At 41.2% G+C, this 72,089-nt stretch overlaps 2 protein-coding genes across 6 annotated transcripts; both read left to right on the top strand.

Annotated features, from left to right (window-relative positions):
- The first annotated feature begins 38,205 nt into the window (after positions 1-38,205).
- Positions 38,206-39,140, top strand: OR6X1 (olfactory receptor family 6 subfamily X member 1). The gene is given in 4 exon segments (XM_019714595.3): positions 38,206-38,472; positions 38,474-38,879; positions 38,882-39,045; positions 39,048-39,140. Coding segments are annotated over 4 exon segments (930 nt in total).
- A 13,083-nt stretch (positions 39,141-52,223) lies between these two features.
- ZNF202 (zinc finger protein 202) lies at positions 52,224-69,859 on the top strand. Of its 5 annotated transcripts, XM_074321230.2 has the most exons (9): positions 52,232-52,344; positions 53,232-53,466; positions 53,554-53,671; positions 63,555-64,050; positions 64,738-64,948; positions 65,308-65,396; positions 66,349-66,478; positions 67,007-67,126; positions 67,675-69,859. In XM_074321230.2, the coding sequence occupies exons 4-9, from the start codon at positions 63,649-63,651 to the stop codon at positions 68,664-68,666; spliced, it is 1,944 nt and encodes a 647-aa protein (XP_074177331.1). In that variant the 5' UTR covers positions 52,232-52,344; positions 53,232-53,466; positions 53,554-53,671; positions 63,555-63,648; the 3' UTR covers positions 68,667-69,859. The 5 variants fall into 5 exon arrangements, with proteins under 5 accessions (XP_019570181.2, XP_074177331.1, XP_019570182.2 ...); XM_019714623.3 differs by lacking the exon at positions 53,232-53,466 and having other exon boundaries at positions 52,310-52,344; XM_019714622.3 differs by lacking the exons at positions 53,232-53,466; positions 53,554-53,671 and having other exon boundaries at positions 52,224-52,344.
- Positions 69,860-72,089: the final 2,230 nt, after the last annotated feature.

Genomic DNA, 72,089 nt, shown 5'->3' with positions numbered 1-72,089 from the left:
ACACAATGAGCCAAATGTTTTCCTTTGCAAATGTTTACCTTTATTATCATTGTATTCACTTTTTGTTTTGTTTTTAATTTTTTTATAATTAGGAAAAAATTCTTCACCTTTATTTTTTTACTTTGAGAAATTCATTCTTCCTTCTGACTTGGTTAAATCACAAATTTTGTACTTGAATTTGTAATCTCAGCTGAAGCTTTGTAGAACAGAAAAATGACATATCAGAATAATGCTCCAAATCTCTGTAAATGTGATAACTTGATCTGACTTTTAAAAGGGCACAATGAAATTTCCTAACTTCCTTCTGATTCTATACATCATTTCTCATTTCTATACCTACATTTTTTCCAAACCCAGAAATTTCAGCCACTATGAGGCATAAACAAACAGTTTATGAGTTATAAAACAAACGATGGCATTTTATGTGTTGATAGTCAGAAAGAACAAATTTTTTTTCTTAGTGATGACTGCCCACTCAGGGGAAACTCTAATATGAGTCATTTTCCTGGTACCTGATAGTTTAGTCTTTTTAATGTTTTCATGATGGATCCAAATTTGTGGTAGCTGAAGCATATACATTAAGCAGGCCATTGTTAAGAAGAATAAATTACAAATACCAATTAGGTACCAAAAATTAAGTAAAAGGGAAAAAAATCACAAAAATTTGCTATTTTAAAATACAACAAAATAGAACTTCTGGTCAAGATGGCAGGATAGAAAAACGCTATGCTCATCTCTTCTCATGACCATATCAAAATTACAACTAAATTACAGAACAACCATCATTGAAAACCACTTGAAGACTAGCTGAACAGAATTCCTATAACTAAGGATATAAACTAGAAGCCACATTGAGACTGATTGGCAGTACAGAGAAAGATAACAGGCAACTCCCACACCCATGGGTAAAATACGGGCGTGATATCTCAGAAGCAGAGATCTTCTCAGAAGAGCAAGAGGTCACAGCCCTACATGGCGCTCCCCAGCCCAGGGCTCCAGTGCCAGTAAGAGAAAGCCTCCTAATATCTGGCTGCAAAAGTCAGCAAGAATTGTGGTTGAGTGAGAGAAAGGATTGTTGGGGTCACAGGCATTCCTCTTAAAGAGCCCATGCACACTCACTCACAAATACCCTCATTCTGAGCTCTAACACTGGTGTAGTAGCCCAAAAAGTGCCAGAGACATATTGGGAGGAGATGCATTGACTAGCTTCAGGGTAAGGGTTGGAGGGGCAGGAGTCAGGGCACCTCTCTCCAGTGATGAAAGTGTTGGCAGATTCCATTGTGCCTTTGTTGAGCTCTCCTCCAACCCAGCTGGCTGGTGCAAGCGGGTACAAATCTGAGCTCTCCATTAACTTGGTTAACATTGTTGGACCCAACTTAGTGATTCCCTGAGACCACACCCCACCAGAATTACATGTCTGGCCCAAACCTCTTTCAGTAGCTTTCCCACAAAAGGGCTTTCCTTGGCTTACACTTCAGACTTTCCTAAAATCTCTCAAAGGTCCACAAAAACTTAACAAGCAGCAGCTGGCCTTGGCACACCCATACCACTTGCTAAGCAGCCCCAAGCATGGAACTAGTGGCAACCAACCTCAGTTCACAGGTACATTCACTAGCCTCTCCCAGGTACCTTCAAACTCAGCATAGATGGCAACCAAATGCAGCTCACTTTGTACATCCTACCAGGTGTTCCTGGGCTGGGCAAAGGCAGGAGCTGATCTGGCCTGCACCAGAGACCCTCCCAAGAGGCTCCAGAAAAAACACACCTGATGGCTAACTTTAGACCACAACAGAGCACCACCCAAACAGCTCCACAAATGACACACAAAAAGGGCAGACTCAGCATGCACCAGAGCCCAACTAAAGCAAATCCCATTCTGTGGATACAGCCCCCACACAACATCTCATTGCTGTGGTAATGGCAATTCCTGAGAGCCTGTCATCCTGAGAGTCAGTCCACCCACTGATGTGCCAACAGCAATCAAAGCTCAACTACAATAGGACAGTATACACAATACACACAAGGGACTCTCCTGCAGCACCCAGATCAAATGATCAGAGAGATTTCAGCACTGAGTCCCACATGATAGCTACTGCATAAGGCCACTGTGCCAAGACTGGGAGACATAGCAGATCTACCTAATACATGGAAACAAACACAGAAAGTCAGCCAAATGAGAGACAAAAAAAAAAAAAAAAAAAAGTCCCAAATGAAAGAACAGGAGAAAACTCCAGAAAAAGAATTAAACATAATGGAGACAAGCAACCTACCAAACACAGAGTTCAAAACAATGGTTATAATAATTTTCAATGAACTTAGGAAAAGAATAATGAACTGAGTGAAAACTTCAGCAAAGAGATAGAAAACAGAGATAGAAACCATAAAGAAACAATTAGAAATAAAGAAGACAATAGCTAAAATGAAGAATATATTAGAGGGAATCAACAGTAGATTAGATGAAGCAGAGGATCAAAGCAGCAATTTGGAAGACAAGGTATGGAAAAACACCCAATCAGAACAGCAAAAAAAAAAAAAAAAAAAAATTTTAAATTAAGATCATTTAAGGAGCCTCTGAGACAACATCAAGAATACCAGCATTTGCATCATAGGGCTACCAGAAGGAGAAGAGAGAGAGCAAGGAATTGAGGACCTATTTGAAGAAATAATGATGGAAAACTTTCCTAACCTGGTAAAGGAAATAGACATTCAAGTCCAGGAAGCACAGAGCATGCAAAACAAGATGAACCAAAAGACACCCAAGCAAGACATATAATAATTAAAATGGCAAGGTTTAAAAACAAAGAGAGAATCTTAAAAGCAGCAAGAAAAAAGCAGTTAGTGACTTACAAGGGAGTTTCCACAAAACTGTCAGTTGATTTCTCAACAGAAACTTTACAGGCAAGAAGAGAGTAGCATAAAATATTCAAAGTGATGCAAAGCAAGATCCTACAATCAAGAATACTGTACCCATCAAAGCTATCATTTGAAGTCAAAAGAGAGATAAAGAGTTTCCTAGATTAGAAAAAAACTAAAGTTCATCACCACTATACCACTATCACAAGAAATGATAAAGGGACATCATTAAGAAGAAAAGAAAACATAAAAAACATGAATAAGAAAATATAGGAAAGAAAAAAAAATTCTCACTGACAAAGGCAAATACATACTAAAAGAAATGGGTCAACCAACTATAAAACTAGTACTAAGGTTAAAAGGCAAAAGTAAAAAATCATGTGTAATTACAATAATAAATTAAAGAATACACACAAACACACACAAGAAATAAAAAATAATGACAAAAACAAATGAGGAGGGGGTGAGTGAAAATTGTTTTGATTTCAGAATGTGTTTCAACTTAACTAAAAATCACCTTGAAATAGACTGCTATAAATATAGCTTGGTATAAAGGAAGCACATTGTAACCAAAAATCAGAAATCTACAAGAGATATACAAGAAATAAGGAGAAAGGAATTCAAACCAAACTATAGGAAATCATTAACATACAAGAGAAGAGAGCAAGAGAATAAAAAAGGAAGAGAAAAGAACTACAAAAACATTCAGAAAACAATAAAATGGCAATAACTACATATCTATCAATAATTACTTTAAATACAAATGGACTAAATATACCAATCAAAAGACATGGAGTGGATGAATGGATAAAAACCAAGATCCATATATATGCTTCCCAAGAGAAACACACTTCAGATCGAAGGACACACACAGACTGAAAATAAAGGGATGGCAAAAGATATTTCATGCAAATGTCAGTTAAAAAAAAAAAAAAAAAGCTGGGGTAGAAATACTTATTTCAGACAAAATAGGCTTTAAAACAAAGGCTACAATAAGATGCAAAGAAGGACATTTCATAATGATAAAGGGATCAATCAAACAAGAGGACATAACACTTCTAAACATTTATGCACTCAACATAGGAGCACGTAAATATACAAAAGAAACATTGACAGACATAAAGGGAGAGATAGACAGTAATACTCTCATAGCTGGGACTTTATCACCCCCTTGACACCAGTGGATAGAATGTCCAGACAGAAAATCAATAAGAAAATAGCAGCCTTAAATGACACATTAGACCACGTGAATTTAACTGATATTTTTAGAATCTTTCAACCCAAAACAGCAGGATATACATTCTTCTCAGGCACACATGGAGCAGTTTCCAGGACAGACCAGATGTTAGGCCACAAAACAAGTTCCAATAAATTTAAGAAGATTGAAATCATATCAAGTATCTTCTCCAACAACAGCGGTATAAAACTAAAAGTCAGAGCACCGGACAGCCTGTGGCAGTCTGGGAAAGTTTTGATGGTGCATGGTCAGCCAAAGCTTTCTTGGGTGGCTCTTGGAGATCTATGGGCCCAAGGCGAATGGTGGCAGGATGAGTTATTGTCTGGGCATTTTGCATAGTGGCCAGATGCTCAGCACTGGAGCAAGAACTGAACCTGAATTAACTTTGTGAAAACCACTGGCCCCAACTCATTGCTCCCTGGGATCCTGCCCCACCCAACTCTGGTGGTATCTCCTGAGATACTATCATCACTGGGTCAAACAGGCTGTCCCATACACATAAGGAGGCTTTTTCAGCAGCTGGGCCTTACAGGCAGCTGACAGGTGTCAACAGGCCTAGGGGAGCCCTGGGCCTTTTGCTAAGCTGCCCCAGTCCTGATACTCGTGGCAGCCAGCCTTGGTTCACAGCAAGGCCACCCCCACACAATTCCAGGTCCAGCATGGACAGCAATTAACCACATATAGCATTGTATCTCCTACCAGGTAGCCCCTGACTGGTCACAAGCAAGGCTAAAATTGTCCTGTACGGGAGGCCCTCCAAAAGGCACCACAAACAACGCACCCAGAGGCTACCTTCAGATCATACCAGAGAACTACCTGATTAGCCCCACAAGTGTCACATCCAAAGGGTGGTCACAACAGGCACAAGAGCCCACATGGGCAAATCCCCCTCTGAGTGGTCAGCCCCCACACATCAGACTATATGCTGTGGACGTAGCCAATCCTCACAGTCAACCTGGAATCAATCCACCCACTGACATGCCAAAAGGAATCACGACTCAAATACATCAGGAGAATACACACAACACACACAAGGACACCTAGAACACATGCACAGGAGATGAGGGAGACTGCGCCATTGGACCACACAGGACACATTATTATGTAAGGCCACCCAGCAAAGACTGAGAGACATAGGAGATCTACCAAATACATAGGAACAAGCACAGAGAAGCAGCCAGAATGAGGAAACAAAAAAAGAAAAACATGTCCCAAATAACAGAATAGGAGAAAACTCCAGAAAAACAACTAAATAAAATTGAGGCAATCAATCTATCAGAGACAGAGTTTAAAATACCAGTTATAAGAATCCCTAAGGAACTTAGTGAGAATTTTTAAAAAGAGACAGTAGGTTTAAAGAAAAACATAAAAACCACAAAAAAGAAGCAGTCAGAAATAAAGATTCGATAACTAAAATAAAAAATACATTAGAAAGAATCAACAGCAGATTTGATGAAACAGAAGGTCAAATCAGCGATTAAGAAGATGAGGTAGCAGAAAGCACTCAATTGGAACAATAAAACGTAAAAAGAATTTTGTAAAATGAAGGTAGTTTAAGGGACTTTTGGGACAACATCAAGTTTAACACCATTGCATCATAGAGCGAGAAGAGAAAAGAGGGAGCAAGGAATTGAGAACCTATTTGAAGAAATAATGACTGAAAACTTCCCTAACCTGGTGGAGGATATAGATATAGAAGTCCAGGAAGTGCAGAGTCCCAAACAAGATGAACTCCAACAGGCCCACACCAAGATACATCATAATTAGAATGGCAAAGGTTAAAAACAAAGAGAGAATCCTAAAAACAGCAAGAGAATGACAACTAGTTACTTATAAGGGTACTCTCATAACACTGTCCGCTGATTACACGACAGAAACTTTGCAGGCCAGAAGGAAGTGGCATGAAGTATTCAAAGTGATGAAAAGCAAAAACCTACAACCAAGACCACTAGACCCAGCAAAGCTATCATTTAAAGTTGAAGGTGAGATAAAGAGCTTCCCAGACAGGAAAACGCTAAAGGAATTCATTACCACCAAGCCATTATTACAAGAAGTGAAAAAGGGACTTCTTTAAAAAGAAGGGGGAGGGGGAGATCAACAATACCAAGGTCTGACAAGTTCGAGAACTCATCCTAGAAAAAGTGCTACATACCTCATTGCTGAATATCACTATAGTCACCTTCCTAGTACTTCCCGTGGGAAGCTATGCACCGATGCCAGTGCCTAGTCCACCGTTCAAAGCAATTTGGAACTCTTTCTGGAATGGCCAGAGCTGTTGTTGTATTACATTTGATGTTCTGAATGTCATCAAAATGTCTTTCAATATTTTCTTTACCTTCAGGTAAAGAAAGAAATCATTAGAGGCTAGATCATGTGAGCAGGAAGGGTGTTCCAATACAGTTATTTGTTTACTGGCTAAAAACTCCCTCACAGACAGTGCTGTGTGAACTGGTGCATTGTCATGATGCAAGAGCCATAAATTGTTGGCAAAAAGTTCAGATTGTTTTGGTCTAACTTTTTCATGCAGCCTTTTCAGCACTTCCAAACAGTAAACTTGGTTAGCTGTTTGTCCAGTTGGTACAAATTCATAATGAACAACCCCTCTGATATAAAAAAAAAAGGTTAGCAACATCAATTTGACTCTTGATTTAGACTGATGCAACTTTTTTGGTTGTGGAGAATTGGCTGACTTCCATTGTGCACTTTGACACTTTGTTTCAGGGTTGTATTGTTACATCCATGTTTCATGACCAGTGATAACATGGCCCAAAACATCATCTTGCCCCTCCAAAAGGTCTGGGCAAACTTTGATTCTCCTTTGCTTTTATTCATTGGTGAGCTTCAGGATGATATTAGAGGCCAGATCATGTGAGCAGGAAGGGTGTTCCAATACAGTTATTTGTTTACTGGCTAAAAACTCCCTCACAGACAGTGCTGTGTGAACTGGTGCATTGTCATGATGCAAGAGCCATAAATTGTTGGCAAAAAGTTCAGATTGTTTTGGTCTAATTTTTCATGCAGCCTTTTCAGCACTTCCAAACAGTAAACTTGGTTAGCTGTTTGTCCAGTTGGTACAAATTCATAATGAACAACCCCTCTGATATAAAAAAAAAAGGTTAGCAACATCAATTTGACTCTTGATTTAGACTGATGCAACTTTTTTGGTTGTGGAGAATTGGCTGACTTCCATTGTGCACTTTGACACTTTGTTTCAGGGTTGTATTGTTACATCCATGTTTCATGACCAGTGATAACATGGCCCAAAACATCATCTTGCCCCTCCAAAAGGTCTGGGCAAACTTTGATTCTCCTTTGCTTTTATTCATTGGTGAGCTTCAGGATGATTTTTGTACACACCTTTCTCATGACAAGATTTTCAGTTAAGATTTTCTTAACTGTTTCTCTATCAATGTTTACTTGGTCTGCTATGCTTCTCACAGTCAGCCAATGATTTTGACACACAATTTGACAAATTTTTGCAATGTTTTCATCAGTTCTGCTCGTTACTGGTCGCCCTGACCGCTCTTCATCAGTTATGTGTTCTCTTCCCTCAGGAAAATGTTTAATCCATTTGTACACTGCTGTTTTCTTCGTGGCATTATCCCCATAAACTTTGACTAACATGTCCCTGATTTCATTTCCATTCTTGTTAACTTTAACAAGAAATTTAATGTTTGTTCGTTGCTCTAATTCAAGCTCAGACATTCTCGTGACGGCACACAAAAACACTCAACAACAATAACTAAAGCCACTCAGTAAGACCGCCACATGTCGACAGGAGCACAGCTGTGGTACACTGATATAGCAAAGTTATGAAACATTACCAAGCTGTTTGTACAGTGTTGCCAGTGTAAGAACATGGTGGCAAGTTCATGAACGTAATTGTCAGACTTCGTGTGAATAATAAAATGGCAATAACTATTAATAATCACTTTAAATGTAACTGGATTAAATGCTCTAATCAAAAGACAGGATAGCTGAATGGATAAGAAAACAAGACACATACATATTCTGTCTATAATAGACCCACCTCTGATCGAAAGACACGCAGACTGAGAGTAAAGGGAAGGAAAAAATATTTCATGCAAATGCAAACAAACAAACAAAAGCTGCCATAGCAATACTTATATCAGACAAAATAGATTTTAAAATGAAGACTGTTATAAAAGAGGAAGAAGAACACTACAAAATGATAAAGGAATCAATCCAACAAGAGGATACAATCCTGGTAAACATCTATGCTCCCAACATAATAGCACCTAAATACATAAAACAAATATTAACCAACATAAAGGGAGACACGGACAGTAATACAAGAATAGTAGGAGATTTTAACACCCCACTGATACCAATGGACAGATCTTCCAGACAGAAAATCAACAAGGAAACAGTGGCGTTTAATAACACATGAGACCAGATGGATTTACTTGACATTTTTAGAGCATTTTACCCAAAACAGCAGGATATACATTCTTTTCAAGTGCACATGGATAATTTTTCAAGATAGACCACATGTTAGGCCACAAAACAAGTTTCAATAAACTCAAGAAGATTGAAATTATATAGTTTCTTGTTTGACCACAATAGTATGAGACTAGAAATCAATTATAAAAAAAAACCCACAAACACATGGAGGCTTTAGTAATATGTTACTAAACAATAAATGGGTTAACAATGAGATCGAGGAAGAAATCAAAAGATACCTTGAGACAAATGAAAATGAAAACACAATGACCCAAAATCTATGGGACACAATAAAAGCAATTTTAATAGGGAAACTCATGGCAATGCAGACCTATTCAAGAAACAAGAAAAATCTCAAATAAACAATTTCACTTTACACTTAAGGGAGCTGGAAAAAAGAACAGCAAAGAAGCCCAAAGCGTGTACAAGGAAGGAAATAAGACATATTAGAGCAGAAAAAAAACAACAACAACAACAAAAAAAAAAAAGAGGCTAAAAATAATACAAAAGATCAGTGAAACCAAGAGCTGATTTTTTTGAAAAGATAAACAAAACTTTAACCAGGCTCATCAAGAAAAAAAGAGAGAGGACCCAAATAAATAAAATCAGAAATGAATGAGGAGAAGTGACAATCAACACCATAGAAATCCAAAAAAATTTTTAAGAAAATACAATTATACACCAACAATTTGGACATTCTGGAAAAATGGGTAAATTCCTAGAAGCATACAATCTTCCAAAGGCTGAATCAAGAAGAAACAGAAAATCTGAACTGACCAATTACTACTAATGAAATCAAATCAGTAATCAACAAGCTCCCAACAAACAAAAGTCCTGGATCGGATGGCTTCACAGGTGAATTTTATCAAACATTCTAAGAAGAATTAACACCTATTTTCTCAAACTATTCTGAAAAGTTCAAGAGGAAAGAAGGCTGCTAAGCTCAATCAACTAGGCCACCATCACCCTAATTCCAAAACCAAAGACATTACAAAAAAATAAAATTATAGATTGATATCCTTGATGAACATAGATGCAAAAATTCTCAACAAAATGTTAGCAAACTGAATTCAGCAACACATTGAAAAGATCATGAATCATGATCAAGTAAGATTTCTTTTGGAGATGCAAGGGTGGTTCAATAAATGGAAATCAATTAACATAAACAAAATGAAAGCTAAAAATCATATGATCATATCAATAGATGCAGAAAAAGCATTTTACAAAATCCAGCATCCATTTACGATAAGAACTCTCAGCAAAGTGGGATTAGAGGGAACATACTCAACATAATAAAGGCCATATATGACAAACCCACAGCTAAATTCATAGTCAATGATAAACAGCTCAAAGCATTTTCCTTAAGATCAGGAAGAAGACAAGGATGTTCACTTCTACCACTTTTATTCAATATAGTATTGCAAGTTTTAGCCACAGCAGTTAGACAAGAAAAAGAATTTTAAAAACCTAAATTAGGAAGAAGTAAAATTGCCATTATTTGCAGATGACATAATACTACATATAGAGAACCCTAATGATTCCACACAAAAAAATCTATTAAAACTTATAAACAAATTCAGTAAAGCAGCAAGACACAAAATTAATATTCAGAAATCAGTTGCATTTTTATGCACCAATAATGAACTATCAGAAAGAGAAATCAAGAAAACAATCCCATTTACAATTGCAGCAAAGGAGGTAAAAGACCTGTACTTGGAAAATTATAAGACATTGAAAAAAAAATTGAAGACAATATGAATAAATGAATCGATATACTGTGCTCATGGATAGAAAGAATTAACATCATTCAAATGTTCATACAACCCAAAGCAATCTATAGATTCAATGCAATCTTTATTAAAATACCAATGGCATTCTTCACATAACTAGAACATATAATCCTAAAATTTATATGGAACCATAAATGATCCCAATCGCCACAACAATCTTGAGAAAGAAAAACAAGTATGGCAGCATTATGCTACTTGATATCAAACTATACTACAAGGCTATCATAATCAAATGGCATGGCACTGGCATGAAAACAGACACATAGATCAATGGAAGAGAATAAAGAGCCCAGAAATGAACCCACACCTATATGGTCAGCTAACCTATGACAAAGGAAGCAAGAATACACAAGGAGGTAAAGACAGTCTCTTCAATAAATGGTGTTGGAATACTGGAAAGATACATGCAAAAAAAAATGAAACTAGACCACTTTATTACACCATATACAAGGATTATACCATCTACAAACTCAAAAAGCATTAAAGATTTAAATGTAAGATTGGAACCATAAAACTCCTAGAAAAAAAAAAACATAGGCAGTAAAGCTTTGACATTGCTCTTAGTAATGAATTTTTTCGGCTATATCTCCTCGAGCAAGGAAAACAAAAGAAAAAAACAAATGGACTACATCAAACTAAAAAGATTTTGCACAGAAAAGGAAACCACCAACAAAACAAAAACACAGCTTACCAAATGGAAGAAGATATTTTCCAATCATACATCCAATAAGAGGTTAATAACCAAAACTTATTTAAAAAACTCATACAACTAACAAAAAATCAAACCAATTTAAAAAATGGGCTGAGGACCTGAATAGACATTTTTCCAGAGGACATACACATGTCCAATAGACATATGAAGAGATACTCAATGTCATTAATCATCAGAGAAATTCAAATAAAAACCACTATGAGATATCACAATTGTCAGAATGGCTATCTTCAATAAATCAACAAATAACAAGTGTTGATGAGGATGTGGAGAAAAGGAAACCCTTGTGCACTGTTGGAGGGATTGCAAATTGGTGCAGCCACTATGAAAAACAGTATGGAGGTTCCTCAAAAAATTAAAAAATAGAACTACCTTATGACCCAGCAATTCCACTTCTGGTTGTTTATCCAAAGAAATCTAAAATACTAATTCAAAAAGACATATGCACCTCTATGTTCATTGCAGCATTATGAACAATAGCCAAGATACGGAAGCAACCCAATTGTCTATCAATAGGTGAATGGATAAAGAAAAGGTGGTACATATATACAATGGAATATTACTAAGCTATAAAAATAATGAAATCTTGCCATTCGCAACAACATAGATGAACTTGGAGGATATTATGCTTAGTGAAATAAGTCAGACAAATAAGAGAAATGCCATATGACTTCATTTATATGTATATGGAATCTAAAAAAGAAAATAAGCGAACAAACAAAACAGAAACAAACTCATAGATACAGAGAACAAACTGATGGTTGCCACATGGGAGTATGGAGAGATGGGTGAACAAGGGGAAGGAATAAAGATGTACAAATTTCCAGTTATAAAACAGTCACAGGGATATAAAGTATAGCATAGGGAATATAGTCAATAATATTGTAATAACTATGTATGGTGTCAGATGGGTACTAGACTTATTGGAATGATCACTTCATAAGTTATATAAATGTCTAATCATATGTTGTGCACCTAAAACTAATACAATATTGTATGTCAACTGCAATTAAAAAATAATAATAATAAAAAAATCAACAAACTGCTATAAATATCATATAATCCAGAAAAATAATACAATATTTCATTAGCTGATGCTCCTGTGTTTTAGCTGCATATTTTTGGTCATACAATAATGATTTTATAATGTCATTTTCTACAGATAAAATGGAAAGTTAATTTAGATTTTATCTAACATGAATAACTAAAGTGTGTTTTTAATTTATTTATGTTTTAGAGAAGTCACTTTAGCTTCACAACATATTATTTGTAATAGATAAATGTTATGGTTTTATCAAATTAACATAAACCTCTGTGGTGCATTGTACTAGTTAGTGTATACTGCATTACAAAACATACACCTGACCGCAGAATTTCTGCTTTGAATTATTATCAATGAAACTACCTACTTACAGTTCATATGACCAATGGGAAAAATTTTTCTCAGACTCACTCCATACACTTCTGGCTATGAATATATTAAATTTTGTTTTTCCTCCATTACCCACTGTAGGAGAAATATAATTAAGAGCAAAATCTCCCAACCCAGGAAACCTTTCCACAAAAGTATTAGAGAAAGAATACTTTATCATCAAATGAGCATTAAACCAGAATACGATGCATATCGCAGGCAATCCACTAAGAATTTGCAAAAACAAAAAGAAATCTCACCCTTTTCTGTAACCAAACACAATTCATTATATACATGTTTTCAAGACAAACAATAACTAGTCCTCAAGTAAGAGGACTTAGCAGCACCATTTGTCACACAAAGTTCATCTTAGAGTTATCTGGTAATTTGAGTTACCATCTGTGTTAGCTAATTGGCTTTATCCAAAGGAAAATAAATTTCTCATATCTTTATGACAGGAGATAATTTTGCAACTTGGAGCAAGGAGCCTAAGGAAATTAGGTCCCTACCCTCCCACAGAAACTGTGAGCTAGAGCGCTCCCTTGACGTTTACATTGCAAAGAGACGGTTACCTTGAGACATTTCTGGGTCATAAAGCCAGCAAGAGGCTTATTTAGCATCTAAAAAAATTTACGCACATTTCAAAGAGACAAAGAAAGAACTTATAATTAGAACTTTTCTAAAGTAAACGCTCCTAGAAAAGGGAGGAGAAATCTCTTCCCTTATTTCAACAGGGAGAATTAAGCCTCTTTGTATTTGTCTTTACACTACATATTCCAGTGATTGCTAGAAAAATATCAAAGCCTGTACTTTCAGGACATGACACCCAGGTGAGTCACCCTGGTGAGTATTATAGAAACAATTCCTAGGTTCCCTCAAAACAAAGTTCTCCATTTAATCCTGGTTAACGCTACAAATATTCCAATTGCTGTAGGTGATGTTGGATCTGTCAACAGTTTCTGGGTGTGTACCGGGATCCTGTCTTGTGAAGCCTGTCTCGTGAAGCCGAAGAATAAACAACAGAATAAACAACGACCAGGGAGAGGCAAAAAGTTTTAAAAGGATAGTTTATTAGAGGCAGAAGAAGAGGTTGCACCTCCTGAGCGGCCAGGGGTCCCGAATGGGGGGTGCCCCATAACTGAGGTAAAAGCTCTTACTTTTATACCTTCCCTTGCCTGCTTGGGGAAGGGGAACTGTTTGGAGAAGGGAACTTGTTTGAAGAAGGGAACTGGCGCAATTCATCTACCAGGTGTGTTCTGCTTGCCCATCCTGGAGGAGTTAGCAAAGTAACCCACTCTTTATCTGTCAGATCTGCTCCAATTGTCAGGCCAAAGTTAATTTTGTGATTAACCTCAAAGACTTGTGTGGGGACAGAGCCAGGAGTGCAGTTTCCAGGCTCTCCGCCTCACTTGGAGAGATGCTGGCTCAGGTAGTAAATGGCCATCAATTGTGATTGGATGGCCATCAGCTGTGGCTAATTGGCCGTCAGCTGTAACCAGTGAGCCATTGGCCACTAATACAACTGCTATGGCTACGCTAACAGCAAATGGGGGCTAGCAAGCAGATGGTGGCTGGCAAGGGCTAAGTGTGGATTGCGGATTGCAGAGAGGTGGATTGCAGTTAGCAAGTGAGGTTGGCTGGCAGAGACAAGTGGATGGCGGGTTGCGGATCATGTGGCTCCTGCTTCCTGTGTCTCCAACCCAGCCGCTAGCGAGAATATAGTGGTATGCTAGTGAGAATATAGTGGTATGACTCCCGTATCCATGGCTCCGTGGGTATTCCTTTTTGGCCTCACCATATCCTGTGTTCTTACGTGGGGAGCGGGACTAGAGAGCCCGCATGACACCCTGCGTGACACCTTGTTACATTATGTCCTGGAGCAAAGGAGTGATTTCAAAACCTGAAATTTTAGGATATGGCTGTCTTTGTTTATTCCAGCAGGGACCTCCCTGTTTACCTAGGAACATGCTAGCTAACCTGTATCAATCCCCACTTTGAAGATGAAACCCTAACTGCTGTTAGGGGATAGAGGCCACGACTGCTCTGGCTACTTCAGGCTGAGGCGGGACGTAGAGAGAGACCAGCAGCTAGGGCTTGTCCAGAGGTCTATCTAAGGGTCCCCAGTAGATGAGCAGATCCAGATGAGGAGTTTGTTGCTTTGGAGGCCGCTCAGTTAGTGAGTGGTCCACAAGCAGAGATACACCATAGGTAGCTGCAAGAGATAATTCCTATAATAATGAATAACAGAAATATGAGAAAGGCTTCCTTAAGTCCTGTTAAGCTAGGAAGCCAGGAAGTAAGGAAGGATAAATCTAAATGGAAGAATACTATTTTTAGTTTAATATTGGAAATCTTTAATTAACTGTGAATAATCAGAGAGGCTGAAACAGCATAACCCTTTAAACTTTTTACATTCTTGATTGTGTTTGAGAAGTAGATAATCTATGGCAGCTTTGTTTGAGAACTGTTATTTTGACCTGTCCTAACTTTTGTCTTATGGCATGGGTGGCCTGTGAGGTGGCGTTTCAGGGTTTTTGTCATTGAGTAAGCTATTTGACTTTCTAGCCTTTTGTATGTCCTTTTCTATAAAAGAACTCTCATCAGTGAAGAGTGTCCAATCTAGGTAGTCCAGGGGTATTTTTTTTGTACGTGTTTTAGCAGTATAGGCTTGTATTGAAACTTATTGGCAGTTAACTCTTCCTCTGTCTCTGGGAGGAAGGTGGCAAGATTAAGTGTGGAGCAGGTCCGTATTTGAATTACAGGAGCTTTTAGAGGGCCTGATGCCACAGGAGGCAGCTATCAGTGAGCCTGTGATTCTGATTAGCATTTAAAAACCCTTGAACGTGGTGTGGGGCAAAAATGAAAATGGTTAAGTCTAGCCCCATTGTGAGCTTGGTGGCTTTGGGAACTAGGATGGCAGCTGTAGCTATGGCCTGGAGGCAAGCTGGACAGCCACATGCTAGGATGTCTAGTTCCTTACTTAAATAGTTCTAGAGTCCTTTTTTAAGTTTAATGTGTTTATTTTATATTTTCTTTAAGGTATAGACCAATGATAAGAAACAGGCTGAGTAAAATGAGCCCAAATCTAGGGGCTGTCTTTATCTTTACAACCAAGCAGTTTTTAGAGGAAAAAGGTCCAGAGTGAGCAATTGAGACAGAATAAATGGCTTCGGTATCAATTAGGAAATTAATAGGCTTACCACGTCAGGGTCACTCACAGTTTTACCCCCTGTGGTGGGAACAGCTTGGGAGCCACTGGGAACTTCAGGCCCAAGTGATGACAGCCATTTTGGGGGGAGGGAGCTGGTCCTTGCTCCCTTCAGAACAAGGGGTACTCTCTCCTATAGTGCCCTTTAGTCTGTACAGGGGGCACAGCTGTTTTGGAGGATTAGGAATCCAGTGACCTGGGCTTGTATATCCAGAGTGGGCTCTTTTATCTGGCGCTTTCTCTCTGGGGCATTTGGGGTGTCCTGAGGTGGCTTCAGCCCTGGGTTGTCTATAACTGTGGCCAAAAGTCTGGCCTGTCTCTGGTCTTATGCTCTGGTCTCACTGTTCCCTTATTCCTCGTTCTTCTATCTTGGTTGTTAAAGACATTTAAACAAATTCCTGGCCTTTTTTAGGATCTGAGCCTCTTAATCAGGGATGTAACAGTGGGTCAGAACCATTAGAATTCCCTGCCAGTTAGGGGAAAATATTAGGCTAAGATTCCTTATGTTGGCCGATAGCTGATACTGAGGAAAGCACATGAACTTTAGCAGTTTTACAACATAAAAGTTTACTTAACTATTAGCAAAACTTAGTTTTTAGATTTAATTTTTGAGTAACCAAGGATCTGATTGAGAAAATATAAAACATTGAAAATTATTCTGGTGACGTATATATACTGACAACCAAAAGCAAGCAATTAGCACTTCCACTGGCAAACCCAGGAATATATTTGGCAACCTTTAAAAGCATAGGCTTTAGTAATAAAATATAAGGCATATTTATTAACAGATCTTAATTTGTCTCTTAACCTTCGTGTGACAAGAAGTTAGAAATACATGAACTTATGATGTTCTTAATAATTAACATCTCAGTATTTTGTTATTTTTAAATACATAGATATTTAAGCTATTTTGTTGACAAATTCTGTGACAGAGATAACATGACTTTAGTATTCTGGGACTCCAATCTAAAGGCTGTTTCCCTTATAATGAATCTCACTGTGGGTGGTCGCTGTGGGACTTAGAGCAGAGGAGTAAGGGCGCTGGCTCGAGAATTAGCCCTTTGGCTTTCAAAAGTGCCACTTTTTTTCCTTCAGTTACCTCAGCCTCACACATTCCTGTTTATAGGTGGATTAGGAGATGGGTGTTTGTTGAAGGGTCCTCCTCAGGAGGGGAGGACTCCACCGGAGGTTCTCTTGGAAGACTCTCTTTAGGAGGGGTCTCCCTAGGGAGAGTCTCCTTAGAAGGAGTCCCCCTAGAAGGAGTCCCCGTAGGAGGCGTCCCCTTAAAAAGGGACTCATTGGGGGGAGGCAAGAGATCACAGCCAAAAGAGCCGGCTCAACTTTACGTTTCTTACAGAGATCTGGGTTGTCCCTCAGGGCAAAAAAAGCCTGAACATTGGAACTTGTGACCATTTGCCCTCCTGTCTGTAAAACGGGTCTAGTTGCATGATAGTATTGTAATTAATACTTCCCTCAGAAGGCCAAGTCTCCCCATCTTCCAATGAGTATTTAGGCTAAACCTCTGAACAAAAGAAAATCAGGCACTGTTTCTTCAAAGTCTGAGGGTCAAATTTGTCCCAATATTTCAAGATGCAGTTCAGGGGGGTGTAGGCGCCTGAGGGTTGATTGCCCATCGGAAAGGGAGGAAGAAGAGAAAGGCATCCCTTGGCAACTCATCTCCCACAATCTTCTCTGAGGCGTCCCCCAGACGCGTGGGCCACGGACACTGAGCTATGGGTTCCGAGGCGGGTGGGGAGACGCGGCGTGCCAGGATTAGACGTGCTTACCTGGGCAGCCCGGCCTGTGCCTCCCGGTGGGCGCCTACCCTGGCGGCGTTGGCCTACAGGCCGATAAAGGCTGTGGCCTATGATGGAATGCTTTAAAGACTCTGGGCATCACAGAAATTGATTGCACGATTAATATAATAGTGGCCTTCTAAATAAAGGCATTTAAGGACAGAGTACATATTCAAGGCTTGTAACTTGGGTATTGGATCCTGTGCAGAAAGGCAAGGGGGAACGTTTTGATTCCCAATGGGTAAGAGAGTGCAAAAAGAGGAAACGGAAGTCTCAAAAGGCTTCAGATAAAGTTTCCTCCTTAAGGTAAAGTGAGTCTGGAGTATGTTGGTTCTCCTTAAAAACTTTGCCTGACAGTGGCTGAGGTGGCCTGGCGGGTGGTGCTCCGCAGGAGCTGTGCTTCTGTGGCCTTTCCTCCTCCGGGCTGTTGCAGCAGCCCCGCTGAGCTGGGGGCGGAGCCAGGCGGGGGCGGAGCCGGATGGGGCGGAGCCAGGCGGGGCGGAGCCAGGCGGGGGCGGAGCCAGGCGGGGGCGGAGCCAGGCGGGGCGGAGCCAGGCGGGGGCGGAGCCAGGCAGCAGCGGTCCCCAGAATACAGTGAGATCACGGAAAAACGGGATGATTTGAGAGGGAACTTTAAATGCCAGTAAATCTTATCCTGGGTGACAAGAGATGTCCTATTGAGGCAGAGGTTCATGTTCTTACCTTAAGATGTCTTGAGGTCGGCAGGGAGTGTTGAGAAGGCTCCGCAGGGAAGAGAACCTAGACCAGCGTCTCAAAAGTTCAGGAGAGACAGTGACAGGATGAAAGAACAGCAAAGACAAAGGAGTCATCTTGCTGGAACCCTTACGGGCAGTCGGGCTGGGAGAGAACCTAAGGAACCTTTGGAAATTTGCCGTAGAGTGGCCACGGCCAAAATTCCCTCAGTTGTCCGCAAAGGCCCACGGTCCTGGCTACGGGTCAGTATTCAGTCTCCTCATGGAAAGAGAGATGAGAAAGCAATAGGGTGGGGGAGCGAGCCTCCGAACGGCACCCTTACGGGCAGTCGGGCTGAGGGAAGCCTCATGGAGCCTTTGTCTGCAAATGCTGCCAAGGGCCATTCACCTCAACTGCACACCTTTGGGCTTTACTCCATCCAAGAGAGAAAGCAAGAGAGAAGGCAGTTAGACTGTGGCTGACATTCCTCCGGCTCAGTGCCGGAGGGGATCAACCAGAGCCCTCCTGCAAGACCTGCCCTCCGAGTCTCGAGAGTAGCAGCCGCGCTTTTTGCATTTAAATGGCTGGCGGAGGCCTACTGTTTTCATGATAAAGGAGACAAAAGAAAATGACGAAGGCCCATAGAGTGGGCAAGTAGAAAGGCACAGATAATATTTACCTCTCCTTCAATCCCGAGCGAGCCCCCAAATGATGTGGGTGATGTTGGATCTGCCAGCAGTTTCTGGGTGTGGGCCGGGGTCCTGTCTTGTGAAGCCGAAGAATAGAAACATGGACCAGGGAGAGGCAAAGTTTTAAAAGGAGGATAGTTTATTAGAGGCAGGAGAAGAGGTTGCAGCTCCCGAGCGGCCGGGGGTCCCGAATGGGGGGTGCCCCCTGACTGAAGCAAAAGCTCTTACTTTTATACCTTCCCTTGCCTGCTTGGGGAAGGGCAACTGTTTGGAGAAGGGAACTTGTTTGAAGAAGGGAACTGGCACCTTCTAATGAAATTCGCCTGCCAGGTTTGTTCTGCTTGCCCATCCTGGAGGAATTAGCAAAGTAACCCACTCTTATCTATCAGATCTGCTCTGTTTGTCAGGCCAAAAGGAATTTTATGATTCACCTCAAGGCCTTGTTACATTATGTCCTGGAGCGAAGGAGTGATTTCAAAACCTGGAGTTTTAGGATATGGCTGTCTTTTCTTTATTCCACCAGGGACCTCCCTGTCTACCTAGGCACATGCTAGCTAACCTGTATCACAATTATGAATAAGCTTTAGGTTGTTTCCCACTGGAGATCCCAGACCTGGATTTCATCAAGATATATGATCTAAGAATCTGATTTAAATATCCAAGTATTACAAGATAGATGAGAAGTTTGTTGACTAATATATAATAAAAGGATGGTCTAATCCAAACATACAGATGAGTTCAGTAGGGTGTTATTACTTTATTCCATACATGAACCTAAAGAATTCTCATTTAAACAAGATAGCTAATTGAATATATTTTGGTCATCATTGGGACTGACTAACTTTACACAAAAGAAAGAATAAGTTAAGAAAAACTGAAATCTTCCCCTCAAGAATAAAAGACAAGGGGAAGGAGAAAGAAGGAGACAGAAAAGAGTGTGTGATGTCATAAAGGCAGGAGAGAAGAGATTTCCAAAGAGGAGGCAGTCAGTGGTATTGACTACTACCGACTGACTTTCTTTTAATGCGCACTAGGAAAAATCCCTTTGATATGAAAGATAATCAAATTTAAGAATAATCGTAGGTATGTAAATTCAGTAAAATTATGAAGTGGAAACCAAATCTCAGAAAACTAAAGATGGAGAAAGAAATAGAAGTACAATTACATATTACTTAAGAAATTTTGCAATAAAATAAATCCAAGGCAGCTAGGTGGTCAAAGTTTTATTTTCTTTTTAAGACAGAGAACTGTCTTCTTAAGGAAGAGGAGTCAATTTGGTTGGGGCAAGGGAGGTGCAGTTGCCAAAGAAAACAGAATATTTGATCAAGGAAATTCTAAGGGATGACAAGAAAAGAATATCAATAATACTAATGATAAAACTAGCACTAGTGAATGCACACATAACATGAGTAGAATATGTTATTCTTCTAACTTCTGCTACAGAAAACCATTCTTCTCTAACATCACTATCTTCTCCCTTCCTCGTACCGCCTTCTTTGCTTTTGAACTATCTCAAATCTCTCCAATTCTGAATAAATCACCTTTTGAGGATCACTGCATTTTCAAACTTCCATTCCAATATTTTGGAAGAATTCAATAAACAGCTAAAACAAAGTAATCCTACTAGACTAGTCCTCCCATCATAAATACTTAAGTAAAACTAGACAACGTATATGGAACAATTATTTTCAGACATTGGACAACAAGAAAGCAAGGATATTGATCCATAAAAGAAGGGAAACAAATTATTTGAGCCCTAAGTTAGCCAGGACTCTCCACCTGGAGGTGTTTATAGATGCCAGTGTGTGAAGGGCTAACCCAAGCAAGGCACAGCAAGCAGTCTGAGGTGGAGAGACAGAATTCAGACTTCAAAAAGTTTAAAGCAGCTGGCGGCAAATACAAAAAAGGAGAGATCTACTTAAAGAGAAATCTTTAGAAATCTGCAAAGGAATGTTTTATAGCTGAGAATAATAAGCTGTACATCCATGCATAGGCTGAGACTCCACAAGCCCAGGCAAAGAATAACTACAGGGGAGGTGAAAGCTGAACAACTACAGAGCTTGCAGAGGGGTAGATGTTTGAGATCCCAGCAACCAGAGTGGAAGGACCTCATTGAACACCCAGTGCCTTAAGGACGCCATGTCTTAGCAATAGAGAGAAATTAGCCCTAAAATAAAGTCTACTTTCATGTGCCATAACAATACTTTAAAAGAAAATCTTGACATAATTAAGCAAATCTACAAATAAATTTGACAGCCTGTCAGTACAAACTACGATATTTGTTAAAGAAAACAAGACACAGACATTGAAAAACATGTATAATTTTCACCATCCACTCATATTATTAGACAAAAGTAAAAAATAACTGTGATCAAAAGTGAAAAGGAACACCAGTCAATAACAACACACCCAGAAATAACAGAGATTATATACTTATCAGACGAGGAATTTGAAATCGCTATGATAAATAGGTTCTATGATATTTTTAAATGTGAACATAATGAGGAAGGAAATGAAAGATATAAAAAAAGAAACAAATGTAACTGAAGAGCACCAGTCTGCATTCCCACCAACAGTGTATGAGGGTTCCTTTTTCTCCACAGCCTCTCCAACATTTGTTACTATTTGTCTTGTTGATGATAGCCATTCTGACTGGGGTGAGGTGATATCTCATTGTGGTTTTTATTTGCATTTCTCTGATGATTAGTGATGTTGAGCATTTTTTCATATATCAATTTGCCATTTGTACATCCTCTTTGGAGAAATGTCTCTTCAGGTCCTCTGCCCATTTTTAAATTGGGTTGTTTGTGTTTTTGTTGCTGAGTTTCATGAGTTCCTTGTATATTTTGGATATTAGCCCTGTATCGGCGGCACTGTTTGCAAAAGTCTTTTCCCATTCACTTGGTTGCCTCCTTGATTGTCGATGGTTTCTTTTGATGTGCAGAAGCTTTTAAGTTTGATATAGCCCCATTCATTTATTTTAGCTTTTACTTTCCTTGCCTTTGAAGTCAAATTCATAAAATGTTCTTTGAACCCGAGGTCCATAAGTTTAGTACCTATGTTTTCTTCTATGAAGTTTATTGTTTCAGGTCTAATGCTTAAGGAATTGTTTATTGTATTTATTTTTCTGAGATTTCATTGTTAGTTTATAGGAATGCAATGGACTTTTGTACGTTGATTTTGTAGCCAGCAACTTTACTGTGTTTGTTGATTGTTTCTAATAGCTTTTTGGTGGAGTCTTTAGGGTTTTCTATATATAGCATCATGTCATCTGCAAAGAGTGATAATTTAACTTCTTCATTCCCAATTTGGATGCCTTTTATTTTTTTCTCTTGCCTGATTTCTCTGGCGAGGACTTCCAACACTATGTTAAAAGCAGAGGTGATAGGGGACAGCCCTGTCGTGTAGAGCAAAGGGCTTCAGTTTTTCACCGCAAATTATGAGATTAGCTGAGGGCTTGTCATGTATGGCCTTTATTATGTTAAGGTATTTTCCTTCTATACCTATTTTATTAAGTATGTTAATCATAAATGGATATTGTATCTTGTCAAATATTTTCTCTGCATCAATTGATATAATCATATGATTTTTGTCCTTTATTTGCTTTTCTGATGTATAATATTGATGGATTTGTGTATGTTGAACCATCCTTGTGCCTCTGGGATGAACCCCACTTGGTCATGATGAATAATCTTTTTAATGCATTGTTGTATTCTATTTGCTAGAATTTTATTTAGGATTTTTGCATCGGTATTCATCAGAGATATTGGTCTGTAGTTTTCTTTTTTTGTGCTGTCCTTACCAGGTTTTGGTATCAGGGTAATGTTGGCCTCATAAAATGAGTTAGGGAGCACTGTTTCTTCTTCAATTTTTTGGAAGAGTTTGAGCAGGATTGGTATTAGATCATCTTTGAAAGTTTGGTAGAATTCACTAGTGAAGCCATCTGTTCCCAGACTTTTGCTTTTGGGAAGGTTTTGGATGACTGATTCAGTTTCATTACCTGTGATCGGTCTGTTTAGATTTTCCAGTTCTTCATGGTTCAGCCTAGGAAGGCTATATGTTTCTAAGAACTTGTCCATTCTGCTAGGTTATTAAAATACAGTCCTTCATATTATTCTTGGATGATCCTTTTTATTTCTGTGGTGTCTGTGTGAAATTCCCCTTTTTCGTTTCTGATTTGTTTATTAGTGTCTTCTCTCTTTTTATCTTAGTGAGACTAGCAAAGGATTTGTCAATTTTGTTAATCTTTTCAAAGAACCAGCTGTTTCTCACATTAATTTTTTCTATTGTCCTTTTGATCTCTATTTCATTTAGGTCTGCTCTGATTTTTATTATTTCCTTTCTTCTGCTGCCCTTGCGTTTCATTTGTTCTTCTTTTTCTAGTTCTTTAAGGTGTAACATGAGGTTATTTATTTCAGATTTTTCTTGTTTCTTGAGATAGGCCTGTAATGATATAAATTTCCCTCTTAAAACTGCTTTCGCTGCATCCCAAAAATTTTGGTAGGATGTATTTTCATTTTCATTTGTTTCTATGTGTCTTTTGATCTCTCCTCTAATTTCTTCTTTGACCAGGTCGTTGTTTAAAAGTATGTTGTTTAATCTCCATGTATTTGTGTTATTTCCCGCTTTCTTTTTGCAGTTGATATCCAATTTCAAAGCCTTTTGATCAGAGAATATGGTTGGTATGATATCAATCTTCTTAAATTTGCTGAGACTAGTTTTATGTCCCAATATATGGTCTATCCTTGAGAATGTTCCATGTACACTAGAAAAAAATGTATAGTCTGATGTTTTAGGATGAAGTGCTCTATAAATGTCAATTATGTCCATTTCATCTAATGTGTCATTTAGGGCTGCTGTTTCATTATTTATTTTCTGTTTGGATGATCTATCCTTAGATGTCAATGATGTATTTAGGTCCCTAGTATAATAGTGTTTTGGTCAATTTCTCCCTTTAGTTCTGTTAGTAGTTGCTTGGTATATTTTGGTGCTCCCTGATTGGGGGCATAAATATTGATGACTATTATGTCTTCTTGTTGTGTCGTCCCCTTTACCATTGTGAAATGTCCATCTTTGTCTCTTGTTATCTTTTTCACCCTGAAGTCTGTTTCATCTGATATCATTATGGCTACACCTGATTTTCTCTGCGTACCATTTGCTTAGAGTGTCAATTTCCACCCTTTTACTTTGAGTCTATGCTTGTCCTTGTAGCTGAGATGTGTCTCTTGGAGGCAGCATATGGTTGGGTTTAGTTTTTTGATCCAATCTGCTACTCTGTGCCTTTTTATTGGTGAGTTCAGTCCATTTACATTTAGGGTGATTATTGATATGTGAGGATTTCCTGTCATTCTATCTTTAGTTTTCTGGTAAGGCTGTGTCTCCATGGTTTCTTTGCCTTTTTGTTGTTGTCTATTATTTCTGTGTGGTGGTATTCTATGATGTTTCCCTCTCTTTCTTCTTTTAGTAGAGTATATATTTCAGTTCTGGATTTTTTTTGAGTGGTTACTCTTAAGTTTATGGAAAAGAAAGTTTGATATTTAGAGTATTCCATTTTCTTCAGCACGCTTACTTTCTCCATTCCCATATTGCAGTTCAGTCCTTTACTCTCCCCTTTTTTATGTTTTGGTTGCCACAAATTGTCCCTGATGATGGTCGTCCAATAGCCTCCTTTATTATTTCTTGTAGTGCGGGTCATGTATTAGAAAATTCCCTCAGCTTCTGTGTGTCTGGAAAGGTCTTTATTCCTTCTTCCTATATAAAGGATATCTTTGCTGGGTATATTATTCTTGGCTCATAATTTCTCTCTTTCAATAGTTTGAATATTTGGTTCCACTCCCTCCTGGCTTGTAGAGTTTCTGCTGAGAAATCTGATGATAATATAATGGGATTTCCTTTGTAGGTTACCGGCTGCCTTGAAGATTCTTTGTTGTTGATTTTTGACACCTTCAATACAGTGTGCCTTGGAGAAGACCTGTTGGGGTTGAGGTAACTGGGTGTTCTATTTGCTTCTTGGATTCGAGGATCCAGTTCTTTCCACAAGTTTGGAAAGTTCTCATCAACTATTTGTTTGAATATACTCTCTGTTCCCTTATCTCTTTCTTCTCCTTCTGGTATGCCCATTATTCTTTTTTTTTTTTTTTTTTTTTTAAAGATTTTATTGGGGAAGGGGAACAGGACTTTATTGGGGAACAATGGTCAAATTGTTGTCCTTTCAATCTTAGTTGTGGGGGGTTCTGTTCAGCTTCAAGTTGTTGTTCTTTCAGTCTTAGTTGTGGAGGGCGCAGCTCAGCTCCAGGTCCAGTTGCCGTTGCTAGTTGCGGGGGGCACAGCCCACCATCCCTTGCGGGAGTCGAACCGGCAACCATGTGGTTGAGAGGACAGGCTCAAACCAACTGAGCCGTCCGGGAGGCAGCTCAGCTCAAGGTGCCGTGTTCAATCTTAGTTGCAGGGGGCAGAGCCCACCATCCCTTGCGGGACTCGAGGAATTGAACTGGCAACCTTGTGGTTGAGAGCCCACTGGCCCATGTGGGAATCGAACCGGCAGCCTTCGGAGTTAGGAGCATGGAGCTCTAACCGCCTGAGCCACCGGGCCGGCCCCTGCCCATTATTCTTATGTTGCTCTTTCTGATGGAGTCAGAAAGTTCTTGTAGAGTTCTTTCATTTCTTTTAAGTCTCATGTTTCTTTCTTCTTCCATCTGTGTCATTTCCAGGTTTCTACCTTCGATGTCACTGATTCTTTCCTCCATCTGGTCAACTCTACTTCTTAAGCTGGCTATTTCATTCTTAATTTCTTCTATTGAGTTCTTAATCTCCAGAAATTCTATTTGGTTCTTTTTTAAAATTTCAATATCTTTGATAAAATGCTCATGTTGTTCTTTGATTGTGTTGCTGAGTTCATTAAACTTCCATTCTGTATTTTCTTTCTTCTCATTGAGTTTTTTCAGAACCACAATCTTGAATTCTCTGTCATTTAAGTCACATATTTCCATATCTTTAACTTCATTTTCTGGAGACTTTTCACTTTCTTTCTGAGCTGTCTTGTTGCCTTGGTTATTCATGGCAATTACTGATTTAGTACTTCTCTTCCTAGATATCTACAGGAGTGGCTTCTGCAACAGGTTGATAGGAAGAGGTCTTTCTTTTGTTTCCAGTATGTGTTGGTAAAATGTTTTATTTTCTCCCTGACTGCAGCCCTTTTTTCTCTCTCACACTGTAGTGTTACGTTTTCTCTGCACTATTCCAGCTTCTCACACAATGGAAGGCGGTCTTCTCCTCTGTTAAAAGTTTGCCTGGGTCATAGGGTGCTGCGTCCCTGTGGGGATGCGGAGAGCTTTTGAAGTTCCAAAGCTCTTCCTGCCCGTGTGTTTCAGCAGTTCTTTTTATTCCTGCAGGGATCCTCCCAGATAGGTGGGGATAGGGGTGGGGTGAGTTGTGAGAGGTGGCCCAGTGCAATGGCGGCAACCTCCACTATAGCCAGTCCTGCTTCCACAGCTACCTCCTCTTTGCCGGAACTAGTTGGGCTGCGAATCAGTGTCTGCAGACCACAGTTCTCAGAACTGCAAATATTCTGTTCTTTTGATCTGACACTGCTTTTGTTCCACTTCTAACACTGGGCAGGAGGGGGCAGGGCGAACTCTGGGAGTGTAGGGAGGGTGTGGCTAGTCTCAGTGCCTAAGACTTCTGTTCTCTGTGGCAGTGAGGCCTTAAACCACCGTTTTCATCCTTCTTCCCTCAGTCTTTGCTCCGAGGTCTCTGCCATGAGTGTTGGGTTCAGCCATGTTATATGCTGTACCCAAGCCATGTGGGCCATAAACAGAGCCCTAGCAGTCCAAGTTTTTCCCTCTCCCACAGCTGCGGTAGTTCTGGGAAGCAGCGAGCTCGGAACACTGAGCTTGGTCTGCGTCCTGCCCCCGCGGGGCTCCGTCTCCACACTTCTCCCTTCCCTCTTTCCCTGCTCGCGCAAGTTGCCCTCCTTAGGTGAATTCAGTATTGAGCCTCTTCATCTTTCCTGTCTGCTGTGCATGGAGTCCTTTGTGGAGTTATAGCTGTTTAATTTGTTGTAAATTACAGGGGAGATTTCCAGAGGCTCACCTCACGCTGCCATTTTGATGACGTCAGTTGAGAACATTCTAGATCTTTTTAAAAATTATTTATTTTTTTATAGTTACGGTTGACTTTCAATATTATTTTATATTAGTTTCAGGTGTAGAGCATAGTGGTTAGACATTTATATGATTTATGCAGTGATCCCCCTGATTAGCCTGGTACCCACCTGGCACTATACATAGTTGTTGCAATGTTGACTGTATTCTCTTGCTGTGACTATTTTGTAACTACCAATTTGTATTTCTTAATTCCTTCACCTTTTTCACCCAGCTCCCCAACCCCCTCCACTCTGGACATTCTAAATCTTAATTGAAGTGGTGGTATGTTGGGATATATTGCTCTTAGCCCAAATTAAAAAAGAAATGTGTTAATTCTTTTCTACTTTTTTTCTTCTTTTGAGACTACAAAAAGTTTGAGAAAAAATGAAGGATGCTTAATTGCAACAACACAGCTCAGAAAAAAAATGATTCAACTCCATCTCAAGCCAATAAGCATGAACTGGGTTAAGAAAGCTATCAGTACTCAGGGCAGTTTGGAAAGCTGGGAGAATAACCAGAACACAGTAAAAAATATATCCCTGGCTGGGGAGAGATGGAGCAGAAAGGTTTGCATCCAGCAAAACTCACATGCAGGAAACCTGGAAGTAGCAGCAAACTTGGAGACAAATTATTTCTTGTTATAAAATAGTCCACGTTATAACTTGTCTCCAGTTAAATATAATATATAGTAGTATTTTGTAAACATATGCACGTATCATCCTACATAAACTTGTAGGCAACTGGGGACACAGTATCAACAAATTATTCATTTATATAATTATTCAGAAAATATCTTTTGAGGACTTACTTTGTGCCTAGCCCTATAATGATGCCCTAGAGTTTCTATTGCTACCCTCAAGGGCTTTAGAGTTTATGGAGGAGGCCAAACAGTAAATACTATCTGTAAGTGTTCCAATAAACATACGCACAGGGTATTATGGAAGCATGTAAGAGTGGCACCTTAACTTTACTAGACACAGGAAGCCAGGGAAGACTTCCCATGAATTGGTTCCTCAGCTGAGATCTAGAAGTCAGATCAGACAGCCAAATAATGGAGAGAGTGGGGAAGAGTATTCCAGGCAAAGGGATAGTACATATTTTAGGCATTGGAGGCTATATGATTTCTGTTGGAACTATTCAGCTCTGACATTGTACACAAAAGCAGCTACAAACAATATGTAAACAAATTAGTGTGGCTGTGTTCCAGTAAATTTTTATTTACAAAAATAGGGTAATGGTTTGTCGACCTCTGAACCTGGGTAATTCAATAAGTATGGAGCATAGAATGGGGAAGTAAAGAGGAAAAAATGGCAGAAGATCAGACTGGAAGATTAAGTGGATAAGATCAGATAATCACTGGCCTTGAATGTCATGCTAAGGAGTTTGTACTTTACCCTCAAGGTTCTGAGGAGTGACATTGTCAGAATTGTGTTTGCATGACCGCTCTTGCTACAATTTGAAATATGGACAGGAAATAGTATGGTAGTCAAGGGACAGGAAATCTATTTAGGAGGTCGTATTCTGCTCCTGATGAAAGATGATGACATGAACTAAAGTAGCCTAGATGAGACGGAAAAAAGGGAACAGATTAGAGTAAGGAGGTAAACTAACAGGACTAGGTAACTGATTGATATACGGAAATGAAGAACAACACTGTATGACTGTATAGAGCATATAAAATGTATTATATATGTTGGATTGAGATTTGCAAAACAAGTTGTTTACTATTAGGGATAGGACTATGGCCACACATGTGTGCGACTGATAAGAGTGAAGTGAAAAACATGTTTTTGTGTGAAACTGAGCATAACAAAATTGAGTGATAAACACTTTCACTAAAACAACTTCTGGTTATCACCTAAGAAGTAAACAAGTCCAAGGAAAAGAGGATAAAAGCAGAACTCCAGAGCAATATGCTGTGAGAAGCCTGACTGGGCACTCTGGCTAAGACCCTTTGCAAGGTGCAAGCCACCATACTCCAGGACTCTCTGAGGCTCTTCCTTGCAAGACCAGCTCGCCTCAGACCCATCATGGGCCCAGTAGTCTCTCCCAGACCAGGAACCTTCTCCATCCCGATTGACTCTGGGACTTGGTTTGTTATTAAATTCTATTCTATTCTGTATAACCTTCTGTGCTGACCAGAGCATTGGCCTCTGGAGGGACATTGGCTCCCAAATAAAGCTGTGTTACTCACTCTACCTGAACCTGTGTGCCCGGTCTTTGTTCCCCCACTCACACCACAAGTACCACACAGGGACATAGGGCCCTGCCAACGGGTTAATGTCCCCTTGACTTTCAGGAAGAGACTGAAATGCGGTGACTGCCCTTGCAGGTGTCACAACATAACTCGGCATAGTAGTCGGCCATAAATTGGCATTGTCCGCGGTAAATTGAAGTTTCCCACCATAAATTGGTGCAGTTCGCCATAATCAGTACTTTCTTTATAAGAACAGAAGCCTCCCAGGTGGCTGATCAGCTCAGTTGGTTAGCGAGCGCAGTACTAACACCATGGTTACCGGTTCGATCCCCAAATCAGCCACTTTGAGCTGTGAGCCCTTTCATTAAAAAAAAGAAAAAGGAAGGAAAATTTTTTCTTAAAATCTATCTGGTGCTTGATGATGGTGAGTAACGACACATGGCATGTTGGATAGCCAAAATAATATATGAAAGGGCTGAATTATGTGAGGAAAAATTGAGACAGAATTTTTAACAGCTGGCACTGTGAAATTGAAATTTTGGGTTTGGAAAACTAATTGCTTATATTCTCTTTGTCATGCAGGGTGACTCCCGACATAAGAACACAGGATATGATGAGGACAAAAAGGAACACCCATGGAGTCATACCACTATATTCTCGCTGGCGACCGAGTTGGAGACACATGAAGTAGGATCCACACAATCCGCAACCCGCCGTCCACTTCTCTCCCTGCCAATCAGCCAACCAAACAACGCAGTCACGGCAGTTACATCAGTACCCAATTGGCTAACCGGCTACAGCCAACGGCCAACCACCACTGGAGCCAGCACCCGCCCCCCACATGAGGCAGAGAGCCAGGAAACGTCTCTCTGGGACTCTGTCTGCACACTTTTGCATCCAAACTTCTATAGCTTATTTTCTGTTTCTTTGAGATCTCTCTCTCTCTCTCTCTCTCTCTCTCTCTCTCTCTCTCTCTGTCTATCTCTCTGTCTCTCTCTCTCTCTCTCTCTCTTCCATAGGATGTGGACCCCAGCTAAATCCCTAAAAATGAAGCTTAGTATTAGGAGACGTCCAACTACTGTGCTTAATAAGGAGGACCCATAGTATGAGATGGAGGTAGAAGTCAGGAGATGGCTTCCCGTACAAACCCCCGAGGATGTACAGATGGACTCCAAAAATCCTAAAAATGTGAATCCTTTAATTTCAAGGGCACCCACACAGGAAATTCCTGCAATTTTATTTAAAAGCCTCTTGCAGGTCGATGAGGACAGGAATAAAGGAAAGACATTGGTAAGGAAATTTTTGAGCAGATCTGCAGAAAACCTAAAGGTCAAGTTTTAAAATGACAATGAATGGAAACCAAGGGATCTCACCTAGAGGATCCAGGAGATTATAATAACCCATGGGACCCAGAGGAAGTCTACCAGGCTAGACCAGTAATAACTAGAAAACAGGTTATTGATTATAACCATGGACAGGGAAAACCACAACACCTAGAGGAAGGAAGAGGATTTACTAGAGCAGAACTCTAAACCATGAGGACTGATATCTCACAAAAAGATTTGGCAGATGCAGAATGGCTCCTTCATATTTGGGATAAAGGAGCAAACACTATCATGCTTTCAGGAACAGAGATGAGGCAAATATCAGCTATCACTGAGCAATCTCAGTTGAATGCACAGCTATTTGCCATAACTCAGGCATCCCCAACAGGGATACTGACACTGTGGGATTGGATTGCAGAGGCCTGGCGAGCCACATACCCTGCAGTGGATCTAACTTCCCTGGGGGATGGTTTACACTGGAAGGACACAGCTCAAGCCATCAAAGTCACTAGAAAACTGGCAATTCTAGCAATGATACATAACAAAAATATTAATACTCCCATGCAGGTTACTACTTCAAATGCAATAAAAAAGCCATATTCAGAGGAGCCCCGCCACACCTAAAGATGTCATAGGAATTCAACAGCACAGGCATGGATGATTGAAGACATAATTAAGGTCTTCAGACTGGCGGAGGAACTCCATGGCATTCCAAAATTCACATTCAATGTACAAATCAGGAATCTCAACAGAGGCTTTATGCCACAGTGACAAACCAGGAAACAGGAAAACCCTAGGCAGACATTTAACAGGTCCTGGAATGGCAGATTTTTCCAAAAACCAGGACCCATTATTAATATGTTCAGGGAATGGTCTCCAAAAAATTGGACTCCAAGAAATCAGCAGGTGAATAACTTTTCAGGGAATCTACAGTGGAATTCCAATTTTCAGGATAATTCCTACAGGAGCCCTAATTTTCAAAGTAAGTCTAGGGGAAATACACAACCCTTAAAACAACCTCTCAACGGGAATCCTAGATGGAATGCTAGAGATGACCAACAATCACAGGTACAATGTACTCAAAAATTTTTTTCAAAAAACAGGTCAACCCCCAGGTGGACACGGCTAATATCCATGGTTGACCCGGGGATAATAGACCTTATATAAAGTTATATAGAGAATCTTTTTTTACACCCTCAGATGGTAGAATTCTTAATTGATACAGGCTCACAGGTTACTCTGCTGAATCAAACAGATAGCAGGAATTTGGGAACATTTCCATCCGGCAATATTGAAGGGCTTCGGGGTACACTGTCCAAAGCATGTAAAATTCCCATCATTATAAATGATTATGATAGGAACCAATTAACTCCTGTGCCTATACAGGACAGAGTTTAGAAACTATCCTGGGGATGGACATTTTTCCTTCTTTGTTTTCTTCCTTTATCCCACTTACAACCTTAAGAAAGAATGTAGTTGGCTTCACATGTGACTTAGCATCTGTCCAGATTGACCCAGTAAAATTACCGAAACCTATTGGACAATGCTTTACTAAACAGTACCCTCTTAAGGGGGAACATAAGGAAATTACTGCTAAACTTCAGGAAATGGTGACTGAGGGCATAATCTCTAAAGGTCGCTCTCACAGATTTGATGGCCCAATGTGGCCAGTTTTAAAACCAAAAATGGGCAATACAGATTGACTGTTGATTGCAGAAATATTAATAAAAATAGGTCCAAAATGCCAGAGGCATTGCCTGACCCTGAGGAGGTAACTAATAAAATTACCCAGAGAAACAGCAAATTTTATGTGACAATTGATATGTCTGACATGTTCTTTGCCATTTCTATTACAGAGGACAGCAAGGAATGCACCACCTTTACAAGGGAAGGTGCACAGTATCAATTCAATAGGTTACCAGTCATTGCACATTCCATTTTGGCACCACAAATTGACAACTCTAAATTCTCTTATTATCTCCTACATTGATGATATCATTATGATACATGATGAGGAACACATATTGGAATAGGAAACTCAAAAATTGATACAGGACTTAAGATCAAGAAGATGGACCATAAAGGAGGAAAAATCCTCAGGTTCCGCAACAACTGTTAAATTTTTAGGCATAACACGGAATTCACAAGGAAGACAAGTACCGCAATCAGCAATTGACAAAATTAAAGCTCTCACAGCATCCAAGGATAAGGTACAGGCTCAGAGGCTGATAGTCTATTCCTTATATGGGAGCATTGCTGGCACCATTGTACAAAATAACTAGGAAGGCAGAACATTTTGCTTGGGACTCAGAACAGGAAAAAGCTCTTCAGCAGTTAAAAGACTATATTATCACCTTTCAAACCCTAGTATATCCAGCACAAGGTGGTGATTTACTCCTGGAACTAGTACAGATGGGTGATCATGGTACATGGTCTCTATGGACCAGAAAAAAGGGGGATAAAGTGTTCAAACTATGTGGTTTCTGGACGAAGTGATTTCCATACTCTCCTAATAAATATACTAAATTTTAGTAATCAGTCTGGCTCTTAGATGAAGCTTTAAAATCAACAGAGCCTCTCACAGGCAACACCAAACTCACTGTTTGTACCACAGTACCTGTCCTACACTAGACTAAGCTGAGGCCAGAAGAAACAATGGGTGTCCAACATGACCAGTGGTTGCTAGCCTGGAAATGGTATATCCAAGGCAGGGATATTGCCACGAAGGGGCAACATAGTCTTCTCACAGGGGAGATTCACAAGGCAGAGATAGACTTGCTGGACCTTGGTCTGAGGGATGAGCAAATCCATGTCCTTATAGGAAAATGGGGCTCATCCTGGTCTCCTGTCTTGCAGAACATCTGGTTCACAGATGGCTCACAAGTAGTAACTAAGGGCGTGACTGCATGGACAGCAGCAGCTTTCAGGCCAGAGGACGGGGTGGTTCTCAGAGAACAAGGTAAGAGCAGTTCTGCTCAACATGCAGAGCTCATAGCTGTGGTGCTGGCAGAGACACTCAGTACAGGAAAAGCAACCTATGGTTAGAATTTTTACTGACCCCTGGGCAGTTGCTAACGGAATTACAATTTGGTCACAAAGATGGGAAAAGACAGATTTCAAAATTAATGGCAGAGAAGTCTGATCCAGGGATTACTGGAAAGAACTAAGCCTATTAGCTGAATAGATTAAGATCTTAGTTACACATGTAACAGAACATAGAAAGGGAGAAACACCAGAAGAATATTATAATAACATTGCAGACTCTCTCACCAAAGAAAGAGAGGTAATTGTACAATCTAAGGACTCACTATCGAGGCCAAAGAGACAAATCAAATTTTCTGTTAAATATCAGGACTATGATACAACTGGAGCATTTAAGGTTCCTAATGAACCAGACAAAACACAAGCCTTAGACGCCAAAACACAATCACATAGACCACAGAGGGAGCATTAGCCTCCAGCTCATCTAAAGGACTATGCAACACAAGTTACAGAACAAAAACCTGTTATAGTTGGTGATACTATTAAACAGGTCCATAATGACTTAGGGCATTTAGGAACACATTACCTTTATAATTGGCTGACTAAAAGAGGTTTACAAATTCCATGGCAATGCATTAAGCATATTATTTCTACATGCGTTGACTGCAAAATATTTAGTGACAGATATAGATCTAAAGAACCACCTGATACTATATCTATACACACTTTTAATTTTCTTTGTCAAATTGATTTTATTGGACCGTTAACACATTCATACACCCAAAAATATGCATGCATCTTGGTGGATAAATACCCTGGCTTCGGAGTTGCATTAGCCTGTCCAAACCCACATCGAGGGCAGCCCAAAGAGAGATTCTTCGATGATGTTGTTTCTATGGACCACCTAAGATTATTGAAAGTGATCAAGGTTCCCATTTTACCTCCAGCAACTAAAAAACTGGCACAACTTTTGGAAATCCAGTGGCGATATCACTTGCCTTATAATCCCACTGCTTCAGGCAATATAGAAAGATTCAATGGACTTTTAAAAAGGGAACTAAAATTACTAGAGCAACATTCTTCTTTTCAATTGGCACTGGATGTTACATGTTTCCATTTAAATCAAAGGGAAAGACTTGGACGTGAACCACCTCACTCCTATCTCAATCGCTCACCAGACATTGTCAATTTGCCAATTGACAACAAACTTTGTAAATTTCCTTATAAAATCACCATTAAGGATCATAAAAATAAACTCTCCCCACAAGATGTAATCGCTGATTGAGGACGGAATACTTATTGGACTTTAGGAGGATGTGAACAGTTACAGCTTCACAAAGCCAATCAAATCTCCCCAAACTTTTAAGTATTCTTGCTACTTTTATTCATGCACCTACGAAAACTCAACAACTACAAGAACAACATGAGCAGTTAGAAAAAAATTCCTTCTTTCTTAGATCCCAATACTTAGAAAACCAGCTAAGAGGGTGCTGTGATAAAATGTACACTTTGCTGCAGTTTGTTTATGCTGACATTCAGAGACTCTTTAATTATGGTACTGCATCTACTTATTCTTGGAGCATTTCTTCACTGTTAGAAATGAATTATTCCAGGCCATCTCGCTGTATGGCCGATGGTGAATATCACATCAGTCTAATAGAACTAATAGATATAGCTTCAGTACTTTTCTATGGCATTTATGCTATACCCCTCACAATTCAGGGACAAACCTTCATTCCACTTGAAAGACCCTTTTATCTACAAGGCCCTTCATTCCCCTTGGAAGACCCTTTTATCTACCTTTCTAGAGATCTTGTTCATCCTTTCACTTCATCTATTTACTTTACTATGCAACCAGTGGAAGTTACCTTTTCTGATATTCCTGTGGTACAAATGGAAACCCCAACACTTGTAAAGAGCTTGGGGCGCATGGATTTTGTGTACATGAAAGACATCTCGGTTATTCTATTTTAATCACACAGCCATGTCAAATAACAATTTAATCTTTACAGCTTGCATTCATGTTTTGAATGTTATTAATATTACTTTTAATGGTCATAGTTACATGACCTCTACTAATACACATTTATCATACCGCTTCCTTCCAGCCACAGTGGCAGATACTAGCAAATCAATTCCTTGGATTAATTTCACCACAGTCAAGGAAGCTATTCATCAAAATTTGGATGTCCTAAAGGCCACTCATGATGACACCGTCAAACACCTCCATGCATTGGAGAAACATACAACCAAAATTGGTTTATACCATGAATGCAGGGTTATCTAAGGAAGGTATGGCCACTGAATTAAGTACATCTTGTTCTTCTTGAGGACTCATTAAGTGATTCCTATGCCTACACACTTGTTCTGGCTCGTGGAGCACATATAACCCTTTGTATTTCTTTTGCAACACCTGGAATTCTATCATTTGAAATGTTTGGAGTGGATTTAAAGAAATTTTGTTTTTTATGATATGTATTCTTTTGGGATGGTATTTTCTTAAATATATAATACGCACCTGTTGCACAGGTAAAATTTTTGCTAAAACACAATAATTGTGATTTTCTGAATGTTTTCTTTCTAACATTTCAGAAATCAGGGGATGGCATGTATAGAGCATAGAAAATGTATTATATATGTGGATTGAGGTTTGCAAAACAAGTTGCTCATTAGTAGGGACAGGACTATGGCCACACATGTGTGAGACTGATAAGAATGAAGTGAAAAACATGTTTTTGTGTGAAACTGAGCATAACAAATTGAGTGATAAACACCTTCACCAAAACAACTTCTGATTATCACCTAAGACGTAAAAAAACTCCTGGCAAATAACTTCTGGTTATCACCTAGATAACCAGAAGTAAACAAGTCCAAGGAAAAGAGAATAAAAGCAGATCTCCAGAGCAATGCTGTGAGAAGCCTGACTGGGCACTCTGGCTAAGACCCTCTGCAAGGTGCAAGCCACCATATTCCGGGACTCTCCGAGGCTCTTCCTTGTAAGACCAGCTTGCCTCAGACCCATCGTGGGCCCAATCGCCTCTCCTTGACCACTCCCAAATAGAGCTGTACTACTCTATATGAACCTGTGTGCCGGGACGTTGTTCCCCACTCACATCTCAAGTATCACGCAGGGATATAGGATCCTGCTGAGGGGTTAATGTCCCCTTGACTTTCAGGAAGAGACTGAAATATGGCGACGGCCCTTACAGGTTCTCACAAAAATGACTCTACAGTATGACTTTTCTTTTTTCTTTTTTTTTTTTTTCTTTTTGCCCCTGCCTCCCCTCTCTCCCTCCCACGCCCACCCGGCACCCCCACCCTCTGACCCCCGGTTTTTAAGCCATTGTTTCTCAGTCCAGTTGCAGGGCACAGCTCCCTGGCCCATGCTGGTATTATGAGCCTTGCATTCCACCCGGCTGAGGCAGTCGGTCGCCGGTTGTTTGTCAGCGGCTCACAGCAGCTCTCCTCTGCTGCCTGCCACTCACGGCTGCCGGCCACTCATGCCGGCTACTGGCCAACGCAGCCACCGGCCACACATGGTAGCACACAGCAGCCCACGGCAGCCCACAGGCAGCACACACCGAACTCTGGCTGTTCATGGCAGCCCAGCTCCAGGGAGAGCCGTTGTTCACAGTCTTAGTTGTAGAGGGTGCAGCTCACTGGCCCATGTGGGAATCAAACCGGCGGTCTTCGGCATTAGGAGCACAGCGCTCCAACCGCCTGAGCCACTGGGCCGCCCTGACTTTTCTAAAGTAAGTGAAAAAGAGAATCTAGAGTATACAATTAAATTTTAATAAGAATATAAATTGAAGTTCCAGGATTCTAAATCTATAATCTTAGCTTTCCATGGTTACTTTGCTGTGTTTCTCTGAATATGGTTTTACCTGCTAACTTGAGACATGTAACCTCCCTCCAAATCTTACAAAACCTCACACATACTCACAACCCAGTCCGGTCCGTTGTCCAGATAATGATCACCTGGTTCTTGCCATTTGTCCTTTGCTCTGCATCCCCTCTGCTGTGCACTGCTTGCCACTTCTGCTGGGACCACTACTCTCACAAGACACTGCCATGTCTACTGGTACCATTGCTGCTACTCCTGGGTCTTCATGGTGCCAAAGCCAAGCCACGCCCTCACAAAAGCAGAGAAAATCTGTATCTCCCTGTATGTGCCCCACTTTGTAACCTGGATACCACAGCAGTGCTGTCTGTGATCAGAATCTGAAAAGAATCATTCAGTCACCACCTGTAGCCCATTCCTTCACAAAGTTTAGATAAACATGTATATGTGTTGTAGAAGAAGGCTGACATTATACTTCTCTCTCTCTCTCTCTCTGTCTCTCTCTCTCTCTCTCTCTCACACACACACACGCACACACACACACACTATTGACAGATAAACCATCACATTACAATGATAACTCTCATTGTTGCATAAGGATGAAATGGTACTTTTCCATTCGTCAAGTGTACTTAGTACTTTCAAAATCCATTAAAAGCTGGTTTACCTGGCAAAGGAACAAGCCAAATCATGAGTAAGGAAGGAGTACTTGGTGTGTATGTGTATGTGAAGGAGGCAGGATGTCTTGAAGGACCTTAAATAGAATCAGAATCCTCCTTTTTTGTTTGTTTATTTAAACTGTATTTGAATGTGAGATTCTAAGGTGCTACTTTCTTGCCTGCCTCTTTAGAGTACCAAGAGACATGAGAAATATCACGGCAATCACAGAGTTCATCCTCCTAGGCTTTCCAGGTGTCTAAGGAGTACAAATCCCTCCCTTTACCGTGATCTTTTTCATCTACCTATTAACCCTTGCAGGCAATGGGCTCATTGTTGCCATTGTCTGGGCTGAGCCTGGGCTACAAATTCCAATGTACTTCTTTTTTTGCAACTTGTCCTTCCTAGAGATCTGGTACACGACCACAGTCATCCCACAACTGCTAGAAACTTCTCTGGTGGCAAAAAAAAAAAAAAAAAGCTATCTGCACCCCCTGCTGCCTGCTGCAGGCCTTCTTCCACTTCTTCCTGGGCACCACTGAGATCTTCAGCCTCACTGTCACATCTTTTGACCATTACCTGGCCATCCGTAAGCCTCTTCACTACCCCACCATAATGACCAGCAACCTCTGCCTGCAACTGGCCCTCAGCTCCTGAGTTGTGGGCTTAACCATTGTCTTTTGTCAGATGCTGCTGTTCATCCAGTTGCCATTCTGTAGCAACAATGTCATCAATCATTTCTACTGTGACATTGGCCCCATCTTGAAAGCAGCCTGTGCAGATCCAAGCATTTTGGAGCTCCTGGTCCTCTTGGCAAACATCCTGGTGATTCCAGGGTCACTCCTCCTCGCTGTGCTTTCTTATATCTATATCCTTTCTACCATCCTTCAGCCCCTGGCTGCCAGAAGGCTTTCTCTATCTGTACCTCTCACCTAACAGTTGTCTCCTTATTCCATGGGGCTGTTTTGTTCATGTACCTGAGACCTGTAGGACACTCCTCCTTTAAGATTATTAAGGTGGTATCAGTGCTAAATACTATCCCTTTATTCTAAATCCCTTTGTTTATACACCTAGAAACTAGGAGGTGAAAGGAGCCTTAAGGAAGGCAATGGCTTTTCCAAAGACTTGTCATGCAGACTAAAACATACAACACCTCAAAATGAACTTAATGCAGATATAAAAATTAAATGTGAGAAAGGACTGTGCAGAAGATAAAGATATGAAAGCAAACTATGATGATTACATTCCCCTGTAAGAATTAGCTACATGTAAATGAACCAGGAGTCCTTCTTGAAGAGGGGAAGTGACCCAGTTCTCCAGCAAAGACATTCCAGATTACCCTCAGATGGATGAGGTAGAGCTCCGGACTTTCTCAATCAGAAGCTGAAAGTAAAAACCACTGTCAGTAACTTTTAAAAATATATAAGAAATCCAGTCTTGCTCCTTGTTTATAAGGACCCCCTTTGCCTCATATCCTCGTCAAAGGCATAAGGCACCCACACCTCATTTTCTCAGTACTTATTTTTTTCATAATAGAAGTCCCCTGAAGCCTCCTAGTCAATTCTAATGGCCTTTCAAAAATACTTGAAATGAACCAGGTTTTTGCCTGATAATATCTCAATAAGGGGACATTTGTCTTGATATAAAACAAACTTTTAGATGAATCTAAAGGTGTTTATTATTAGATAATACCAAAATTTGGAAGTATCATAAACCTTTTCTATTGGATCATGCCAGTTTCTGTGCTTCAATCTAGATAGACCATGTGTCTAACTGTGGGGACAAAGCCCCGGGGAGCAGTTTCCAGGCTCTTGGCCTCACGTGGAAAGGTGCTGGCTCGGGTAGTAGATGGCTGTCGACTGTGGCTAGTTCGCCGTCAGCTGTAGCCGGTTACCCAATTGGCCACTGATATAACTGCTGCGGCTGCGCTGGGGAGGAGAAGTTGGTCAGTTGGCAGAAAAGCAGACAGCAGGTCGCACGTCGTGTGAACCCAGCCTCCAGTGAGACTATAGTGGGATGACGCCCCTACCTATGGCCCCGTGGCTGTTCCTGTAAGGCTTGCGGCGAGATAATGAGACTGAGTCAGACGGGTTGAGCAAAGTGAGTGTTTTATCTGCACCCCCGGCCGAGGTTCACCCGTCCACAGTCGGGACCGGTGAAGTCGCGCCCAGGGTAGAGGGAGGGAGGCATATACGTGATTTTTGGGGTGGGGGTTGGCTGAGTGAGGTGACAGATGAGAAGGCACCCCCAGCGCAGATCAGGCGCAAGTGACTGCATCCGGAGTTGTTTATCGCACCAGGGTCTGCTGCCTTTTCTGGGAAACGCCAGGGGCCCCAGTTTCTATCATGTGAGGAGGGGTCTGACTTGGAAGAGGGGTAATTTTGTCTTCTGGCCGCTTTGACCATGCCCGCAGCTGACCTAACAGTTCCTTTTTGGCTTAGCCACATCCTGCGTTCTTATGTGGGGAGCGGGAGCAGAGACCCTGCAGGTGGCCCCGCATGACACATGGCACAGCGAGCAGGGTATGGTGTCGGCCAAAACTCTCCGGAATGTACTGGAGCAGTTTATAGGTATAAAAGCTCAGTTTCATAAGCAGGGTATGGTGCCGGCCCAAACCTACGAAAGCATGGTGGAGCGGTTTGTGCGTGTGAGAGCTCAGCTTTGGGAGGCCCATGAGGAGCGACACCGGGAATGGAAGGCGTCGTCTGCCTGGGAGACTCAAGCCTCCAGCTGGTACACCCTCTTGGCCATGGAAGATGTTGCCTTCATTTTGGTAGTCTGTTGCGGCCTTAGGCTCCAAGGGTTATGGACATCTTACACAGAGGCCTCCACCCACTCAGACACCTGGAACGGCAAGCAACATTTGAACCAGGTAGGAATGGAGTCTGACTCTGGGCAGGAGGACGTGTGGTGCCCACACAGTGTGTGGTGTCCGGTGGCCACTGTTCTCAGGAGCTGGACCCCAAGGAGGAGTAGGAGGACATGGATGGCACTCCGGCCAGTGTGGAGAGGGCCCTGCAGGCTCTGGCTGAGCGGTTGCCAGAGGCGGCGAAGGCTACAGCCGGCTGCGTGGGCTGGATATTCCTCACGGCCTTGAGGCTCAACACAGAAAATGCGCCTAATGAAATAGCCCAGGTGCCTACTGGTTTAACCTTGTTCTCAGGCAAGACATCTGGCAGAAAAAGGTTTTTAGAGAATGATGATGCAGGTAAGTCACAGTTGGTAATAATGAGTGTTATATATGTCTCTCTTCCAACAACAAAGAAATACTATCATTAAAAGCCCATTAACGGTTCCGGAAAAATGGCGGAGTGAGGTGAGCCTCTGTAAAGCTCCCCTGGAATTTACAAAGAATAGAACAACAAAAACTCCACAAAGGACTCCCTGCACAGCAGACAGGCAACACGAAGAGGCCCACTACTGACTGAAATCACCTACAGGTGGGAGATTCGCGCGAGTGGAGGGAGGAGGAAAGGGAAAAGCGCGCGGCGGAGACGGAGCCGCGCGGGCGGAGGACGCAGACCCAGCTCAGTGCGCCGAGCTCGCTGCTTCCCGAAACTACCGCAGCTGCGGGAGAGGGAAGAGATCGGACAGCTAGGGCTCCGCCAGGGCTCCACAGGGCTGAGGGGACAGCATATAACACGGCTGAACCCAACGCTCACGGCTGAGACCTCGGAGAAAAGACTGAGGGAAAAAGGCTGAAAACGGTGGTTTAAGCCCGCACTGCCGAGCAGAGAACGGAGCCTTAGGCACTGAGACTAGCCGCCCCCTCCCTCCCCTCCCAGAGCTCGCCCCGCCCCCACCTGCCCGGTGCTAGAAGCGAAACAGTAGCAGTGTCAGATCAAAACAACAGAAAATTTGCTGTTTTGAGATCTGTGGACCGCAAACACAAATTCACAGCCCAACTAGTTCCAGCAAAGGGGAGAGAGTGTGGAAGCAGGACCGGCTGTGGTGGTGGTCGCCCCCATTGCTCTGGGCCGCCTCTCACAACTCACCCCGCCCCTGACCCCACCTATCTGGGCGGATCCCTGCAGGAGTAAACAGAACTGCTGAAATATACGGGCTCTGAATCAGGAGCTGGAAGAGCTTTGGAACATCAAAAGCTCTCCGCATACCCACCGGGACACTGCGCCCTGTGACCTAGACGAACTATAAACAGAGGAGAAGCCCGTCTGCCAGGGAATCCCCCCATTGTGTGAGAAGTTGGAATAGTGCAGAGAAAATATAGCACTACTGTGTGGGAGAAGAAAAATAAGTTGCAGTTGGAGAAATAATAAAACATTCTACCAACAAGTACTGGCAAACAAAAGAAAGACCGCTTTCTATCAACCTGTTGCAGAAGTCACTCCGGTAGATGTCTAGGAAGAGAAATAGTAAACCAGTAATCGCCACGAATAACCAAGGCAACAAGATAGCTCAGAAAGAAAGTGAAAAATCTCCAGAGAAGGCACTTAAAGATACAGAAATATGTGATTTAAATGACAGAGAATTCAAGATTGCAGTTCTGAAAAAACTCAACGAGATACAAGAAAACACAGATAGGCAGTTAAAGGAACTCAGAAACTCAATCAAAGAACAGCATGAGCATTTTACGAAAGAGATTGAAATTTTAAAAAAGAACCAAAGAGAATTTCTGGAGATTAAGAACTCAATAGAAGAAATTAAGAATGAAATAACCAGCTTAGGTAGTAGAGTTGACCAGATGGAGCAAAGAATCAGTGACATCGAAGATAGAAACCTGGAAATGACACAAATAGAAGAAGAAAGAGATTTGAGACTTAAAAGAAATGAAAAAACTCTACAAGAACTTTCTGACTCCATCAGAAAGAGCAATATAAGAATAATGGGCATACCAGAAAGAGAAGAAAGAGAGAAGGGAACAGAGAATATATTCAAACAAATTGTCGATGAGAACTTCCCAAATTTGTGGACAGAACTGGACCCTCGAATCCAAGAAGCAAATAGAACACCTAGTTACCTCAATCCCAACAGACCTTCTCCAAGGCACATTGTATTGAAGCTATCTAAAATCAACGACAAAGAAAGAATCCTCAAGGCAGCCAGGGAAAAGAAGACGGTAACTTACAAAGGAAAGCCCATTAGATTATCATCAGATTTTTCAGCAGAAACTCTACAAGCCAGGAGGGAGTGGAACCAAATATTCAAACTATTGAAAGAGAGAAACCATGAGCCAAGAATAATATATCCAGCAAAGATATCCTTTAGATATGAAGGAGGAATAAAGACCTTTCCAGACATACAGAAGCTGAGGGAATTTTCTAATACACGACCTGCACTACAAGAAATACTAAAGGAGGCTATTCGACCACCATCAACAGGGACAATTTGTGGCAACCAAAACTCAAAAAGGGGGAGAGTAAAGGCCTGAACCGGAATATGGGAATGGAGAAAGTAAGCGTGCTGAAGAAAATGGAATACTCTAAATATCAAACTTTCTTTTACATAAACTTAAGGGTAACCACTCAAAATAAATCCAGAATTGAAATATATACTGAAATAAAAGAAGAAACAGAAGGAAACATCATAGAAAACCACCACACAGAAGTAATAGACAACAACAAAAAGGCAAAGAAACAATGGAGACACAACCTTACCAGAAAACTAAGGATAGAATGACAGGAAATCCTCACATATCAATAATCACCCTAAATGTAAATGGACTGAACTCACCAATAAAAAGGCACAGAGTAGCAGATTGGATCAAAAAACTAAACCCAACCATATGCTGTCTCCAAGAGACACATCTCAGCTACAAGGACAAGCATAGACTCAAAGTGAAAGGGTGGAAATTGACACTCCAAGCAAATGGTACCCAGAGAAAATCAGGTGTAGCCATAATGATATCAGATGAAACAGACTTCAAGGTGAAAAAGATAACAAGAGATAAAGATGGACATTTCATAATGGTGAAGGGGACTGTACAACAAGAAGACATAACAGTCATCAATATTTATGCCCCCAATCAGGGAGCACCGAAATACACCAAGCAACTACTAACAGAACTAAAGGGAGAAATTGACCAAAACACAATTATACTAGGGGACTTAAATACATCATTGACAGCTATGGATAGATTATCCAAACAGAAAATAAATCACGAAATAGCAGCCCTAAATGACACATTAGATGAAATGGACATAATTGACATTTATAGAGCACTTCATCCTAAAACATCAGACTATACATTCTTTTCTAGTGTACATGGAACATTCTCAAGGATAGACCATATATTGGGACATAAAATCAGTCTCAACAAATTTAAGAAGATTGAAATCATACCATGCATATTCTCTGATCACAAGGCTTTGAAATTGGATATCAACTGTAAAAAGAAAGCGGGAAAAAACACAAATACATGGAGACTAAACAACATACTTTTAAAGAAGGACTGGGTCAAAGAAGAAATTAGAGGAGAGATCAAAAGATACATAGAAACAAATGACAACGAAAATACATCCTACCAAAATTTTTGGGATGCAGCGAAAGCAGTTTTAAGAGGGAAATTTATCTCATTACAGGCCTATCTCAAGAAACAAGAAAACTCCCAAATAAATAACCTCATGTTACACCTTAAAGAACTAGAAAAAGAAGAACAAGTAAAACCCAAGGTCAGCAGAAGAAAGGAAATAACAAAAATTAGAGCAGAACTAAATGAAATAGAGAACAAAAAGACAATAGAAAAAATTAGTATGACAAAGAGCTGGTTCTTTGAAAAGATTAACAAAATTGACAAACCCTTGGCTAGACTTACTAAGATAAAAAGAGAGAAGACACTGATTAACAAAATCAGAAACGTAAAAGGGGAAGTTATCACGGACACCACAGAAATACAAAGGATCATCCAAGAATACTATGAAGGATTATATGCCACCAAATTCAACAACCTAGAAGAAATGGACAAGTTCTTAGAAACATATAGCCTTCCAAGGCTGAACCATGAAGAACTGGAAAATCTAAACAGACCGATCACCAGTAACGAAATTGAATCAGTCATCCAAAACCATCCCAAAAGCAAAAGTCCGGGACCAGATGGCTTCACTAGTGAATTCTACCAAACTTTCAAAGAGGATCTAATACCAATTCTGCACAAACTCTTCCAAAAAATTGAAGAAGAGACAGTACTCCCTAACTCATTTTATGAGGCCAACATTACCCTGATACCAAAACCTGGTAAGGACAGCACAAAAAAAGAAAACTACAGACCAATATCTCTAATGAATACCGATGCAAAAATCCTAAATAAAATTCTAGCAAATCGAATACAACAATGCATTAAAAAGATTATTCATCACGACCAAGTGGGGTTCATCCCCGGGGCACAAGGATGGTTCAACATCCGCAAATCCATCAATGTGATACATCACATAAACAAAATAAAGGACAAAAATCATATGATTATATCAATTGATGCAGAAAAAGCATTTGACAAGATACAACATCCATTTATGATTAAAACACTTAATAAAATGGGTATAGAAGGAAAATACCTTAACATAATAAAGGCCATATATGACAAGCCCTCTGCTAATCTCATAATTAATGGAGAAAAGATGAAGCCCTTTGCTCTACGTTCAGGAACACGACAGGGATGTGCCCTATCACCTCTGCTTTTCAACATAGTGTTGGAAGTCCTTGCCAGAGCAATCAGGCAAGAGAAAGAAATAAAAGGCATCCAAATTGGGAATGAAGAAGTTAAATTATCACTCTTTGCAGATGACATGATGCTATATATAGAAAACCCTAAAGACTCCACCAAAAAGCTATTAGAAACAATCAACGAATACAGTAAAGTTGCCGGCTACAAAATCAACGCACAAAAGTCCATTGCCTTCCTATATACTAACAATGAAATCTCAGAAAAAGAAATACAAAAAACAATTCCTTTTGCAATTGCAGCAAAAAGAATAAAATACCTAGGAATAAACTTAACCAAGGACGTGAAAGACCTATATGCTGAAAACTATAAGACATTTTTGAAAGAAATTGAAGAAGACACAAAGAAATGGAAAGACATTCCGTGCTCATGGATTGGAAGAATCAACATAGTTAAAATGGCCATATTACCCAAAGCAATATACAGATTCAATGCAATCCCCATCAAAATCCCAATGGCATATTTTAAAGAAATAGAACAAAAAATCATCAGATTTGTTTGGAACCACAAAAGACCCCGAATAGCCAAAGCAATCTTAAGGAAAAAGAACAATAATGGAGGTATCACACTTCCTGACTTTGGCTTGTACTACAGGGCTACAATCATCAAAACAGCATGGTATTGGCAGAAAAACAGACACATAGACCAATGGAATCGAATTGAGAACCCAGAAATAAAACCACATAAATATGGACAGATAATTTTTGACAAAGAAGCTAAAAACATACAATGGAGCAAAGACAGCCTCTTCAATAAATGGTGCTGGGAGAATTGGATAGCCACGTGCAAAAGAATGAAACTGGACTGTTATTTGTCACCATGTACCAAAGTTAATTCAAAATGGATCAAAGACTTAAGCATAAGACCTGACACAATAAACTGCATAGAAGAAAACATAGGTACTAAACTTATGGACCTTGGGTTCAAAGAGCATTTTATGAACTTGACTCCAAAGGCAATGGAAGTAAAAGCTAAAATAAACGAATGGGACTATATGAAACTTAAAAGCTTCTGCACAGCAAAAGAAACCATTGACAAAATAAAGAGGCCACCAACTGAATGGGAGAAGATTTTTGCAAACAGTGCCTCTGATAAAGGGCTAGTATCCAGAATATACAAGGAACTCATGCAACTCAACAACAAAAAAACAAACAACCCAATTGAAAAATGGGCAGAGGACTTGAAGAGACATTTCTCCAAAGAGGACATACAAATGGCAAATAGACATATGAAAAAATGCTCAACATCACTAATCATCAGCGAAATGCAAATCAAAACCACAATGAGATATCACCTCACCCCAGTCAGAATGGCTATCATCAACAAGACAAATAATAACAAATGTTGGAGAGGCTGTGGAGAAAAAGGAACCCTCATACACTGTTGGTGGGAATGCAGACTGGTACAGCCGTTATGGAAGGCAGTGTGGAGGTTCCTCAAAGAATTACGAATAGAATTGCCATATGACCCAGCAATCCCTCTTCTGGGTATCTACCCAAAAAATCTGAAAACATTTAGAGATAAAGACACGTGTGCTCCAATGTTCATTGCAGCTTTGTTTACGGTGGCCAAGACATGGAAACAACCAAAATGTCCTTCGATAGATGAATGGATAAAGAAGTTGTGGTATATATACACAATGGAATACTATTCGGCAGTAAGAAAAGATGATATAGGAACATTTGTGACAACATGGATGGATCTTGAGAGAGTAATGCTGAGCGAAACAAGTCAGACAGAAAAAGCAGAGAACCATGTGATTTCACTGATATGTGGTATATAAACCAAAAACAACAAAAGAACAAGACAAACAAATGAGAAACAGAAACTCATAGACACAGACAATAGTTTAGTGGTTGCCAGAGGGTAACGGGGGCGGGGGGTGGAGGGTGGGAGATGAGGGTAAGGGGGATCGAATATATGGTGATGGAAGGAGAACTGACTCTGGGTGATGAACACACAATGGGATTTATAGATGATGTAATACAGAATTGTACACCTGAAATCTATGTAATTTTACTAACAATTGTCACCCCAATAAATTTAATAAAATTAAAAAAAAAAAAAAAAAAAAAGAATGAATCCCCTGAAAAAAAAAAAAAAAAAAAAAAGCCCATTAAAACTGTGATTTTTTTTTAAAAAAGGATTATTGCACATTCTTTTTAGTATTGAACTGAAACTGCAAATGCAACACAAAGTGTAATGAGGTGAAAATGTTATTGTCTCAAATGCTGTCCCTGATTTTGTCTTAGGGCTGGACAGGGAAAATAGAACATTTCAAGGCAAAGAGAGAGACCGTAAGGACATAAATATTATTAAAACCTATCATCAAAAGAATGGTTTTGTCAAGGAGGAAAAATTTCTCCTCTAGCCTCCTAGGTACTTATGGTTGGGATAAAAATTAAGTTGACATGAGACTGTTTTACAAGAGAAAATCAAGTTTATTTTCATACCTACGGAGCTCCATAAGAATATGGGGCTGAGGGAGGCACTGGCAGTCAGGCAATGGGGGCTTATGAAGAGGGTGAATTTTCCCTTCTTTTCCCTCTTAGTTCTTCTAGTTGATCTAATAATCAAATTGACATGAGACAAATTAACAGAAGAAAATAACCACATTTACTATATGTACATACGGGGATTCCATAGGATACGGGCTTGATGACAAATTGGGTCATTTGCAATCAGAGGCTTATATGCCATCTTGCTCTGAGAAAGGGGGGTAGTGGTTTTTACTTTAAAGGAAAGTAGGCAATTCACAGGTAGATGACAAAGAGCAAATGTGGTAAACAAAAGGGGCCACCCAGAAACAATGGGAGACAGAAGGGAGTCTAACAGACAGACTTTACTAGGTTCCTCCCTGTTTGCCACACTTAGGTCATATTATGATAGCTCCCTTCCTGTAAGTAGGTTTTTCTATTTAAATTCCTTTAGGCAGGTTGTTCATGATGTTATTTGGGTGGGTCCTTGTACAATTTCTTACTCTCTTGTGGAAAGCTGGTATATATACATCTTGGAAAGACATTTGGGGTCCAGAGTCCTAAGAAACAGCAGGGTGCCATGTGACATCTCAAGCTCTGGCAGGTTGTCTCTGTGGCAAGGGCCCCTTTTCATCAAAACAGCACTCTAGTTTCTTTCAGCTGAGCTAATTCCACTAATTACCTCTGCCATTTCTTTGATTCTAAGAAAATAATCTCTCTCTATCCTAAGTGCAGAAACAACCATTTTCCTAATAATTAGTTATTTTCTCTTCATCCATAGTATTAAAGAATTTATAATCTAATGCTCCCCCCACCCCCACCATCTCCACACTATGGCTTTAGTCCAAGCATGTAACCTACAATAATAGCTTCCTAAATTATCTCTCCACATCCACTGTTAGATCCTTTAATTCTCCTCAGTGGCCAGAAGGATCTTATAAAAATATGTATCTAATCATTTCATTTCATTAAAATCCTTCCATGGCTTCCCATTAAATTTAGCAGATAATGCTTAATTTGGTCTATAAGACAGTTGGTCTATCAGGTCTGATCCCTATCCACAATACCAGGCCCACCTCATACACTTCTCTATTGCTCTCTGGACCCGGAAACACTAATCTTTTCTCAGTTTCTCCAACACCTTGAGCCTCCTTCCCACCTCAGGATGCTTGCATAAATATTATTTCCCATTACTTCAAATATGCTTTCATATTCACTCCACCTCTCAACTCCACCCTCAATTTCAGCCTGCCAAGTCATCCTTCAGAACTCTACTCAAAGGTTACTATTCAGGAAAGCTTCCACTGACCACCTCTCTACCAGCACCACCACCAGTACTTGGACCTCCAGTTACAAGCTCTCATGCTTTACTTTTCCTTTGTGGAACTTAACACTATCATAATTTATTGTGTAAGTAATTTAAAACTCTTTCTTTTCTCTCAAACTCCTTCATATCAAAAGCACACACCAGGACTGGCCCCGTGGCTCAGGTGGTTGGAACGCCCTGCTCCTAACGCCAAGGTCGCCAATTCAATTCCCACATGGGCCAGTGAGCTGCGCCCTCTACAGCTAAGATTGTGAACAACTGCTCTCCCTGGAACTGGGCTACAGTGGGCTGCCGTGGGCTGCCATGGGCTGCCGTGGGCTGCCATCAGCTGCCGTGAGCTGCCTGGAGCAGCCAGCAGCCAGCATGAGTGGCCGGCAGCCATCGTGAGTGGCCGTGAGCTGCTGTGAGCGGCTGACCCACGACGGGCAACTGACTGCCTCAACTGAGGGGAGTGCAAGGCTAATAATACCAGCATGGGCCAGGGAGCTGAGTCCTACACAACTAGACTGAGAAACAACGGCTTGAACCGGAGTGGGAAGGGAGGCGGAAGGGGAGGACACACACACACACACACACACACACACACACACACACACAGACACACACACACACACACCACATGAAAGTTAGCTCCATAAGGACAGATATTACATCCTTTTTGTTCTCCACTGTATTCCATATACGTGCCACGGTGTCCTACAATAGTCATTGCTCAACAAATAAATCACTGATGAATAAAGGACCAGATAACTGGAATGACAGAATACAAGTCACATCAAATATGGGTTATATTCTCTGTAGTTCTATTATGTAAATATCCTATACTCCATGTTTTATAAGTGGAAATTAATTATTATAGACAATATTAGATTAGAATCCCCAATTTATACCATTCACAAAAATAAATTCAAAATCTAACCATAAAAAGGAAAACAAAAAGTAATAGAAGAAAATATGGGAAGAAGCCCCAATGACTTTGGTGTGGAAAAACTGTTTTAAATAAGACACAAAATTCAAAGCCAGAAAAATAGTATATCATAGTTGAAACTTTACTACTATAAACAGTTAGAATATAAGCTATGAAATTGAAGAAAACATTTGCAACATATATATCAAATGATTAGTATCTAGAATACATAAAGAACATCTAAACATGAATAAGAAAAAGAGGAAAAAAAAACAAATGGAAAAATGGGCCAACTCATAGGAAAACTAAAAATTACCAATAAACACACAAAAGATGTTCAGTCTCACTATTAATCATGGGGAGGTAAAGTAAAACAATGAGACATCACTTTTCACCCATCAGATTGGACAAAATTTACAAGTTCAGCAACATAAAATAATGGCATAGATATGGGGGGAAATAATTCTCATACACAGATAGGTGCAGTCACTGTGAAGATACTTTGGCAGTTCTAATTAAATGTATACAACCTACGACACAGCAATGCTTTTTGCATGTATGCGCAGAAAGGATGTTTATTAAGCATTGTTTATAATAGTAGCAATTGTAAACAACATATATATTATCAATAGGTAAATGGCTGTTCAGACTAGGGAACGTTATGCATAAAGTAGAAGGAATAGGTGAGATCTGTATGTACTATGGACAGATCGCCAAGGACTGCTGCTAGAAAATAGCAAATTGAGGGATGCAACATGAACACATACACGCATATATACAAAAAACAGTCTATATATTTTCTATGAATGTATATGTGTATTGTATGTCAAAGTACAGAAAAAAGTATGGAAGATAAACACACCAGACTCAAGAATAAACTTTTGGTGAGAGAGATGAGGAAGCCAAGTTTAGTAAAACGTCATTAGCTTTACCTGTAATGTTTCAAATGTTTAGGAGAACATATTTATGTGTTATGAACTTAATATTTTAAAATATTAAATGAGATATATAGAGAAAACATCTGGCACACAGTAGGCTTTTGTGAACTGTATATTTCTCTCCCTTCACCAAAGTAATGAATACCTTAGGTTCAAACACAATAAACAGAGCCCAGCAATGTGTCCCACGAAAATAAAACGTGTAAGACCTAAGGGGTAGAGAAGTGGCCAGAGCTAGATCACCTGGACAGTGGTGACTTAGGAGACTGAAGGGGCAGAGAGTGAAAATGAAAATGGCAGGTACAGGCAGAAACCTCTCTGACCCAGACAAAAATGAGCAAATGAGATCACGGAAGAGTCTCAAAGTAAAGAAGCACACAGAAATGATCAAAGGAAAATAGAGAACAATGACATGATAACTATTCTCTTACTAAGCTTCTACCACGTTCTAATCAGTTTACACGCAACTATGATTTAGTCCTCAAAGCAGCGGTGTCACTACGCCCGTTTTAGAAGATGGACACCGAGGTTCAGACGGGTGGAAGGATTTGTCCCAGGCCCTGTAACTGATGGTACATGCAAAGGCCAGTACTGAAACCCAAAACGGCTCTTTTCTACCACGCTTCGCGGACAACGCAAAGGGGGTAAAAAACCAAGAGAAACAAGTCGAGGTATAGGCATCAAAAGCAAAACAAACAAAAGATCAAAAACAGAAAACAATAAAGGAAGCAGAGGGGAGCGGGCGAGCGGACGAAGTGGTCTGGCCTGAGACGCGCAGCTCGCGGAGCCGGGGAGCCGGTCCGCGTCAGGCACACCGAGAGGACCGAACCTCCCCGAGCCTAGACAGGCCCCGGCGCGGCGAGGGGCACGCGAAGAGCAGCTTCCGGTTCCGGGTGCAAAGGCCCCCACGTGTTCTGACCCGCCAGGCCCCGCGCGGCTCGGATCCGGCGGCGCTGCTTCGGCCGGGAGTGGGTGGGGGAGAAGCCGGGGCAGGGGAGGAGCCACCGGAGCTGTCGGAGCCGTGAGTGCTGGCGGGCTGGGCCGGGCCGGGCCGGATCGGGCTGAGCCGGGCAGCGCAGGGCGGGGGGGAGAGGGAGGGGTCGGAGACCCCGCCCCCCGGAGCCTGGGGAGATCGGACGGATCTGGGGACAGGGCGGTGGCAGTGTAGTGAGGGGCCCCGGGCGTATGGCCCTCGTGTGTCTTGGTGGCCGGCGCTGGAACCTCCGGGGACACGGGTGGGGTTTCAGGCGCTCTTTCCAGTCACCGCCCTCTTCCCCTCGAGGCCTGCAGAGACGCCGTGCGACCGTGCCTCCCAGGGCTTCCGCGCCACTTGCTCCCCCGGAACCCGGGGAGGACTGACCTAGGCCCCTTTATTTCTCGCAGCGTTTTCTCGCCCCGCTTCTCCGACGGCTCAGGAATCATCCCCGCAGGCTGCCTGCCCAGATGAGCCCCGTCTCTTCCCACCACTAACCCCTGGTCCAGCGCACATGCAGAAATACCTGTGATCTTAGCACCCGGGATCATACTAGGCCTTGACGACAGTCTTGCCTTTGGCGTTTCAGCTGCCGCTGTGACCACCCCGAGCTTTTCCTCAAGCCGGTGGCTGCTGTCTCCACTTGCAACTTTTCTCCCCCGACCCCCCAGCAGCCAGGTTTGGCACTTGTGAACACCACTATTTCCCTCAGCAGGAGTGTCCAGGCCCCTGCTTTTTGGTTGGTTTGACTAAAAGTTTGTTCGTGTGCCATGAATATGCTGTGTTCTCTCAGAAAAGTGTCAGCCCAGTTTGTGTTTTTCTGGGCTTTGACAACTCTGTCTGCCTCGGTCCCTGTTGGGGAGCAGTGCCACATCCAGGCTCTCACTTAGAGGCCAGGCTAGAACTGTTGCTTTTTCTCCGTGCACACTTTGCAGGTGACACCCGGGGCAGCCTCAGGCACTAGCAACCACAAGGAATGCTAGTGGAGTCCCTCATCCCTCCTCCCAACTTGTCTTACAAGCTGCCCCGTGGACCTCGATCCAGAAAGCCACTTCAGAAAGGTTGTGGGGTCGCCATGGGAGGCTTGTTGGGAAGTGTGTGACAGCACAGAGTTCAAGTGCGGCCATGTGTCTTGAGGAACTTTCTGTTCTTACTGTCTAGCATAAAAAGGTGGGTAGGTATGGAGGGAGGAAGGGAATGTTTCCTCCTATGACCAAACACCTGTAATTCATGATCTTTTCCCCCTTTCTCCTCCAGCTGTACCCCCTTTTGCACTCTTTCTATATACTGTATTGCAGTAGACAGTCATTTCAAGGCACAGCAAGGTTTATTACGATGTGAGGGACTCTTGTGCATTACAAACTATACAGATGAGGTAAGTTACAGGTTTACTTTTTTTTCCAGTTAATTTGACACAGGCATAAAACGTAACAGTCCTAGACTCTCTACTTTTTCAAACCCTCCAGTAAATTTGGCCAACACTGGAAAAGTTCTATTCGAACTTCAGATTTACTTCCTCTTACTTAGGTACTGGTTCTCAAATTTATCGTGCATCTTAAGCACCTGAAGGGCTTGTTAAACACTGATTGGTGGTGCTACCCCCAGAGTTTCTGGTAATAGAGCTGGGCTGGAGCTTGAGAATTTGCATTTCTAACAAGTTCTTATGTGCTGGTGCTGCTGGCCTGGGTTTCTCAACACTGAGAACCATTGTCTTTGGCCAAACTTGTTCACATAAATATTGCAGTGGTTTGGGGATCAAACCACTGCAGACCTGTGTGTGAGTACTTCTGTGCTGAAAACTAGTAATATGGTCCTGTGTGGGTAATTTAACCACTTAGGTCTGAATTCTTTCGTTTGTAGAATTTAAAAAGTGTACTTTAAAAAAAAACCTCTTTAAGTGCTTTATCTTATACCAAATTGAAAACAAAATATTGATAAGTTTTTCCCTTGATTTTCTTATTTCTCTTGATAGGAGCTTTTTGATCATATAGCTTATACCCATATTCTAGGTTTTTACTGTGAATCTTTGGTATATAAAGTCCCTGCTATTTCTTAATTATATGAGTATGTTAAAGTCTTTAAGGTCAGAGCCTGTGCTTTTTTCATCTTTCTAGGCCTAGCACCTTGAATTGTGTGTGACACAAAATTGATGCTCAGTAGATATTTGGATTGAGTGAACTCTATCTGGTGCCCACCTACCCCCTTGAAGATTTTCTCCACTAATCCTGTGCCACATAGTAAAGCAGTATATGGTTATGCCACCTGAGTCCTCCAGATTAGAATAAATGCTAATGCCAAATGCCAGTGACACTCCTTGTGAGTGGTTTATTTCCCAGAAGCCCTGGCATTCAATGATTCTGAATTTCAGTGTGTCTATCTCCAAGATGGGGGGAGAGAAATAGCTTAACTAAATTCAACATACATTTATTGAGCACCTTTTCTACCAAGTGTTTGACAAAGTGTTAGGCCTTAGAAATATGCAAATGAATAAGGAGGTCCTTGCTCTCAGGGGCAGGGCTCAAAGAAGAAGATAAAGATGCTAAACAGTTCCCACAACAAGAATGGCATTCTGGGATGACTTTTACTTTGAACAGTGATTTAATCTGCAGTGGAAACCTGATATTCTCAGATCCATCTGGTCCTGCAGGCGTGGGTCCAGTCCTTTATCATCTCATCACATGCAAGGGAACCTTGGGCAAAGCCAAAAGGAAATCATCTAGATATAGAGCAGCAGGTTATCCTGACTAGCATATTAATTACGAAACTGAAAACATAGTAAATGACTTTCGAATTGACTTCTAAATTATCCGAATTTACACCTCAGGTCAGGCTATATTTATAATATACATTATCCTATTATTTTTCATTAAATAATGGTTCTTCTATGTGATTGGAATTGCCCACGTTCATTGTAGTAATTCATTGGATTTAGCTAGTTTAACTGGCTGCCAAATGAAAGCTGCTGCTGTCATAAGGGTGGGGATCAGGTTTGATGACTGCCCTTTTCCTACTTCAGATTAGTTTGTGATGTTCTGTTTTAAACTGGGGCATATAAATTAACCTGTTTTATTTAGGCCATTAAGCACCTCTGAGTACTAACCATTATTTGAGGTTAAAAAGCCTAACTTCGTGTTGGAGATTAACAGGTATAATCATGATGGCCACATATTTAATTCTGGACTCTTAAAATCTGTATTTGGCTTCTAGCCATTTCAACTCTGGAATAAATCCCTCTCACCATCCTAGGCTAATACGTTATGTACTCAATAAAGAAGCTATATATCTTTGTTTCTCTCAAAACCCCTCCTTTATCACCATCAAAAAGCCGGACGGTTTCTCAAAAGATGATTCAGCTCTCTGCCTTTTTTAGTAGAGAGTCATCCCTATTTTCAAGATGAGTTGATGTGACTTATCCAAGATGACACATCTTTAGGAGGTAGAATTCAACCTCCTGGCCTGTAGTATATACCTATAGAAAACATTATAATTAAAAATAAAGTGAATTATTGTGATTTTATAGCTTTATTTTATACTTTTCATGTTTACATTTGCTCTCAGTGACATTTTTTTTATACTTTGATCCTAACCACAAAGTACAAAATTTCAGGGCAGAAGATATGTATGTCCTAGCCTCCACTGACTTCCCTGTACCACCACTACTTATTTGGCCTTTTTATTTCTTCCTGTCTTTCCCTTCTCTACACCTTATTCTGTTTCTTTGAAACCTGTTGTGATAAGCTTGGAGCCACTTCTCCCCATGCTACTCAAATATTGCATGTTGAATCTTATAAAGAAGAAAAAATTGAAGCGGCAAAAATATTTTGAGAAATAGTTTTTAAATATACGAGGTGTGACAATTAAGCTCGTGAACTTGTTGCAACGATGTTGCTAACCTTTTCTTGATATCAGAGGTATTATTCATTATGAATTTGTACCAACTGGACACAAAACAGTTAACCAAGTTAACTATTTGGAAGTGCTGAAATGGATGCGTGAAAAAGTTAGACGACCTGAACTTTTCGCCTACAATTCACGGCTCTTGCATCACGACAATGCACCAGCTCACACGGCACTGTCTGTGAGGGAGTTTTTAGCCAGTAAACAAATAACTGTATTGGGACATCCTCCCTACTCACCTGATCTGGCCCCCAATGACTTCTTTCTTTACCCGAAGATAAAGGAAATATTGAAAGGAAGACATCTTGATGACATTCAGGACATCGAGGGTAATAAGACGACAGCTCTGATGACCATTCCAGAAAAAGAATTCCAAAATTGCTTTGAAGGGTGGACTAGGCGCTGGCATCGCTGCATAGCTTCCCAAGGGGAGTACTTCGAAGGTGACCGTAGTGATGTTCAGTAGTAAAGTATGTAGCAGTTTTTCTAGGCTGAGTTCGCGAACTTAATTGTCCGACCTCGTAGTTTGAAGCATCCTGATCATGATGTGTGTGAAAGCCAAGTCAGTGAATGCATTCCTTTTTATTTCATTTGCCTTCTGGGTTGTTTTCAAGGAACTTCTTGGGTGTACTAACTGTATTTGCCTCAAATTGCCTCCTCCCAGTTACAGGGAGGAGAGGGGAGGGGACTATGATATTGATAAATAGAAGAATTGCTAACTAATATGGTCTTCGGCAAGAAAACCTATCTTTTAAGATTTCAGTCCATCTGTATTCCAATGATCTTATTTATTCCTACCTTATAAGTGCCTTCAAAGAAAGGACTCTTCTGGTTTAACACGTTACGTTTGATATAACAATAAACAGACTGAAATTTTTCCTGTATATTTTAATTTTTTTTGTAATTATGATGAAATAAAGGACTTTGTTTGTTCATTTAAATCTTGCCTTCTTCCCAAAAGGATTTAGAGCAACTTGAAAAAGAGAGAACAAAATATATTGAGCATCTGTCCTATACCAGGGTCTATGCTGAGTAATTCTATCTGTTACTTCATTTACTCTTTAGAACAGCCATGTGAAGTAGGTAGTACAAGCCACAAGTCTCAGATGACACTTGAGATTTAGGGAGTGTCACATGGCTAATACGTCAGGAGAGGGATCCAAACCCAGGGCTCCAAAGCCCCTAATTTTTATGTGGAAAGCATGAATAAATATTTGTATATTGGAAAATTAATACAATAATCTTTCTAGTAGAAGGATCATTCTGGGATAATCTTTAGTTCTAAAGAACAATACAGCATTGGAAAAGGGCACTTAATTTTTATTAGTTGATTTGTATTCTAGAACCATGAGGAGCTTTTGCAGTGACCTAGTAAGGAGTCATCGTCATATTTCCAGGTTATGGGCCTGCATTAGGGTAAAATATAATAATGGAAACTGGAAGGGATGTAGGTGTCTGCTAAATTAAACCATTTGAACCTCTCTGATCACTGTTTTCTTTTGAAAATTATTTGCTAGTAAATAGATCACCATCTCTCCTTTAGATAATAATATGACTGTAAACCTTGTCATTTTGGCTCTAGAAAAATCACCCCAGATAGTAACATTTTAAGCTAGAGAACCAGATATCCTTTCATTGGCTTCAGTTTTCATTGTCAGAATTGCGTTAGCATCTTCACAGACCTGTGACACATTCAGGTAAGAGGCAGACACCTGGACGAAAGAGGAGAAAGGTTTTTCCCTTTCCACATCTTCTACCCAATCCTGCCCCGTACATCCTAGAAATACATACTCAAGAGACTAGATAACGGGGCCTAGGCTTATAAAACGTCTCTGTAGACATTGTTTTAGAGCCTTCTAGAACCAAGTATTTTATTCTTCCTTGCCTGGTTTCACATCTCTCTATATTATCCTATTGTCCAGTTTGTGTCTGTCACTGTGGAACCCTTCCAAGGACAGATTTTGAATGGAAAGGTATTAAAATATAGCTAGGGCAACAAAATGCAAGGCAGACTTACAGTGTAGCACATCCCATGAATTGTAGAATAAAACTGTTCGTTTTCTCTCTCTAATATTGATACCTGACATTTGCACAAATTGTAGTTCGTAAACTCTCACAGATCTTAGCTCATCCTGTGGGTTAAGAGAGCAGTTATCTGCGGAGGGCTTTACCCTTTACAAGGGCTCTTTTGCATGTAATCTCATGAAACCCTTAGGGCGGCTCCAGTTTCTTAGGGATCTGGGGCTGAATGGTTCATCTTTGGATACCTAATTCAGTGCTCTTCCCACAGCACCACCTGCTTCCTATTCTTTCCCATCTCTTTGTCCCACCAGGGACTCTTTTTCCTCCCTCCATTCCACTTTTGCTGAGCTCTGTGCCTTCATCTCATTTTCTTAGGTTGCCAAAGTAATACAGTCAAGCAATAGAAAGCTCAGTGCATCATTCCAAAGGGCATTTAAAAAGGGCAGGTATTTTTTGTGGCACTGTTATATTTTTTTTCTTTGGAAAACAAAGCCCTATGAGAGCAGGAACCCTTCTCTCAATGCATACTTTATGGAATCCACATAGCATGGAATCTCTTGCAGCTAGTACTACATGAAAACTGAGGTTTCTAGTCTGCTTCACTAGGCATGGATTCTCAGACCTTTAAGATAATAGACATACCTTCGTTAAGCCAAAAGACCCTATTTATCAATTCTATGTTCTCTCCCTGCCTTGCAAGATTCTTGGGGGTCAGGATTGGGAAGCTTTGGATAAATAATCATTATTGTAGTTATATTGCATTATTTGATAATCTGGTTTTGTACTTATTAAAGTTGATTTAACTCCTCAAAGGAAATTGATTTTTCCCCAAATGCACAGATTTGTGTGACTTGCGTTTGGATAATCTCAAGACAACCTGAAGATTCCTTGTGATGAATTGAGGTTTCGTCATGTAACGAATCACCTTACTCTGGTTTACTCACAATCCAAGCAGTAAATGGTTTTTCCTTATTTATTCTTTTGTCCACATGACTTGCTGGACAAATGAATAAATAAGAATTAATAAGACATGGTATCTGTCCTTCCAGAGAGAGACTTAGAAAAACTTAACAAGTGTTCTGTGCGAGCGCCTGTTGTGTGACAGGCATTGAGCTGGGTGCTTTGATGTGCCTGCCCTCAGAGCTTCACAGTCTGGTGAGTTAAATGGCAAGATGACCGATTTTCACCATACGAAAAAGAGATAAGTGTGTGGGCTGTGATATGAGGAGGCACAAGTCCTGTGCAGACAATCTGGGAGGCTCAGGGAAGGCTCCTGGGAGACCTGAGATCTGTAGGATGAGTAGAGTTACACAAGTAAAGGGAGTGGAAAAGGCTGTCTCAGGCAGAGGGAGCAGCATCTTGAAAGCCCAGTGAGGGCACAGAAAAGAGACAGAGCAGTGCTTTGGAGCAGTGACTTTCAATGGGTGTGGCAGTCATGGGAGAAAAGAGGTAGGCAGGGGCCAGGTCTTCAAGGGCCTTGAGAATTGTAAGAAGTTTAAATTTTATCCTGTGGACAGTGTGAAGCCGTTAGCTGATTTCATGTGTTAGAAAGTTCACCACTCAAACCTTTATGCAATATTGCAGGTACAACTAATGTGGAGGGGGGTCCTGCCCATTATTACATTCCTGCATCCACCTTCCCCCCCCCAAAAAAAAAAGAAGGTAAATATATAGGTTCCAGAAATAAAAACTAGAGCAGTAAGTACAAGCTGACTCCACCACAGCCCAAGGAGACTTCAAACCAAAATAAAGGCTTCAGTTTTGGGTTCTAATATCTGTGCTGCAACAAGGAGATAGGAACTGGGAAACTGGAGGGGATGGGGAATGTATATGGAATTGAACCATCTAACAGCCTGGAGCCTTGAAGAGCTGCCCCCTCCATGAAAATCTGTCTAGTGATCAAGTAAAGGGACAAGGAAATAGGCCTCCGTAACCTTGGGTTGGATGAAAAATCACAGGCCCAAATAATACACTGTCAGCATAATTCAGGAATACTGCGAGAAATTGACAAAAACTGATCCAGGATCATTGAAACTATAAGTACTTAAGTAGAAGCAAGTGAAATGCCGTTCAAAGGGCTCACTTTTATAATGTAGGCCTCTCAGGACTCCAAGTAAATATCTCACTGAAAGTGGACATAAAATTTTAAAAATTACAAACTGCCTGAGAAAACAAACTACCTTGAAGTAGAGACAACAGATTCAATAAGTAAGCAAATTAGCCCATGAAGATCTAGAGATTATGAAACTATCTAAAACAGGCTATGAAAGTATATAGTCAATATTTGAGGATAATGGAAAAAGAGCATGAATGAAGAGTGATATGAGATATAGCTAAGAAAGAATGAATAACATGGTAACCAAACTCATTTGATGGGCAGCAGCACACCAGACAGCTGTTAAGAGTACACTGATAATCTTGAAGGTGAATCTGAGGCAGTTCTATTGAAAATGAAGAATTCCTCAAGTTGCATGTGGAGACTGCAACCTGGTCTGGATGGGGCAGGACCAGGAAGACCAGTGGTGAAACTTGAACCAAGTCATTCAACATTTAGGTGCCTGTTAGTGCCAGTGCAGAGTACGAGTGGCAGACATCATTTCTTTAAAGGATTCTACTATTGCCATTTAGTGGGTCGTAATGGCTTGGCTGTTAGTGGAGATGAGGTGGGTGAATTTGAAAGACAATTTAGAAGGTAGCATTAACAAGATTTGGTGAATAAAAAGAGAAACATAATGGAGGAAAAGATTGATCCTTCTGTTAGAGTAGGAAGAAAACTTCCAAGTGGAGGTTCATTTAAATGCATTTATTGTGCACTTTATTATAGGATTAGAGATTGATAAAAAGCGTAGTCCCGAACTTCAAGGAGTTTCACAGGAAAGATAAACAGTAGCTATTTGATACGACAGATACGATGATATAGAGATGTGCCCAGGTTGCTATGGCAGCAAAGTGATTTCTAACCATTTCTAAGGATAGGGGGAGATGGGATCAAGGAAAACATCTCAGAACATGTGAAGCCTGAATTATGTCTTGAAAGATAAAGTCTAACCTAATGAAGGGTGAAGAGTTAGAAGGAACAGCATGTTCAAAAGCCAAAGAACGTGGGGCTTTTGTGTGCTTTGCATGTGCACAACTGTGTGAAAGGACAGGAGAGGGGGCTCAGGGAGTAGGGTGTAGGTCAGCCTAATATGTGATACTTAGAAGTTTGTGTTACACTTACAAGGCAGGGAGGAGTGATGGAGGGTCTTAAATAGAGAGGAGGCATGACCGGATTTGCCAAGAGTGCACTTCTTGGAGGATGTGGACCATAAGTTGAGTTTTCCAAATAAAAAGAATTAGCAGGTAACAAAAAGTAGGTAAGAATGTGGCATGGACAGAGTGAGGGATGGACAGAAGGAGCTGCACGCAAAGCTAAGGTGTTTGTATTCCATCTTCAATGTGCTGGGGAGCCATTGAGCATTTTATGCTGAGAAGTAATAGGATGTGACTTAATATTTAGACTGTTTGCCAGCAATCATGTTTTACGGAGGGGTAACATTGGAAGCAGTCAAATCTGTTAGAATTCCATTGTAGTAATTCCCACGATAAGGTGTGAACCTTTGCAGTGCATGGAGGCAGGGAGAGGATGCTGCGACTGTAACTTAAAGGTAACAAATCTGGAGGCAGGTAGTTCACATTTGGAGGCAGTTTCAGATGAGAACTGACAGGGACCTAACCAGTAAATCATGGGAATGAAGAAAAAGGGAACCTGTCGAGAAGAAAGAGGAACACACCACGCAGCATTAAGGATGGAGTGGAGTATTCCAGGCAGAAGGAACAGCCTTCAGACAGGCCTGGAGGCCGGAAGAGACCCGTGTTGTAGGGAGATTAGCAGTGCGTTTATTATAGCCAGGTGATACAGAGAAGAGCGCGGGATGTGAGGCTTGAAAATAGATTGAGGGCTGATTGTAAAGAGGCTCATTGCAGTGCCAAGGACTTGAGAACTGACCTTACAGTAAGAACTTACTCTTTAAATGTTGAGTGATGCAGGTGGAACTATGATTTAGGAACAACACAAAAGTTAATATTGGGGTGCAGATAGTAATTTACTTCACAGAGAGTAATGCATCTAATCCTCATAGTAACCCTATTAGATAGTATTATTCCCTCCGTTCTGTAAATGAGGCCACAGGCATAAAGAGAATAAGAACTTGCCCTGGCTTCATACCTAGTGAACGGTAGGTCCAGGATGCAAACCCCAGCAGCCTGATGCCAAGATTCTCGTAACCTTACACACTATAGGTCTTTCTCAACGAAGATCCACATCAGAACTACACACAGCATTCCTAAAGATACATACAGTTGCTTCAATTGGCTGAATCAATGCCTAGAAGAATGTTGTGTAATACTGCATTTTGCAAAAGCTCCACAGGTAATTCGTTGCATGTTGTTCACAGTTGAGTACTAGCGGGATCCCAGTTACAAAGTTAGGGCAGTGGTCCAGGCAAGAGATGAGAGCCCAAACTGAAGCAGTCTATGCGGGAGAAGAGGAGGAAACAGATTTAGAGGCTTGAGAGGTAGAATTGGTTTAATGAGCTGTAAGCAATGGGGAAGAATCAAAGTTGAATCCAAGAATTACAATGTTGAGTGTTTACTGAACAAGTGATGATCCAGCCAAGACAGGATTCCAGAAAGAAGAGAGGCTTTGGGAATAAAAATAATAAATTCAGTTTTGCACACTTGAGTATGAGGATCTGTTGGCCTTGCAAGTAAAGATGTCTTAAGGAGAAGAAAGTTGCTTTTTGAGGTGCCTGTGTGCCAGCCACTGTGTAAGTGGCTTTCCTCGTTGTTATACAATCCTCCCATCAAAGCTGCAAGTCCCCATTTTACAGAACAAGTTAATACTGGGTGTGACTCAGTTCAGAATGAACCTTGATAAAGCCTTCCCTATCTATTTCAGCCATGTTGATGTGTCTGTTCTGAGACTATACATCCGTGTGTGTGTGTGTGTGTGTGTGTGTGTGTGTAAAACAGACCATAGTCAGTATGACATTTTTTAGCAGTGTACTTAACTCCTAGCCATTTTTCTCTTAGGTTCATAGGTTTCATGAAGTAGAAATGCAGTATTTTCTATGGGACGTGAACCTTGCCTAGGAAACGAGGTGGGGAGCATAGCTTCAGGCTTACGCCATCCTATTCCAACCAGATCTGTTTACAACATATGTTTATGGAGATTAGGGGAAAGGGGATTTAATGGTTTGAAGAAGTATTGTGTGTACAAGATTATGATTGAGCTCATAACTGTTATCCCTGTGTATAAGTTTATGCTCATACTGTTTGTCTCTGCTTCTCTATCCCAGGTCCCTTCAGAGAAACTCCTTGAGGTGCCTGGCTGAGACTGGGGTGTAATGACAGTGTGAGCTCTGTGGTGTGAGACCACCCCCTAGCTGGAAAATGGCTACAGCCTTGGAACCAGAGGACCAGGATCTTTGGGAAGAAGAGGGGATTCTAATGGTGAAGTTGGAAGATGATTTCACCTGTAGGCCAGAATCTGTCTCCCAGAGGGATGAGCCCGTGCTTGAGACTTCTCACCAGAACTTCCGATGCTTTCGCTACCAGGAAGCAGCAAGCCCTCGAGAAGCTCTCATTCGACTCCGAGAACTTTGTCGTCAGTGGCTGAGGCCAGAGAGGCGGACGAAGGAGCAGATCTTAGAGTTGCTTGTACTGGAACAGTTCCTTACCGTCCTGCCTGGAGAACTGCAGAGCTGGGTGCGGGGCCAGCGGCCAGAAAGTGGCGAGGAGGCAGTGACACTGGTGGAGGGTTTGCAGAAACAACCCAGGAGACCAAGGCGGTGGGTGAGGAGGGGGAGACCTGATCTGTGTGACGTGGAGGGGGACTATTTGCTGGAAGGATGGATTTGGGGGTAGGGCTTACAGGGCCCCATAAATTACCCTTTAAATGCAATTAGCTATGCCCTCATGTTGTGCCAGATCCATAAACGCCATGGGGCAGAGGTGTTTGTGTGTGTGTGTGTGAGTGTGACTTACTGGGTTTTTAAACACCTGCTTAGGGACTATCCTAGGGACCTCAGCCTCTCCAGGGTCACATGGTTTAATTTTTCCCTTTGGATGTCGAACTTCCAGTTCTTGGGGAAGAGAATATTGTCACTTCTTCAAAGGTTCTCATAAACCCTCTGTCACAGATTGCCCCACCCAGAACAACAAGACAGGGAAGCAAACAACAAGGATTGCTGCAGGTGGGATAGGTGGAGATGGGAAGGACAGGACCTCAGAGCCCTGGGTGATAGGGACAGGGCTGAGGGAAGTGAGAAAGCTGTGCAATATCTGAATGTCCCCTGTCTTATCCTGGTGAGGATAACCTTCAACAGCTCCTTGCATGCCCCAATGGAACGAAAGTTTCCCCTCTTCATCTGGGTCCATCTGGGAGTTTTTCTATTGGCAGCTTCTCCTAAAATAAGTCCTGATGACAACCAAGACTTTCCTCCTGATTCCATGGTGACTGGAAGTTGGAATTATTCCCAGGTGACTGTCCATGTTCATGGCCAGGAAGTCCTGTCAGAGGAGACAGTGCATCCAGGAGCAGAACCTGAGTCACCTAGTGAGCTGCAGGATCCTACGCAGACCTTGACCCCTGAGGAGTCCCATGAGGAGACCACACAGAGCCCAGATCTGGGCGCACCAGAGGAACAGAGCCTGTGCCATGAATTGGAGTTCCAGCCCCTGCAGGAGAGCGGTGGGAAACCTCAACAGAAAGGGGGCATCGTGGCAGAGTGCGGGGAGGGGGATATTTCTCCTATACCAGGAAGGCTAAGTAGATTGTAATTGGAAGATGTCATAGATTTCAGGGTGTTGAGAGGAGACAGTACTTGCTAGAGTCCCCCATCAACAGGGTTAAGCTTAAAGAGTAATATTCTTGGTTATTCTCCTGGCATCTGCTAGTGTTACAGGTGGTGGTGTCAGGATGACTTGAGCTGCCCTTAGGCCACTTTCTTGATTCCCACCTCCCCACCAGAGGTGTTAGGGGTGCTCAGCTCTTTGCCAATTACTGGGGTGCATTGTATATTGCTGATCTCTGCCTTCTTTTCTTCATAGAGGTTCTGGAGCCCCAGGACCCAGAGCTTCCTGAAGAGAGGCACACTGGAAACCCAGAGATGGTTGCCCTTCTTACTGCTCTGTCACAGGTGTGCCCTCATTTCCCTCTGTTCCACAGAGAATTTGAAGAACCTTGAGGTGTCAAGCCGTATACTCAGCGGGTCAGACAGGACACAACTTCCCACTCTCCTTTTGCCAATTTCATTTCTCAGTTCTGCACATATGGGGGTCAGGGGTGTTGCATCTAATGAGATATAATAGTCTCAGTTGGATCTGCAGGCTTCAAAGCCTCTTCATTTGTCACTTGACCAGAGGGACTAAAAGAATGGGATTATTTTGTAACACTGCAGTGCAACTTTGCAGTTGTTGAGTGAGGGTTTGTTTTTGGTTTTTAGGAATAAACTTGACAGTCATTTGTAAGGATGACTACTGCTGCAGAAATGATTTCTGGAATTGCATGGTATATTCTTCCAGGGACTACATCCAGTCAGACCACAACATTTATGAAGATTTACCATGATTTTCCAGGTCAGAGCCTGGAAACTAAGCTATGTGGCCAGAGGAAAAAGGAATAGAGTTTTGTTCGTGTTTTTAGATTGTAGTCCAGCTGAATAAAAAAGTCTTGTTTATGCTGTGTAGACTTTGTAAGTGATAAAGATGATTAGGGAAGGTCACTTAGGGAAAGCTTCCTAGAAAAGACAACTTTTTACAGAAATGTATGTAGCATTAAAGAATCAAATAGGGAGTTGAATGATGACTTTTCATGAATTTAAACAACATTCTCAAGAATAAGAACATAGGCTGGTTCTGAGAGAAAGCAATGGCATTGGAAGGAGCAAGCATAGGTCCAATGCCACAGTCGAAAGTCGGGAAGCAGTGACGGGGTGAAACACAGATTTCCTGAAAGGGAGCCAAGTATCTCATATGAGTTCCTTTTGTCTCCTGGGTGGATTCTGCCTATACCAAAGGACCTTCATTCCAAAACAAAATATGAGACTCGACGAGGCATCACATTTTAATTGAATCCTGGTGTTGTTTCAGGGATTGGTAACTTTCAAGGATGTGGCTGTATGCTTCTCCCAGGATCAGTGGAGTGATCTGGATCCAGCGCAGAAAGAGTTCTATGGAGAATATGTCTTGGAAGAAGACTGTGGAATTGTGGTCTCCTTATGTAAGTAATTTCAAGTGTCTCTAGAATGTTCTGAGCACAGAGATCTTTTTCCTGTTGGAAATTGGGGGGGTCTTAGACAGTATGTACTACACTTCTTTTATACCTACCCACCACTGAGATTGAAGGATTAGCTGAGGAAGATGCTGTCTTTCCAAATTAAGCGGAACAGAAAATGCTTAGAAAGTAGTTGGAAACTTCTAATAAGAAAATAGTTATAATATTATAGTGTTAGTGTAGTTGAGGTAAGGATACGAGTTTTGAAACAAGCAATACAAGTTGGAGATAATCTACGTGCTTGAGAATGGAGAAAGAGGGTAGCATTTACAGTTGTGTAATTGCTGAGTTGTAGATGAAAGGCAAGAGGTATGCAGTACTTAGGTGGAGGTACTCCAGCTAGGGAGACCAAAGATTCGATCGATTGACCTGGCTGTATATTTGTTCTACAATCTACCAAATAGAAACGATCTGCTTTTAACACAGGGAATTGTTGAACCAATCATAATGTCGTGTTTCCCATCTCTTGAGCAGCATTTCCAATCCCTAGACTAGATGAGGTCTCCCACATTAGAGAAGAAGAGCCTTTGGTCCCAGATATCCGAGAACTTCAAGAGCCTCAAGAGCCGGAAATCCTGAGTTTTACCTACACAGGTGAGGAATGACAAAAGGAATCTTCTTCCCCCGGGCTGGTAGTTCCTCTAGTCTGACTCGCTCCCTCTGGGGTACTGCTCTCATTGGTTCTTTTAACATGTAAGCTATTACTACTGTCTCCCTGTGAATGCCAAGTTCTAGCCTCTTCCTCCTTTTCACCCCTCCCATCATTTGTTTAAGGTATATGGAATGCAAAATGGTGAAAGATGAAGAGCCAGGTCTTTGGGATTTGTGGCTATACCATTTACTAAGCAGTTCACTTAAACTCCAGAGCCTCAATCTCTACATTTGTAAAATGAGGATAATAATATTTTCCCAAATTAAGGCTTATTGACAGCTTGAGATTAACATATAAGAAAGTGCCTAACACGTGACAGACATTCAGTTGACTGATTATTTCCTCCTTTCCTAATCTCTATAGTTATGCAATATGGGCTTCTTTCTGTATAGTCTTGGCCCTTCCAAAACTCTGTTTAAAAATCACCCCATTGCACAGAAGGCATCATGACTTCTGTAATTTCCCCTTTTCTCCTCTCACCCTCTCTTAGGAGATAGGAGTGAAGATGAGGAAGAGTTTCTTGAGCAAGAAGATCTGAGTTTGGAGGATCTGCACAGGTCGGTTATAGGAGATGCAGAAATCCACCAGACTCCAGATTGGGAAATAGTCTTTGAGGATGATCCAGGTAGACTTAATGAAAGAAGATTTGGTACAAATATTTCTCAAGTTAATAGTTTAACAAATCGAGAAACCACGCCTATCCACTCCCTGTTAGGGAGACATCATGACTGTCCTGTATGCGGAAAAAGTTTTACGTGTAACTCCCACCTTGTTAGACACCTGAGAACTCACACAGGAGAGAAACCCTATAAGTGTATGGAGTGTGGAAAAAGTTATACACGGAGCTCGCATCTTGCCAGGCACCAAAAGGTTCACAAAATGGGCACTCCTTATAAATTTCCCCTAAATCGGAAGAATTTGAATGACACCGCCCCTCTGGTCCAGGCTAAGAGAACTCCATCTGTTGAGAAACCCTATAGATGTGACGATTGTGGAAAACACTTCCGCTGGACTTCAGACCTTGTTAGGCACCAGAGGACACATACAGGAGAAAAACCCTTCTTCTGTACTATTTGTGGCAAAAGCTTCAGTCAGAAATCTGTGCTAACAACACACCAAAGAATCCACCTGGGAGGCAAACCCTACTTGTGTGGAGAGTGTGGAGAGGACTTCAGTGACCACAGGCGGTACCTGGCACACCGGAAGACCCATGCAGCTGAGGAGCTCTATCTTTGTAGCGAATGTGGGCGGTGCTTCAACCATAGTGCTGCATTTGCCAAGCACCTGAGAGGACATGCCTCAGTGAGGCCCTGCCGATGCAATGAATGTGGAAAAAGCTTCAGTCGGAGGGACCACCTCGTCAGGCACCAAAGAACACACACTGGTGAGAAACCGTTCACGTGCCCTACCTGTGGAAAAAGCTTCAGCAGAGGCTATCACTTAATCAGGCATCAGAGGACCCACTCAGAAAAGACCTCCTAGTTAGGTCCCCATGTAAGATCTACATTCAGCCCTGACCCAGAGATGGGCTAGGAGACGCCCTGTGGTCAGCCTGGGGAGATCTTTTCCAGGGAGTCTCCCTGACTTGCCCAGGTCAATATAACCTCTTCCCACAATTAAGTAAAACCCCTAGGCAGCACCTCTCAACCTTCTTTTACTCCTTGAGGAGCTACTTGGCCCAAAGTACAACCTGAGTTGAGGCTTCTCCTTAACTGGAGTGCTCCTGCCTCTACCTCATGGGGACAAAGTAGAATTAGAAGACTTAAGAGGTTATGGTTATAATATTTTCCCCGGAATAGGCTGTTAGTTATCCAGAAGACTACTCAACAGCCTCAAGTTTAAAGTGGCCCAGGACAACCCCTTAGGTTTGGTAAGGGACCAGCCTGTAGGACCCTGTCCTTCCTGGGCTCAAATCTTAAAGCACACAGCCCTGAACTCAAGGCCGGAGATTTGCATCCTGATGGCTTTGCCACATATTCACAGGACAACTGTACACATCTTACCGATTCACCTCCTCACCATGCACTTGCCTTGATACTGGGGAGAGGTGGGATAAGTATTTGATGGGCGAAAACCTCAAGGCTGCCTCGCACAGACTTTGTTGATGCTCCCTTCCCCATTGTCAAAATGCAACCAGGAGCCAGACACTGTTAGAAAGGAGGACCTAGTCAGAAACCTCTTTCCCTTGTGGGTTGTTTTTTTTCCTATTAGAATACTCATGCCATTAGCCTTCCTACTATTCTACCAGTCTCTTGGTTTTGTCCCTAGCACTTTTGTCTACTACAAGTGGGGTGTAGCATTTGGGTGCCAAGGGATACTTAGTAAAGGATATTTAAATCATGATGAAATCATTTACATTCCCACATATATACAATCCCACCCTCTTCACAGGGTTTTGTGAGGGAATTTTGGAATAGTCAGCTTACAAAGGTAATACCATAATTATAGAATTGTGATTGACTGAGTCACCTCACTTACATGAAGAAGACTGGAGAAGATTTGACATCAAATTATGGAAAAATTAAGAAAAAGCTGTTGCTGCTGGCCGAGGCTATCAAGACTATTCTCCTGACACCCCACCTCCATCCCTTCCCTAGTTCTCTGATAACGGAAAATTACGAACCCCAGCACCTGGGACCCTGAAGAATTTACCAGGAGTAAATGGCTTTCATGCATTTTCGTTGTTTGCTTTTTCTTATGTGATTTCATTTTCATGTAATTAAGAACTAAATAGTAGTCTCTCATGGCCCAAGGATCTCTGTTGCCTGATATAGGTTCCATGGAGATGAGGCTGAATAATTACAAACCTCACCTGCTCTGATTGTAGGAGAGTCAGGGACTAGGGAGACTGTCCTCCATAAATGGAGCACAGGGTATGGGATTAAAGCATGAGAAGGGAGACTGTGCTGTGCCTGGTTTCTTATGCTCTGTTTTTCAATCTGTTGTGTATTAGTGTACTCCAGAGGAATATGGACGGGATAACAAGGCTTTGACTCTAACAACTTAACAAGGAAATTCTTACTTTGGTCAATAATGATAGTCCGATTGACTTGGTTTTAATACCAGTCAGCCATTGTCCTTTGGAAATATACACGTATGAAATAAAGGTAACATGGGCAGCCAAGTTCCCTGGTTTCTGAAACTCCATTTTCCCTGTTCACTTCCCGGGGCTAGATTCTTGATTCTTCTAAAGAGTTACTCACAAAGAGATCAGGGAGTACAGAATAGTTTTCCATGAGGACGGTTAGCAAAGCCACAGGTGGAATATATACACAAGTAAAACCTGAGCCTGCTGAGCCTGGAGTTTGCAGAAGAGACTGTCCTAATATACAAACATTACTGAACCCTAGCTCTAAGATCTGCACAATTTCTCCTGGGTGAAATGTCACAGCCTCAAAAGATAATTTCTCTTAGCTCATACCTTCTATGGAAGTTGATAAAATTCTGGAGGTAACAGAACAAACTGACTTTTTATTTGCTGCTTTATCTGTATTGCAGTAAGTAAAAGTTGGTCAAGAAAATTCTACATAAAGGAAAGTGAGAGACTGGTCCACTTGTTGGAACATCAAACAGTTCTTTTGTTGCTGATCCCCCTGCAAAGTTTCATATGCTGACACTATGTCTCTGGTCTCTTGTAAGTTCCTGGAGAGACATGCTGTCTCCTAAATCAACACAAACTATTTGCAGCAGCAGGGCCAGTATAAGATAGAGAACCTGGAATGAGCAAGAAGCAGTACAACTGAAAATAGGGAAATGCTGGAGCACAAGATGTTCTTACATTCATGAGGAGTCCTCTGTAGAATTTTATAAAGCGTTGAATCCTGATGTTCTTGAGTACCATACTAAAGAGAAGTTTCTGAGGAAGAAAAAGGCAGGATTTTGAAGATATCGGTAGAAAGCTATAAAGTCTAAATCAAAAACTTCAAGGAATGCTAGATTGTTGGAAATGATATGCTAATAAAGTTATGAAATTAGATATATTAGAATATTTGTCCATTAGGAATAACCAAGGACTGTTCGGCTTCCCCATCCCAAAGTCCCAAGAGAAATAAATGAAAAGAGATAAAGGCAAAATGTTTTTACTCTCTAGAACTTAGATTTCAGACTCTAGGACAGAATCTAGTGACTGCCAATGAATTATGGAGAATTTCATTTATTGGATTAACCAAAGCCCCACTAAAGTGATGTGTCTAAAAGAAGATGGCTTCTTTCCTTTGAACAGCAGAATGATAAAACAAATTACTGTACTGATTGTCTGCAAAGTTGGCTGAGACTATTTGCTTTAGTCCTGTCAGGTCAGAACAGCAGCCTCTAGGTCACTCCTTTGCATGAGGAAAATAAGATGTGTTCCCCCCAAAAATTTTGATTCACCAGGCTCTCAGGAAGGATGGCAACCCAGGTGAGAGGTAATTGGGCACGATGATGGTTTTGTAAAACTAAAATTGGACTGAGAAATAGTAAATGATGATACACTGTGCAGGTTAGTAATTTGGTGCTCTTCCACACCAATATTTTTTAAATAGTTTAATATAATACTTATTGCTAGCATCTCCCTCAGCTGAACAAAGTGTTTCTTCCAACCACAGTAACTCTCTCTGAGAGAAATAACCTACAATTTTTCTATCTCTTCCTATTTCTAATGATGTTGGCTAACTGACCCATTTATCTAGTTTGTGGGAGAGGAACAGACTAAAAGTGCCAAAAATGGGTGCCCTGCCCATGTGCTCACTAACCTTTATTTTGGCAGAATATAATGCACTTAAATCTGAGCATGGCTCCTTGAAAGTGAAGTAACTTGATTCCTCCTTGGGTAAGTCCTGAGGAGTAGGCAAGGAAAAGTCTTGAGTTCTCTTTAGATACCAACTTTTATAAATTATCCTTAGTAACAAGAAGAAACAGTGGTTG

This window comes from Rhinolophus sinicus, chromosome 9 (genome assembly GCF_057876585.1).
Source record: "Rhinolophus sinicus isolate RSI-liver-muscle chromosome 9, RSI-T2T, whole genome shotgun sequence".
In the NCBI taxonomy this organism is placed as follows: domain Eukaryota; kingdom Metazoa; phylum Chordata; class Mammalia; order Chiroptera; family Rhinolophidae; genus Rhinolophus; species Rhinolophus sinicus.
This window is presented reverse-complemented; position numbering and strand designations above follow the sequence as displayed.

Bases quoted from the DNA above. Each gene is read 5' to 3' on its own strand.
- ZNF202 (XM_019714622.3), top strand. From the start codon at position 63,649: ATGGCTACAGCCTTGGAACCAGAGGACCAGGATCTTTGGGAAGAAGAG. The intron at 64,949-65,307 runs GTGGGAAACCTC...TTTTCTTCATAG, and splicing joins CCAGCCCCTGCAGGAGAGCG to AGGTTCTGGAGCCCCAGGAC. The intron at 65,397-66,348 runs GTGTGCCCTCAT...GTGTTGTTTCAG, and splicing joins TTCTTACTGCTCTGTCACAG to GGATTGGTAACTTTCAAGGA.